General features: G+C 39.7%; 4 protein-coding genes across 6 annotated transcripts; 3 read left to right on the top strand and 1 right to left on the bottom strand.

Moving 5' to 3' along the window:
• The first annotated feature begins 21,454 nt into the window (after nt 1-21,454).
• LOC131299095 (serine/arginine-rich splicing factor SR45a-like) lies at nt 21,455-40,800 on the top strand. 2 transcript variants are annotated; one of them, XM_058324658.1, is made up of 8 exons: nt 21,455-21,467; nt 36,639-36,725; nt 36,849-36,868; nt 38,336-38,425; nt 38,572-38,668; nt 39,136-39,285; nt 39,831-39,900; nt 40,322-40,800. In XM_058324658.1, the coding sequence occupies exons 2-8, from the start codon at nt 36,723-36,725 to the stop codon at nt 40,546-40,548; spliced, it is 657 nt and encodes a 218-aa protein (XP_058180641.1). In that variant the 5' UTR covers nt 21,455-21,467; nt 36,639-36,722; the 3' UTR covers nt 40,549-40,800. The 2 variants fall into 2 exon arrangements, with proteins under 2 accessions (XP_058180641.1, XP_058180642.1); XM_058324659.1 differs by lacking the exon at nt 21,455-21,467 and having other exon boundaries at nt 36,635-36,725; nt 38,342-38,425.
• On the top strand, nt 22,320-35,612 carry LOC131299090 (phospholipase D delta). Of its 2 annotated transcripts, none has more exons than XM_058324652.1 (12): nt 22,320-22,915; nt 23,245-23,524; nt 24,186-24,574; nt 26,287-26,403; nt 27,536-27,730; nt 29,132-29,434; nt 29,518-29,586; nt 30,868-31,015; nt 31,336-31,484; nt 31,848-32,015; nt 32,663-32,863; nt 35,051-35,612. In XM_058324652.1, the coding sequence occupies exons 1-12, from the start codon at nt 22,598-22,600 to the stop codon at nt 35,345-35,347; spliced, it is 2,634 nt and encodes an 877-aa protein (XP_058180635.1). In that variant the 5' UTR covers nt 22,320-22,597; the 3' UTR covers nt 35,348-35,612. The 2 variants fall into 2 exon arrangements, with proteins under 2 accessions (XP_058180635.1, XP_058180636.1); XM_058324653.1 differs by having other exon boundaries at nt 22,324-22,915; nt 24,195-24,574.
• Nucleotides 40,801-42,813: 2,013 nt separating the features above from the next.
• Nucleotides 42,814-47,364, top strand: LOC131299091 (ankyrin repeat domain-containing protein, chloroplastic). The gene is made up of 7 exons (XM_058324654.1): nt 42,814-43,528; nt 44,907-44,983; nt 45,363-45,461; nt 45,609-45,707; nt 45,941-46,039; nt 46,128-46,226; nt 46,861-47,364. The coding sequence occupies exons 1-7, from the start codon at nt 42,847-42,849 to the stop codon at nt 46,957-46,959; spliced, it is 1,254 nt and encodes a 417-aa protein (XP_058180637.1). The 5' UTR covers nt 42,814-42,846; the 3' UTR covers nt 46,960-47,364.
• Nucleotides 47,365-48,812: 1,448 nt separating this feature from the next.
• LOC131299097 (protein IQ-DOMAIN 5) lies at nt 48,813-50,696 on the bottom strand. The gene is made up of 2 exons (XM_058324664.1): nt 50,066-50,696; nt 48,813-49,516 (listed from the first exon to the last, which is right to left on the bottom strand). Exons 1-2 carry the CDS (start codon nt 50,342-50,344, stop codon nt 49,334-49,336), a joined length of 462 nt encoding a protein of 153 aa, XP_058180647.1. The 5' UTR covers nt 50,345-50,696; the 3' UTR covers nt 48,813-49,333.
• Nucleotides 50,697-52,114: the final 1,418 nt, after the last annotated feature.

Here is a 52,114-nt window from a genome sequence, read left to right as displayed (position 1 = left end):
AATTATTAATTTATCATTAAAGATTAAAATGGTAATAATTATTAATTTGTCATTAAAGATTTACATGGTAATAATTATTAATTTGTTATTAAAGATTAAAATAGTAATAATTATTAATTTGTGATTATAGATAATAAAATTGTGGAAACGAATTTCATGGATTTCAATAAAGTCGTTATTGCCTTATTGTTACTACGTGAACGTAGAAATTGAACAATAGGTACCCCGGGTGGTATTCATACGTTGGAATAAATTGATTAGACGTTAAATCCCTAAGGAAAGTGAAATTATCGTTTATAGTCACAATTGTGACGTTACGGTCAGGAGATAACCAGAGTGGCCGAGGACCGTGGGTTTCCTGAAAGAATGGTCGTCGGTATCGGCACTAGTGGTTTAAGACCGGTGGATTATCATCTTGCGAACCCTGAATATGGCACTGTTGGATTTATCTTCCGGATACTCCGGGGGTGGATTTATTGGATGAAACCGGAGTATGGGTATCATTTCTCGCGGTTGGTTGGTTATCATTCGCTCCTTGTGATGGTACAGCCGAGTTCGACCCGACATGTAGTTTGGTCTTATTCGTCTGGGACCCCAGGCTGGGCAAGCAAGGGGAGGATAAATCGACAGAGTCGCCATAGTTCAGAGGTTGTTTGGGAGGATTATTTCTCATGGTAGAGAAATCTAGAAAACACTTAAGGACAAGATAATTCATAATATGCTCCTAATTGCTGTAACTTTATTATTCATGCTCATTATTATATTAATGCTTGTATGTTATGGGTTAATGGGTTTAGAGGTATCTACTGGGTGATTTTTCACTCACGGATACATTCGTATCCTGGTAAATCGGTTGCTTCGGCGATCAATTTGCCAGAAGCTGCAGGTAACGATGGCATAGAAGATCAGCCTTGCGAGCCAGATCCGTACTATTCAGGAGAGATACCAGGGGCAGAGACTGAGCAAGATTATGCTTGGAATCCATATCAGAACTAGTGTCGCTCTGAGATATTGCTCTGTGACGTCATGTCACCCAAAGGCCTCCGTACATGTGGGGTAGAGCATATTAATGTCAACCTTAAGCTGTAATAAGGAGATATTGTTCCGTATTTTGTAATAATAAGAATATTATTTATGCTAAGTATAATATATTAATGCTTCCGAAATTCCTTGGAAAATCGGGGCGTTACAACTTGGTATCAGAGCATAGGTTCAACCCTCAGACTTGGGTAGGTTGGGTAGATCACATCCGAGAGCGTAGCTCGATCGTATCTATTACATATGTATTCCTCTAAACCTATCAGTACTATATAATCAAGAACGTACGGTGAGAAAACATGAGTCTGACTTCGTAATGAATTACGTGCTTTTGTTAATAGTTCGTATACTTCCAAAAATAGTTTTGACTTATATAGACCCCTTTTTGACTAAAGTTTCGAACACTTGAAGATGGTAAACACTCGCTCGGGAAATGGAACCTTTGACAACGGAGACAACCCTCATCGCGCTAGTACGAGTGGCGGAAACAATGGCAACAACCCTAATGGAAACCTCGGGGGGTAAGATATCTGTTAGATTAGTCTGTAAAGGGTGCGAAATAGAAGTCTCTGGACTGCGGATAACTTGTGATCTCAGAGTTATCGACATGGCGGACTTTGACATAATCTTGGGAATGGATTGGCTTTCTTCTTATCGAGCTGTCATAGATTGCCATCGCAAGGTGGTGACAGCTTATTCGAAGGAAGGGACGTGCCTCAAATTTAAGGGGAATAGACAAGATCCCGTCTCCACTTCATCAGCACACAAATCAAGACCACACAACTAACTAATGGGATGGTTAGCAAGTCTGTCACTTCAAGAGAATGATCAGATGGACTTAGACCTACCCCAAGTGGTGTGTGAATTCGAAGATGTATTCCCTGAAGAACTACCTGGACTACCTCCGAAGAGGGAGATAGATTTCACTATTGAACTTCAACCGGGTACTGCACCCATATCTATGGCACCGTACAGAATGGCGCCAGTAGAATTGAAGGAGTTAAAAATTCAATTGCAGGAATTGCTGGACAAAGGTTTCATTCGGCCAAGTACATCACCCTGGGGAGCTCCAGCACTCTTTGTCAAGAAGAAGGAAGGAACGTTGCGATTATGTATCGACTATAGACAGTTGAACCGCGCGACGATCAAGAACAGATATCCACTACCGAGAATCAATGACTTGTTTGACCAACTGAGAGGGTCAACTTGTTTCTCGAAGATCGATTTGAGGTCCGGATATCACCAATTGCGTATTAGGGATAGCGATATTCCTATAACTGCATTCCGGACTCGATACGGTCACTATGAATTCTTGGTGATGCCGTTTGGATTGACCAATGCGCCGGCAGTGTTCATGTGCTTGATGAACAAGATCTTTCAGCCGTACTTAGACAAATTTGTGGTGGTCTTCATCGACGATATCTTGGTTTACTCACCAACAGAGGAAGCACATGAAGAGCATCTAAGAATCGTATTGCAAACCCTTAGAGACAATCAACTGTATGCTAAGGCTAGCAAGTGCGAGTTCTGGATGAAAGAAGTAAAATTTCTAGGACATGTTGTGTCAGAAAAAGGGATCTCCGTCGACGATAGCAAAGTTGACGCCGTTCTGAATTGGAAGCAACCCACGACGGTGTTTGAAATTCGGAGCTTTCTAGGACTAGCTGGATACTACAGAAGGTTTATACAAGATTTCTCAACTTTATCCAAACCCATGTTCCGACTAACTCAGAAAGGAGTCAAGTTCGTATGGAATGAAGCATGCGAGAAGTCATTCCAGGAGCTGAAAAGGAGATTGACCAGTGCGCCGATACTGATTATTCCTGAGAGAGATGTAGGATATTCAGTGTACTGTGACGCCTCAAGAGACGGACTTGGATGTGTGCTTATGCAGAATGGGAAAGTTATAGAATACGGCTCACGTCAACTAAAGCCACATGAAAGGAACTACCCTACGCACGATTTGGAATTAGCAGCAGTGATATTCGCCCTCAAGACTTGGCGTTATTACTTATATGGGGAAGAATTTGAAGTATTCACTGATCATAAGAGTCTGAAATATCTATTCACCCAGAAGGAGCTAAATCTGCGCCAACGACGATGGATGGAATACATGGAGGACTACAAGTTGACTTTGTCATATCACCCAGGCAAAGCCAATGTAGTTGCTGATGCACTTAGTCGCAAGGTCAGAGGACAAGTGGCAAGTATGGCAGTCAGAGAATGGAAGATGATGGATGAGATCAATGAGTTCAGACTTCAACCATCTTCGGAATCTAGCAGCGCATGCTTATTCACCATAATGGCTACACCAGCGTTGCACAGAGAAATCCTGCTCGCTCAGACTTTCGATCAGGAGTGCGACTTTATTCAATACCAAATGGTGACCAACAAAGCAGTTACCGGATGGACAGTTTACCCTGACAAGAGTTTGAGATTCAGAGACAGGATATTTGTACCAGATATAGGGACTCTTAGAGAAGCAGTTCTGAAGGAGTTCCATCATTCCAACTTCGCTGTACATCCAGGGGGCAACAAGATGTATCATAACCTGCGCCGCCTGTATTGGTGGAGCGGAATGAAGAATGACGTGGCCAAGTATGTCTCCACATGCCTCACGTGCCAACAAGTGAAGGCCGAGCACAAGAAACCAGGAGGACAACTACAATCTCTACCTATCCCAGGATGGAAATGGGAGCACATCACTATGGATTTCGTCACAGGATTGCCTAGATCAGTCAATAACCACAATGCTATCTGGGTAATCGTCGATCGTCTGACAAAGTCTGCACACTTTTTACCGGTGCGAGTGACAGACTCCATGGACACGCTCAGCCGATTGTACATAAAGGAGATCATCAGATTGCACGGAGTACCGGTATCGATTGTGTCAGATCGAGAGCCACGATTCACTTCGGCATTCTGGCAAGGTTTACAGAAATCGCTGGGGACAGATCTTAGGATGAGCACCGCCTTCCACCCTCAAACAGACGGACAATCCGAAAGGACGATTCAGACCCTAGAGGATATGCTTCGAGCCTGTGTACTAGATTTCCAAGGGAGTTGGGAGCGACATCTACCCTTGGTGGAGTTCTCTTACAATAACAGTTATCAGTCAAGCATAGAAATGGCTCCATTCGAGGCACTGTATGGACGCCCTTGCAGATCACCGATATGCTGGACCGAAGTAGGAGAGATACACCTACTTGGACCAGATCTTGTCAAAGAGACAAATGAGAAGATCAAAATCATCACTCAGCGGATCAAAACAGCACAAAGCCGCCAAAAGAGTTATGCTGACAGAAGAACGCGACCTTTAGAGTTCACCGTTGGTGACCACGTCTTCCTCAAGATCAGACCTAAACGTGGAGTCATCAGGTTTGGGAAGAAAGGAAAGCTGGCGCCTCGCTACATCGGACCGTTTGAGATTCTCGAACGAATTGGAGAAGTTGCGTATAGGCTAGCGCTGCCGCCACAGCTTGACAGAGTACACAATGTATTTCATGTCTCCATGCTGAGAAAGTACATGGCCCACCCTTCCCACATCATCAACTGGGAAGATGTCACAGTTGACGAGGACTCGACATTCGAGGAGAGACCCGTTGCAATCCAGGACCACGGAGAGAAGGTCATTAGAGGAAAAACAATCAAGCTAGTTAGAGTACTCTGGCGACACCGTGGTATAGAAGAAAGTACTTGGGAAAGAGAAGATGTAATGAGAGAGAATTATAAAGAGTTTTTTCCCGTAGAGAGTGCACCATAAATTTCGGGGACGAAATTTTGTTAAGGGGAATAGGTTGTAATATTCCAAAATTTTTAATAAATAAAAATTCCGTAATATTAGCTTTTCTTTAAATTCTTGTCTTAACTTATTAAATTCCGATTAATTAGTTAAAGACCGCTTAAAATCAAATCGAGTTTTCAAAATTTAAAAAAATATATATATTCTTTGATAATCGAGATTACTTATTCACTAAGAAAGACCATGATTAGCGTCGAAATGATTTTGTGACGTTACGATTAAATTCTTAGACTTTTTCAAAAAAAAAAAAAATCGAAAACCAGACGATCGATCTCCGCGAGACTTGTTTCGGCGTATACCCGTACCGATTCCTACACTCACCCACACTAGAATATTTTTTCCTCCTCCTCTCCCTCTCTCTGCCATTTCTCTCTCTCTCACCCGAGCACACCCCTCTCTCTCTTTTCTTCTCCTTTCCAGCCTATTGCCCTGCAAAAGAAAAAAACCCAGCTGGCAACAGCTTTCTCCAGCTGCCACCAGCCAAATTCCAGCCGCCCACCACCACCTCCGGCCATCTCTCTCCTCTCCTTTTCTCTCCAAACCTCTATAAATACCACCCTTCCCCTCTCCATCCGAACCACAGCAAACTCAACCCTCTCTCACTCTTTTGTGTGTCCATAAACCAGTAGAGAAGTTAGAAGAGAGATCGAGTTCCGGCCATGGCCGTTTAGAGAGAGAAACCGAGAGATAAAAGTGGGTTTTCCACTTGCACCACCTCTTAATCCGAATTACCACTTCCAAACATCCATAACCACCTCAAGCAACTCAGGACCCTCCTCCAATACCCCAGAGCCGAGCCGATCAGCCGTGCTCCGGTCGTTTCTCCGGCAAACCGAAAATTTCAAAAAAAAACTCGTTTAAAACTTGTTTTGATCAAACCGAAGGTATGTACCTCTTCTCCTACTCTCCCTAAGTATAATAGAGTGGTTTTGATGAGTTAAAAGGGCTTCAAATGAGCACGAACAAAAAAAAAAAAAAAAACAGAAAGCTTACTGTTCGTTTTCTGCCAGATTCACCATTCTGATATTATTTCTGGTCCCGACTATCTATTTGATATTATTTATGTAGACGATGACCCTTTTGATATTTATTTTAAAATCTTTATGATATTATTATTATGAAAAACTACTGACTTGATATTATTTTATGACGGCATAATATCAGTTTAGTATAAAACGTGATAATTATATCACTTTGATTTATCTAATAGATTAAGTGGATAATTAGTAATATTTTTGTAAAAAAAAAAGGGATTTGGATTATAGGTATGCTCAAATTCCTCTTACTAATTGATAAATACAAATAATATGTAAAAAAAAATATTTTAAATTAATACTTTTATTTAATTTAAAAGAAAAGGAAATTTGTAGATAAAAAGTATTTATAATATTAGTTTAATATTATTATAAGTAATAACCATCCTTGTGATAATTATTGTAAAAAATAAAAAATAAAAATTTATTTTAAACTATTTAGTAATATGTGGATTATTTTATAAAATCGTAATAATTATTAATTTATCATTAAAGATTAAAATGGTAATAATTATTAATTTGTCATTAAAGATTTACATGGTAATAATTATTAATTTGTTATTAAAGATTAAAATAGTAATAATTATTAATTTGTGATTATAGATAATAAAATTGTGGAAACGAATTTCATGGATTTCAATAAAGTCGTTATTGCCTTATTGTTACTACGTGAACGTAGAAATTGAACAATAGGTACCCCGGGTGGTATTCATACGTTGGAATAAATTGATTAGACGTTAAATCCCTAAGGAAAGTGAAATTATCGTTTATAGTCACAATTGTGACGTTACGGTCAGGAGATAACCAGAGTGGCCGAGGACCGTGGGTTTCCTGAAAGAATGGTCGTCGGTATCGGCACTAGTGGTTTAAGACCGGTGGATTATCATCTTGCGAACCCTGAATATGGCACTGTTGGATTTATCTTCCGGATACTCCGGGGGTGGATTTATTGGATGAAACCGGAGTATGGGTATCATTTCTCGCGGTTGGTTGGTTATCATTCGCTCCTTGTGATGGTACAGCCGAGTTCGACCCGACATGTAGTTTGGTCTTATTCGTCTGGGACCCCAGGCTGGGCAAGCAAGGGGAGGATAAATCGACAGAGTCGCCATAGTTCAGAGGTTGTTTGGGAGGATTATTTCTCATGGTAGAGAAATCTAGAAAACACTTAAGGACAAGATAATTCATAATATGCTCCTAATTGCTGTAACTTTATTATTCATGCTCATTATTATATTAATGCTTGTATGTTATGGGTTAATGGGTTTAGAGGTATCTACTGGGTGATTTTTCACTCACGGATACATTCGTATCCTGGTAAATCGGTTGCTTCGGCGATCAATTTGCCAGAAGCTGCAGGTAACGATGGCATAGAAGATCAGCCTTGCGAGCCAGATCCGTACTATTCAGGAGAGATACCAGGGGCAGAGACTGAGCAAGATTATGCTTGGAATCCATATCAGAACTAGTGTCGCTCTGAGATATTGCTCTGTGACGTCATGTCACCCAAAGGCCTCCGTACATGTGGGGTAGAGCATATTAATGTCAACCTTAAGCTGTAATAAGGAGATATTGTTCCGTATTTTGTAATAATAAGAATATTATTTATGCTAAGTATAATATATTAATGCTTCCGAAATTCCTTGGAAAATCGGGGCGTTACAACTTGGTATCAGAGCATAGGTTCAACCCTCAGACTTGGGTAGGTTGGGTAGATCACATCCGAGAGCGTAGCTCGATCGTATCTATTACATATGTATTCCTCTAAACCTATCAGTACTATATAATCAAGAACGTACGGTGAGAAAACATGAGTCTGACTTCGTAATGAATTACGTGCTTTTGTTAATAGTTCGTATACTTCCAAAAATAGTTTTGACTTATATAGACCCCTTTTTGACTAAAGTTTCGAACACTTGAAGATGGTAAACACTCGCTCGGGAAATGGAACCTTTGACAACGGAGACAACCCTCATCGCGCTAGTACGAGTGGCGGAAACAATGGCAACAACCCTAATGGAAACCTCGGGGGGTAAGATATCTGTTAGATTAGTCTGTAAAGGGTGCGAAATAGAAGTCTCTGGACTGCGGATAACTTGTGATCTCAGAGTTATCGACATGGCGGACTTTGACATAATCTTGGGAATGGATTGGCTTTCTTCTTATCGAGCTGTCATAGATTGCCATCGCAAGGTGGTGACAGCTTATTCGAAGGAAGGGACGTGCCTCAAATTTAAGGGGAATAGACAAGATCCCGTCTCCACTTCATCAGCACACAAATCAAGACCACACAACTAACTAATGGGATGGTTAGCAAGTCTGTCACTTCAAGAGAATGATCAGATGGACTTAGACCTACCCCAAGTGGTGTGTGAATTCGAAGATGTATTCCCTGAAGAACTACCTGGACTACCTCCGAAGAGGGAGATAGATTTCACTATTGAACTTCAACCGGGTACTGCACCCATATCTATGGCACCGTACAGAATGGCGCCAGTAGAATTGAAGGAGTTAAAAATTCAATTGCAGGAATTGCTGGACAAAGGTTTCATTCGGCCAAGTACATCACCCTGGGGAGCTCCAGCACTCTTTGTCAAGAAGAAGGAAGGAACGTTGCGATTATGTATCGACTATAGACAGTTGAACCGCGCGACGATCAAGAACAGATATCCACTACCGAGAATCAATGACTTGTTTGACCAACTGAGAGGGTCAACTTGTTTCTCGAAGATCGATTTGAGGTCCGGATATCACCAATTGCGTATTAGGGATAGCGATATTCCTATAACTGCATTCCGGACTCGATACGGTCACTATGAATTCTTGGTGATGCCGTTTGGATTGACCAATGCGCCGGCAGTGTTCATGTGCTTGATGAACAAGATCTTTCAGCCGTACTTAGACAAATTTGTGGTGGTCTTCATCGACGATATCTTGGTTTACTCACCAACAGAGGAAGCACATGAAGAGCATCTAAGAATCGTATTGCAAACCCTTAGAGACAATCAACTGTATGCTAAGGCTAGCAAGTGCGAGTTCTGGATGAAAGAAGTAAAATTTCTAGGACATGTTGTGTCAGAAAAAGGGATCTCCGTCGACGATAGCAAAGTTGACGCCGTTCTGAATTGGAAGCAACCCACGACGGTGTTTGAAATTCGGAGCTTTCTAGGACTAGCTGGATACTACAGAAGGTTTATACAAGATTTCTCAACTTTATCCAAACCCATGTTCCGACTAACTCAGAAAGGAGTCAAGTTCGTATGGAATGAAGCATGCGAGAAGTCATTCCAGGAGCTGAAAAGGAGATTGACCAGTGCGCCGATACTGATTATTCCTGAGAGAGATGTAGGATATTCAGTGTACTGTGACGCCTCAAGAGACGGACTTGGATGTGTGCTTATGCAGAATGGGAAAGTTATAGAATACGGCTCACGTCAACTAAAGCCACATGAAAGGAACTACCCTACGCACGATTTGGAATTAGCAGCAGTGATATTCGCCCTCAAGACTTGGCGTTATTACTTATATGGGGAAGAATTTGAAGTATTCACTGATCATAAGAGTCTGAAATATCTATTCACCCAGAAGGAGCTAAATCTGCGCCAACGACGATGGATGGAATACATGGAGGACTACAAGTTGACTTTGTCATATCACCCAGGCAAAGCCAATGTAGTTGCTGATGCACTTAGTCGCAAGGTCAGAGGACAAGTGGCAAGTATGGCAGTCAGAGAATGGAAGATGATGGATGAGATCAATGAGTTCAGACTTCAACCATCTTCGGAATCTAGCAGCGCATGCTTATTCACCATAATGGCTACACCAGCGTTGCACAGAGAAATCCTGCTCGCTCAGACTTTCGATCAGGAGTGCGACTTTATTCAATACCAAATGGTGACCAACAAAGCAGTTACCGGATGGACAGTTTACCCTGACAAGAGTTTGAGATTCAGAGACAGGATATTTGTACCAGATATAGGGACTCTTAGAGAAGCAGTTCTGAAGGAGTTCCATCATTCCAACTTCGCTGTACATCCAGGGGGCAACAAGATGTATCATAACCTGCGCCGCCTGTATTGGTGGAGCGGAATGAAGAATGACGTGGCCAAGTATGTCTCCACATGCCTCACGTGCCAACAAGTGAAGGCCGAGCACAAGAAACCAGGAGGACAACTACAATCTCTACCTATCCCAGGATGGAAATGGGAGCACATCACTATGGATTTCGTCACAGGATTGCCTAGATCAGTCAATAACCACAATGCTATCTGGGTAATCGTCGATCGTCTGACAAAGTCTGCACACTTTTTACCGGTGCGAGTGACAGACTCCATGGACACGCTCAGCCGATTGTACATAAAGGAGATCATCAGATTGCACGGAGTACCGGTATCGATTGTGTCAGATCGAGAGCCACGATTCACTTCGGCATTCTGGCAAGGTTTACAGAAATCGCTGGGGACAGATCTTAGGATGAGCACCGCCTTCCACCCTCAAACAGACGGACAATCCGAAAGGACGATTCAGACCCTAGAGGATATGCTTCGAGCCTGTGTACTAGATTTCCAAGGGAGTTGGGAGCGACATCTACCCTTGGTGGAGTTCTCTTACAATAACAGTTATCAGTCAAGCATAGAAATGGCTCCATTCGAGGCACTGTATGGACGCCCTTGCAGATCACCGATATGCTGGACCGAAGTAGGAGAGATACACCTACTTGGACCAGATCTTGTCAAAGAGACAAATGAGAAGATCAAAATCATCACTCAGCGGATCAAAACAGCACAAAGCCGCCAAAAGAGTTATGCTGACAGAAGAACGCGACCTTTAGAGTTCACCGTTGGTGACCACGTCTTCCTCAAGATCAGACCTAAACGTGGAGTCATCAGGTTTGGGAAGAAAGGAAAGCTGGCGCCTCGCTACATCGGACCGTTTGAGATTCTCGAACGAATTGGAGAAGTTGCGTATAGGCTAGCGCTGCCGCCACAGCTTGACAGAGTACACAATGTATTTCATGTCTCCATGCTGAGAAAGTACATGGCCCACCCTTCCCACATCATCAACTGGGAAGATGTCACAGTTGACGAGGACTCGACATTCGAGGAGAGACCCGTTGCAATCCAGGACCACGGAGAGAAGGTCATTAGAGGAAAAACAATCAAGCTAGTTAGAGTACTCTGGCGACACCGTGGTATAGAAGAAAGTACTTGGGAAAGAGAAGATGTAATGAGAGAGAATTATAAAGAGTTTTTTCCCGTAGAGAGTGCACCATAAATTTCGGGGACGAAATTTTGTTAAGGGGAATAGGTTGTAATATTCCAAAATTTTTAATAAATAAAAATTCCGTAATATTAGCTTTTCTTTAAATTCTTGTCTTAACTTATTAAATTCCGATTAATTAGTTAAAGACCGCTTAAAATCAAATCGAGTTTTCAAAATTTAAAAAAATATATATATTCTTTGATAATCGAGATTACTTATTCACTAAGAAAGACCATGATTAGCGTCGAAATGATTTTGTGACGTTACGATTAAATTCTTAGACTTTTTCAAAAAAAAAAAAAATCGAAAACCAGACGATCGATCTCCGCGAGACTTGTTTCGGCGTATACCCGTACCGATTCCTACACTCACCCACACTAGAATATTTTTTCCTCCTCCTCTCCCTCTCTCTGCCATTTCTCTCTCTCTCACCCGAGCACACCCCTCTCTCTCTTTTCTTCTCCTTTCCAGCCTATTGCCCTGCAAAAGAAAAAAACCCAGCTGGCAACAGCTTTCTCCAGCTGCCACCAGCCAAATTCCAGCCGCCCACCACCACCTCCGGCCATCTCTCTCCTCTCCTTTTCTCTCCAAACCTCTATAAATACCACCCTTCCCCTCTCCATCCGAACCACAGCAAACTCAACCCTCTCTCACTCTTTTGTGTGTCCATAAACCAGTAGAGAAGTTAGAAGAGAGATCGAGTTCCGGCCATGGCCGTTTAGAGAGAGAAACCGAGAGATAAAAGTGGGTTTTCCACTTGCACCACCTCTTAATCCGAATTACCACTTCCAAACATCCATAACCACCTCAAGCAACTCAGGACCCTCCTCCAATACCCCAGAGCCGAGCCGATCAGCCGTGCTCCGGTCGTTTCTCCGGCAAACCGAAAATTTCAAAAAAAAACTCGTTTAAAACTTGTTTTGATCAAACCGAAGGTATGTACCTCTTCTCCTACTCTCCCTAAGTATAATAGAGTGGTTTTGATGAGTTAAAAGGGCTTCAAATGAGCACGAACAAAAAAAAAAAAAAAAACAGAAAGCTTACTGTTCGTTTTCTGCCAGATTCACCATTCTGATATTATTTCTGGTCCCGACTATCTATTTGATATTATTTATGTAGACGATGACCCTTTTGATATTTATTTTAAAATCTTTATGATATTATTATTATGAAAAACTACTGACTTGATATTATTTTATGACGGCATAATATCAGTTTAGTATAAAACGTGATAATTATATCACTTTGATTTATCTAATAGATTAAGTGGATAATTAGTAATATTTTTGTAAAAAAAAAAGGGATTTGGATTATAGGTATGCTCAAATTCCTCTTACTAATTGATAAATACAAATAATATGTAAAAAAAAATATTTTAAATTAATACTTTTATTTAATTTAAAAGAAAAGGAAATTTGTAGATAAAAAGTATTTATAATATTAGTTTAATATTATTATAAGTAATAACCATCCTTGTGATAATTATTGTAAAAAATAAAAAATAAAAATTTATTTTAAACTATTTAGTAATATGTGGATTATTTTATAAAATCGTAATAATTATTAATTTATCATTAAAGATTAAAATGGTAATAATTATTAATTTGTCATTAAAGATTTACATGGTAATAATTATTAATTTGTTATTAAAGATTAAAATAGTAATAATTATTAATTTGTGATTATAGATAATAAAATTGTGGAAACGAATTTCATGGATTTCAATAAAGTCGTTATTGCCTTATTGTTACTACGTGAACGTAGAAATTGAACAATAGGTACCCCGGGTGGTATTCATACGTTGGAATAAATTGATTAGACGTTAAATCCCTAAGGAAAGTGAAATTATCGTTTATAGTCACAATTGTGACGTTACGGTCAGGAGATAACCAGAGTGGCCGAGGACCGTGGGTTTCCTGAAAGAATGGTCGTCGGTATCGGCACTAGTGGTTTAAGACCGGTGGATTATCATCTTGCGAACCCTGAATATGGCACTGTTGGATTTATCTTCCGGATACTCCGGGGGTGGATTTATTGGATGAAACCGGAGTATGGGTATCATTTCTCGCGGTTGGTTGGTTATCATTCGCTCCTTGTGATGGTACAGCCGAGTTCGACCCGACATGTAGTTTGGTCTTATTCGTCTGGGACCCCAGGCTGGGCAAGCAAGGGGAGGATAAATCGACAGAGTCGCCATAGTTCAGAGGTTGTTTGGGAGGATTATTTCTCATGGTAGAGAAATCTAGAAAACACTTAAGGACAAGATAATTCATAATATGCTCCTAATTGCTGTAACTTTATTATTCATGCTCATTATTATATTAATGCTTGTATGTTATGGGTTAATGGGTTTAGAGGTATCTACTGGGTGATTTTTCACTCACGGATACATTCGTATCCTGGTAAATCGGTTGCTTCGGCGATCAATTTGCCAGAAGCTGCAGGTAACGATGGCATAGAAGATCAGCCTTGCGAGCCAGATCCGTACTATTCAGGAGAGATACCAGGGGCAGAGACTGAGCAAGATTATGCTTGGAATCCATATCAGAACTAGTGTCGCTCTGAGATATTGCTCTGTGACGTCATGTCACCCAAAGGCCTCCGTACATGTGGGGTAGAGCATATTAATGTCAACCTTAAGCTGTAATAAGGAGATATTGTTCCGTATTTTGTAATAATAAGAATATTATTTATGCTAAGTATAATATATTAATGCTTCCGAAATTCCTTGGAAAATCGGGGCGTTACAACTTGGTATCAGAGCATAGGTTCAACCCTCAGACTTGGGTAGGTTGGGTAGATCACATCCGAGAGCGTAGCTCGATCGTATCTATTACATATGTATTCCTCTAAACCTATCAGTACTATATAATCAAGAACGTACGGTGAGAAAACATGAGTCTGACTTCGTAATGAATTACGTGCTTTTGTTAATAGTTCGTATACTTCCAAAAATAGTTTTGACTTATATAGACCCCTTTTTGACTAAAGTTTCGAACACTTGAAGATGGTAAACACTCGCTCGGGAAATGGAACCTTTGACAACGGAGACAACCCTCATCGCGCTAGTACGAGTGGCGGAAACAATGGCAACAACCCTAATGGAAACCTCGGGGGGTAAGATATCTGTTAGATTAGTCTGTAAAGGGTGCGAAATAGAAGTCTCTGGACTGCGGATAACTTGTGATCTCAGAGTTATCGACATGGCGGACTTTGACATAATCTTGGGAATGGATTGGCTTTCTTCTTATCGAGCTGTCATAGATTGCCATCGCAAGGTGGTGACAGCTTATTCGAAGGAAGGGACGTGCCTCAAATTTAAGGGGAATAGACAAGATCCCGTCTCCACTTCATCAGCACACAAATCAAGACCACACAACTAACTAATGGGATGGTTAGCAAGTCTGTCACTTCAAGAGAATGATCAGATGGACTTAGACCTACCCCAAGTGGTGTGTGAATTCGAAGATGTATTCCCTGAAGAACTACCTGGACTACCTCCGAAGAGGGAGATAGATTTCACTATTGAACTTCAACCGGGTACTGCACCCATATCTATGGCACCGTACAGAATGGCGCCAGTAGAATTGAAGGAGTTAAAAATTCAATTGCAGGAATTGCTGGACAAAGGTTTCATTCGGCCAAGTACATCACCCTGGGGAGCTCCAGCACTCTTTGTCAAGAAGAAGGAAGGAACGTTGCGATTATGTATCGACTATAGACAGTTGAACCGCGCGACGATCAAGAACAGATATCCACTACCGAGAATCAATGACTTGTTTGACCAACTGAGAGGGTCAACTTGTTTCTCGAAGATCGATTTGAGGTCCGGATATCACCAATTGCGTATTAGGGATAGCGATATTCCTATAACTGCATTCCGGACTCGATACGGTCACTATGAATTCTTGGTGATGCCGTTTGGATTGACCAATGCGCCGGCAGTGTTCATGTGCTTGATGAACAAGATCTTTCAGCCGTACTTAGACAAATTTGTGGTGGTCTTCATCGACGATATCTTGGTTTACTCACCAACAGAGGAAGCACATGAAGAGCATCTAAGAATCGTATTGCAAACCCTTAGAGACAATCAACTGTATGCTAAGGCTAGCAAGTGCGAGTTCTGGATGAAAGAAGTAAAATTTCTAGGACATGTTGTGTCAGAAAAAGGGATCTCCGTCGACGATAGCAAAGTTGACGCCGTTCTGAATTGGAAGCAACCCACGACGGTGTTTGAAATTCGGAGCTTTCTAGGACTAGCTGGATACTACAGAAGGTTTATACAAGATTTCTCAACTTTATCCAAACCCATGTTCCGACTAACTCAGAAAGGAGTCAAGTTCGTATGGAATGAAGCATGCGAGAAGTCATTCCAGGAGCTGAAAAGGAGATTGACCAGTGCGCCGATACTGATTATTCCTGAGAGAGATGTAGGATATTCAGTGTACTGTGACGCCTCAAGAGACGGACTTGGATGTGTGCTTATGCAGAATGGGAAAGTTATAGAATACGGCTCACGTCAACTAAAGCCACATGAAAGGAACTACCCTACGCACGATTTGGAATTAGCAGCAGTGATATTCGCCCTCAAGACTTGGCGTTATTACTTATATGGGGAAGAATTTGAAGTATTCACTGATCATAAGAGTCTGAAATATCTATTCACCCAGAAGGAGCTAAATCTGCGCCAACGACGATGGATGGAATACATGGAGGACTACAAGTTGACTTTGTCATATCACCCAGGCAAAGCCAATGTAGTTGCTGATGCACTTAGTCGCAAGGTCAGAGGACAAGTGGCAAGTATGGCAGTCAGAGAATGGAAGATGATGGATGAGATCAATGAGTTCAGACTTCAACCATCTTCGGAATCTAGCAGCGCATGCTTATTCACCATAATGGCTACACCAGCGTTGCACAGAGAAATCCTGCTCGCTCAGACTTTCGATCAGGAGTGCGACTTTATTCAATACCAAATGGTGACCAACAAAGCAGTTACCGGATGGACAGTTTACCCTGACAAGAGTTTGAGATTCAGAGACAGGATATTTGTACCAGATATAGGGACTCTTAGAGAAGCAGTTCTGAAGGAGTTCCATCATTCCAACTTCGCTGTACATCCAGGGGGCAACAAGATGTATCATAACCTGCGCCGCCTGTATTGGTGGAGCGGAATGAAGAATGACGTGGCCAAGTATGTCTCCACATGCCTCACGTGCCAACAAGTGAAGGCCGAGCACAAGAAACCAGGAGGACAACTACAATCTCTACCTATCCCAGGATGGAAATGGGAGCACATCACTATGGATTTCGTCACAGGATTGCCTAGATCAGTCAATAACCACAATGCTATCTGGGTAATCGTCGATCGTCTGACAAAGTCTGCACACTTTTTACCGGTGCGAGTGACAGACTCCATGGACACGCTCAGCCGATTGTACATAAAGGAGATCATCAGATTGCACGGAGTACCGGTATCGATTGTGTCAGATCGAGAGCCACGATTCACTTCGGCATTCTGGCAAGGTTTACAGAAATCGCTGGGGACAGATCTTAGGATGAGCACCGCCTTCCACCCTCAAACAGACGGACAATCCGAAAGGACGATTCAGACCCTAGAGGATATGCTTCGAGCCTGTGTACTAGATTTCCAAGGGAGTTGGGAGCGACATCTACCCTTGGTGGAGTTCTCTTACAATAACAGTTATCAGTCAAGCATAGAAATGGCTCCATTCGAGGCACTGTATGGACGCCCTTGCAGATCACCGATATGCTGGACCGAAGTAGGAGAGATACACCTACTTGGACCAGATCTTGTCAAAGAGACAAATGAGAAGATCAAAATCATCACTCAGCGGATCAAAACAGCACAAAGCCGCCAAAAGAGTTATGCTGACAGAAGAACGCGACCTTTAGAGTTCACCGTTGGTGACCACGTCTTCCTCAAGATCAGACCTAAACGTGGAGTCATCAGGTTTGGGAAGAAAGGAAAGCTGGCGCCTCGCTACATCGGACCGTTTGAGATTCTCGAACGAATTGGAGAAGTTGCGTATAGGCTAGCGCTGCCGCCACAGCTTGACAGAGTACACAATGTATTTCATGTCTCCATGCTGAGAAAGTACATGGCCCACCCTTCCCACATCATCAACTGGGAAGATGTCACAGTTGACGAGGACTCGACATTCGAGGAGAGACCCGTTGCAATCCAGGACCACGGAGAGAAGGTCATTAGAGGAAAAACAATCAAGCTAGTTAGAGTACTCTGGCGACACCGTGGTATAGAAGAAAGTACTTGGGAAAGAGAAGATGTAATGAGAGAGAATTATAAAGAGTTTTTTCCCGTAGAGAGTGCACCATAAATTTCGGGGACGAAATTTTGTTAAGGGGAATAGGTTGTAATATTCCAAAATTTTTAATAAATAAAAATTCCGTAATATTAGCTTTTCTTTAAATTCTTGTCTTAACTTATTAAATTCCGATTAATTAGTTAAAGACCGCTTAAAATCAAATCGAGTTTTCAAAATTTAAAAAAATATATATATTCTTTGATAATCGAGATTACTTATTCACTAAGAAAGACCATGATTAGCGTCGAAATGATTTTGTGACGTTACGATTAAATTCTTAGACTTTTTCAAAAAAAAAAAAAATCGAAAACCAGACGATCGATCTCCGCGAGACTTGTTTCGGCGTATACCCGTACCGATTCCTACACTCACCCACACTAGAATATTTTTTCCTCCTCCTCTCCCTCTCTCTGCCATTTCTCTCTCTCTCACCCGAGCACACCCCTCTCTCTCTTTTCTTCTCCTTTCCAGCCTATTGCCCTGCAAAAGAAAAAAACCCAGCTGGCAACAGCTTTCTCCAGCTGCCACCAGCCAAATTCCAGCCGCCCACCACCACCTCCGGCCATCTCTCTCCTCTCCTTTTCTCTCCAAACCTCTATAAATACCACCCTTCCCCTCTCCATCCGAACCACAGCAAACTCAACCCTCTCTCACTCTTTTGTGTGTCCATAAACCAGTAGAGAAGTTAGAAGAGAGATCGAGTTCCGGCCATGGCCGTTTAGAGAGAGAAACCGAGAGATAAAAGTGGGTTTTCCACTTGCACCACCTCTTAATCCGAATTACCACTTCCAAACATCCATAACCACCTCAAGCAACTCAGGACCCTCCTCCAATACCCCAGAGCCGAGCCGATCAGCCGTGCTCCGGTCGTTTCTCCGGCAAACCGAAAATTTCAAAAAAAAACTCGTTTAAAACTTGTTTTGATCAAACCGAAGGTATGTACCTCTTCTCCTACTCTCCCTAAGTATAATAGAGTGGTTTTGATGAGTTAAAAGGGCTTCAAATGAGCACGAACAAAAAAAAAAAAAAAAACAGAAAGCTTACTGTTCGTTTTCTGCCAGATTCACCATTCTGATATTATTTCTGGTCCCGACTATCTATTTGATATTATTTATGTAGACGATGACCCTTTTGATATTTATTTTAAAATCTTTATGATATTATTATTATGAAAAACTACTGACTTGATATTATTTTATGACGGCATAATATCAGTTTAGTATAAAACGTGATAATTATATCACTTTGATTTATCTAATAGATTAAGTGGATAATTAGTAATATTTTTGTAAAAAAAAAAGGGATTTGGATTATAGGTATGCTCAAATTCCTCTTACTAATTGATAAATACAAATAATATGTAAAAAAAAATATTTTAAATTAATACTTTTATTTAATTTAAAAGAAAAGGAAATTTGTAGATAAAAAGTATTTATAATATTAGTTTAATATTATTATAAGTAATAACCATCCTTGTGATAATTATTGTAAAAAATAAAAAATAAAAATTTATTTTAAACTATTTAGTAATATGTGGATTATTTTATAAAATCGTAATAATTATTAATTTATCATTAAAGATTAAAATGGTAATAATTATTAATTTGTCATTAAAGATTTACATGGTAATAATTATTAATTTGTTATTAAAGATTAAAATAGTAATAATTATTAATTTGTGATTATAGATAATAAAATTGTGGAAACGAATTTCATGGATTTCAATAAAGTCGTTATTGCCTTATTGTTACTACGTGAACGTAGAAATTGAACAATAGGTACCCCGGGTGGTATTCATACGTTGGAATAAATTGATTAGACGTTAAATCCCTAAGGAAAGTGAAATTATCGTTTATAGTCACAATTGTGACGTTACGGTCAGGAGATAACCAGAGTGGCCGAGGACCGTGGGTTTCCTGAAAGAATGGTCGTCGGTATCGGCACTAGTGGTTTAAGACCGGTGGATTATCATCTTGCGAACCCTGAATATGGCACTGTTGGATTTATCTTCCGGATACTCCGGGGGTGGATTTATTGGATGAAACCGGAGTATGGGTATCATTTCTCGCGGTTGGTTGGTTATCATTCGCTCCTTGTGATGGTACAGCCGAGTTCGACCCGACATGTAGTTTGGTCTTATTCGTCTGGGACCCCAGGCTGGGCAAGCAAGGGGAGGATAAATCGACAGAGTCGCCATAGTTCAGAGGTTGTTTGGGAGGATTATTTCTCATGGTAGAGAAATCTAGAAAACACTTAAGGACAAGATAATTCATAATATGCTCCTAATTGCTGTAACTTTATTATTCATGCTCATTATTATATTAATGCTTGTATGTTATGGGTTAATGGGTTTAGAGGTATCTACTGGGTGATTTTTCACTCACGGATACATTCGTATCCTGGTAAATCGGTTGCTTCGGCGATCAATTTGCCAGAAGCTGCAGGTAACGATGGCATAGAAGATCAGCCTTGCGAGCCAGATCCGTACTATTCAGGAGAGATACCAGGGGCAGAGACTGAGCAAGATTATGCTTGGAATCCATATCAGAACTAGTGTCGCTCTGAGATATTGCTCTGTGACGTCATGTCACCCAAAGGCCTCCGTACATGTGGGGTAGAGCATATTAATGTCAACCTTAAGCTGTAATAAGGAGATATTGTTCCGTATTTTGTAATAATAAGAATATTATTTATGCTAAGTATAATATATTAATGCTTCCGAAATTCCTTGGAAAATCGGGGCGTTACACACCCCCCCACTCCGACCCCACCCCCGGACCAAACTACCCCCGGCAATAATTCAACCCACTCAACCCATGCCATTTTCTTATTTTTTATTTATTTACTTAATAACTTTTATATCTTTTTTCATTTTTATTTATTTAATATTATTTAAGTGTTCCAATTTTCAATCCGGTTGAATCGATGCAAAGATCTTGTTTTTTTTTATCATTTTGTCTTCAATGATCATAATGAATTTTTGGCTCGAAGGCCTTTCAACAAGTACCCTAAGAGTTATTATTTAGTTTCAGGTCTCTCTTAGGGTGCTCATTGAAAGGCCTTAGAGCCAAAAATTCATTACGACCATTTAGGATGAAATGATAAGAAAAATAAGATCTTCGCACCGGTTCAAACGAATTAAAAATCGGAACACTTATTTTTTTACTCTTTATATGTATTTTTAAATTATTTAATATTATACCCGGCAATAATTCAACACAAGGCATTTTTTTATTTCTTATTTATTTACTTAATAACTTTTATATCTTTTTTTATTTTTATTTATTTAATATTATTTAAGTATTCCAATTTTCAATCCGGTTGAATCGATGCAAAAATTTTGTTTTTTTTTTATCATTTTGTCTTCAATGATCATAATAAATTTTTGGCTCGAAAGCCTTTCAACAAGTACCCTAAGACTTATTATTTAGTTTCAGGTCTCTCTTAGGGTGCTCATTGAAAGGCCTTAGAGCCAAAAATTCATTACGACCATGTAGGATGAAATGATAAGAAAAATAAGATATTCGTACCGGTTCAAACGAATTAAAAATTGGAACACTTATTTTTTTACGCTTTATATGTATTTTTAAATTATTTAATATTATATATGTGAGTAAATTTTTTTATGTTATTGAAATATCTTTATAGCAAGAAAAGTCTTTTAAAAGTAAAACAAAAAATAACTAAAAGTAAAACAAAAAAAAGTTAGTAAAAGTTAAAAAAAAAACAATAACAGTAATTAAAGTTTTTTATAAGTAAATAAAAAAAATTAGGAAAAATTAAAAAAAATTAAAACAGTAATTAAAATCTTTTAAAAGTATAAAAAAATCAGTAAAAGTAAAAAAAAATAAAACAGTAATTATTTACTTTTAAAAGTAAAACCAAAAAAAAATAGTCAAAGTGAAAAAAAAAAAACCGAAAAAGAAGGGGCGGGGGGAAAGGCAGTGGGGCCGGAGAAGGGGGTGGTGTCAGGGGGTGCGAGAAGAGGGCCTCATGGGCATACAGTGGGCCCACACGGCATGCTGTCTAAATCAAATACTCCCTCCGTCCCAAAATATTTGGTATTTTTTGATATTCGCGCCGTTCTTTAAACTCTTATATCTCTCAATTTATGATATTTTTTATAATTTTGAAAACTTTGTATTATAGATCTAATCGAGAACTATCAAACGAAATCCATATTGCATATTGTTGGAGATTCATATTGAAAAATATAAACGATTGAAAACTGACACAAATATCGAAAAAGTCCAAATAATATGGGACGGAGGGAGTAGTCCTCTATATCCACTGTAGTCTATTTGAAGCGTTTCATCATTTTCTTGTCTTGAATACAGACTTGCACAACACTGTGCAGCGGGTAGGGTAGAATATGGCTGTGGGCCTGTGGCCCCCCTTCTGCGGTTGATATGCCGACAGAAGATTTCCATAACGTGTGGTTATAAAATAATCCGAATCGAAGCATCAAGTGTCGGTATTTTCGAACTATTGAATAAATATTATTTACAAGTAGAATTATATAATAGTTCGAAATTATTGTCACATGGTACTTCGAATCATTTTATAACCACATAATCCTGCAGAATCTACCTCTAGATGCATGAACTTTACGAAAATGTGTAATTGTAAATGCTCCGAATTATCACATGACGATACTCGCGGACTATTGAATAATCAATCGCATCACGTGAGTCCACTTGTCCTCTTCTCTCTCTTCAGCAGGAAAAAAAACACTACCGCTTTCCACCGCCAACTTTCCAGTTCCCACACGGTTACCTGTCACTTTTATTGTACTTTCTTAATTTCCAAATACAACTTCGAACACTATTACATCGGTTGTGTTTTAGAGTTAGCCAGAGTATTACGAAGGAAAAGATAAAAATAGTCGAAAAAAAATCTGGAATACGTGTAGATTCTGCACCACTGCGCCGAAGCTCCGGGCGGCAAGAAAACTTTCGGTACTATTCCAAATTCATGGCTTAATCCCAAGCCCTAAAACATTCCTTTCCTCCTTCAACCCTTCTCTGTCCATCTCTACATATGTACGTCCGTGCACAGAGTACTAGCATGTGAGCAGAAACAGTTTGATCGAGTGATTAAGCAGCTCAGTTCCAATGGCGGAGGGACGATCGGAGAGAGTGATATTCTTGCACGGCGACTTGCACCTGACGATTATAGAGGCTCAGAACTTGCCTAACATGGACCGAGTCACCGAACACCTCCGCCGCTGCTTCACTGGTTGCGACAGCTGCTACCGCCTGCCGCCGAAGCACCCCTCCCCCTCCGGCGCTGACACGGACACCGAATCCGGCGGCGACAAAGACCACCGCGACGACGGACATGACAAGGAAATCCACCACCACCGCAGAATCATCACCAGCGACCCTTACGTTACAGTATGCGTGCCGCAAGCAACCCTCGCTCGAACGCGGGTAATGTTTGGCCCTGGTTTCTATTCTTTCCTCCCACACAATTGGTCATCGCGCCTTGGTTGAAAAGCTAGTTACGATTTGGCCCTGGTTTCTATTCTTTCCTCCCGCACAATTGGTCATCGCGCTTGGTTGAAAAGCTAGTTACGCGAAGCTACTGTGGGTTTGATTATGACTAGAATCCGGACAGAAGTAATGCATGCGCCGGCCTTGAAAGCCGCCAATTGCATATGTTTTCTACAACAAGTTCAATCATTAATTCTCTAGGAAATAATTGTCAAAGAACAATAATTAAATGGAGTTTTATTTTAAAACTTATGAAATTCCTACAGGTAATCCCAAACGCGCAAAACCCTAATTGGAACGAGAAGTTCTATATTCCAATGGCGCATCCTGCGGCCCATCTGGAGTTCCATGTGAAGGATAATGATATTTTCGGTGCTCAGCTGATAGGGAAAGTCCTGATTCAGGCGGAGGAAATTGCCGCCGGAGGGTCTATCAGCGGGTGGTATCCTGTGATTGGGGCCAACGGTGGGCCACCGAAGCCGGGCTCGGCGCTCCACCTTGAGATGACATTCACGCCCTGTGATAAGAATCCGCTTTATCAGCACGGTATAGTTAGTTGGGAATTTAGCAGTTTCGAAATTTTATATTGTTTGAATGAGAAGATGTGTCCTGTAGAATAGTGAATTCTTTATTGAGAAGTGAGAAGACAACTGAAGAGTTTTATAGTAGTATATATATATGCTACTGTAGTACTATATAGAACCTTTCTCACTTCATTTTGTCAGTTTCGGAATTGTCGTATCATTCTCTCTCTCCCAAAATGTCATCGGATATTGTTTTTTCGGACGATCTAAAATAGGTTTGGCACTCCCAATTTTCGGAGGACATATCTTTTGTGGAAAGACACATGGTTTCTATTTTTACAAATATATATATGACTTGTGTAGAAGTTCTATTTTCACTCTATCTATCTCAGATATTTTTTTCTGGGAAATTATATTTACGGAAAATTTGAGCTATAGTCTCCGCTGATCATGCAACGTGGTCTATGATCGAGATTATGTGCCCTATATTGGAATGTTATTGTCTTTCAGTACCAACTGTATAAGTGAAGTCTTTGAGTTTCTGTATTGTTAGTAGTACAAAATAGTATATGGTTATTTGTTTGTTGAACAGCACGCTAAGAGATCTGAAGTGTTGCGTTTCATTGATGTGAGTGTTTCAACTTTCATTAATTTGTGTTAAGTTAGAGAGGGAATCCCCCCAGGTATTGCAGCTGATCCGGAGCACAAGGGAGTGAGGCACACGTATTTTCCACTAAGAAAAGGAAGTGCAGTGGAGTTGTACCAAGATGCTCACTTCAAGGAGGATAGCAAGTTTCCTGAAATTCAATTAGATGGAGGGAAGGTTTATGAACATGGAAAATGTTGGGAAGATATGTGCCATGCTATAATAGAGGCTCATCATCTGATATACATAGTTGGTTGGTCTGTTTATCATAAGGTGAAGTTAATAAGAGAGCCGACCCGGCCTTTGCCCAGAGGTGGGGATTTGACTTTGGGTGAATTGCTAAAGTATAAGTCCGAAGAAGGTGTTCGGGTTTTGCTATTGGTTTGGGATGATAAGACTTCACATGATAAGTTCATCATTCAAACGGTGAGAATTCTTTCTTTTTCTCTTTCTTTTGTCTGATATGTATCCCGGTGAGAGTTCTGTTTCTAAAATAGTAAAATGTCTTATGCATGTGTTGCTCTGTTTCTCAGTTCTAGTTGGACTGTTCACCTGTGTTGTTTTGCCTGCTTAGGCCATATCAATGCCTGCTTTTCTTTTCATCAATCAGATATTGGACAAAAATAGTTAAAACGTTGGTTTGTTACGGTTCGTCCGTGATCTGATAAATCTCGATGACACTGTGGAGCTCATTTGCCCCCCACTGTATTCTCATACTGGGATTTGATGGAGATGTTTTTGGAGGACTGGGGTCGCCCTGATTATCTCATAATTGCATTAATACTCTACATAGTGTGCAGAACTAAGATTTTTTGCCTTTTTGGTTAGCATTGTTCGTGTATAAAATTCATTAGAACCCACTCTTTCCACGTTTGATAACTACAGTGAACAGTAATCAGTTGAGTCATTGTGAATGCGTTGAGTGACGTATTGGTGAAAAAACTGTGTCTGGTCTTTCGCGGGGCGAACAAAATACTCTTTCCTCAGGGCAAGTTTCTTCATGGAAAGGGAGTTATTGTGAAATAGGGCCTTTAATGACTTAGAAAATTCCATGTTGGTACTTGGAATATGGGTGCTGGTATGTTTTTTTTTTTTTTCCCTTTCCTTTTTTTCAAGAATCCTATTCCAAGTTTAGGAGTCTATATCAACTGTATCAGAAATGGGCCTCTTCACAATTGCATTTGCTTGCCGTCAGGGGCTGATCTTGTGTGAAACCAAATTCATGACTGAAATATTAGCTTCACGGATCACGGGAAATCATTCGTAGATCAATGTAGTGATCTATCCACATATTATGCAAATTATATTCATTATGCAATTAAATAGTCCACCCTATTTGAAGATTTAGCCAACAGCTAACCATCCATATTTGGGATGAGGATGACTCCAGTTTTTAGATGTCAATATTTTGTTACTATCTGTTTGTATTAAAACTAAAGATAAAAGCTAATCATTGTGAGCTTGGATTAGATATGCAAATCATATAAATAATTACAAGTGGTGGGAGTGGAATTAACAGTTGTGGTGTTGTATTTTTTCGTTTTCTTGGCTTGATGTACATATCAATGTGTTGCACTTGCATTCTGGAATTCTTAATTATGATGTTGTTTGAGTTAAACCAGAAAGGGCCATAGTTTGGGATGGGATGACAATCTATTTGGTATTTCCAATAATAGTCATTATTATTTTCTGTTCGGTGTTATCATAAAACTAATTTTGTTTATGTTTGTAAATCGTAAACAACTTAAATTATTTGGAACACGTTATTTACTAGTTTGAGATAATATCTTCCCTGTTAAATAACACCAGATTGGTGTCTTCAAGCTTGTCACAATTTTCACCCCCAACCAATTCGTGGTTGTGAAAGGGTCAAAGACCATCCTCCTCTCATCCTCTTTTTTTGTGTCATATTTTCTCCTTACGAGCAACATTATTAGGCATTGCTGATACGGTGGCAGTTGGTTTTATCTTGAATTCGCGTGAGTAAAAGTATAAAACAAAAAATTCTTAATCAGTTCAGATTTATCACGGCAAGGTCCAGTAGTTTCCTTTTTTTTTTTTTTCTTTCTTAGCTCATGCTTTTAGTATGCATCATACTTTTTGTCTGAAGTAATAGTTGATATGGTCATATTCTGCAGGCAGGAGTAATGCAAACGCATGATGAGGAGCTCAAGAGATTTTTCAAGAATTCTTCCGTCATATGTGTGTTGTCACCGCGTTATGCCAGTAGTAAGCATAGCTACATCAAACAAAAGGCATGCTTTACTCCGTCATCCATTAAAATTTCATTGTGTAAATATTGTTCATGTTCTTTGTATTTGGCGTCCTCACCAAGCTAAATTGATTTGTATTGCCATCCTCCTTGCCTTATTTTTTTCTTTTCTTTTTTTTTATTTTTGTTTAAGTCAAATACTGATCAAGCTTACCGAATGTCCAACCTTACTGTTGAGGAATGCTACATAGCAATTCTTTTAGCAAGGAAATTGTTATCTGTATTGCTTTGAGTGCGTGTCAGCTTAATACTCTCTCTCTCTCTCTCTCTCTTTCTGTTGTCAATGGAGAAACCGAACTAGTTTTGCACTTGTTAGTTCTCTTTGTTTTTTACAAACCTTCTTAACTTGTTCTTCTTATCGGTAAATTTCAATTACTTTGTCTCTTGATTCCTTGATTATTGGCATAACTTTTGGTTTTATGTTAAATGTGTTGAAGAAAAGTGAGTTATATAATGGACTTCTGTATTAGAGTGTTCCTTATTCAAGTCCTACGCTTTCCATAAAGAATCTCTGTTTATGAGACTAATAAACATGCTTCATTATTTTTTTATGTCAAAATTATTTACTTGTTAATTTTCAGTAGAAATAATGAAAATTAGATCCTCACATGGGACTTGTATAACTAGGGTTATGCTTTGTACCTATGTTAGATCATTTCAAAGCTAACAACCCACCAAAAACATTTTGAACCCCTGTAAATGTGATTCCATGATTAAAAATGTACATCACAAAGTTTTTCCGAAGCTATGTGAAGAATTGAAAATGTTACTGCTCAAGTGGCCGCCACCGTTACACCCCTCAATCGTGTCAGTGCTGCCCTTACCACTACAGATCTCACCACCATCACTTAAACCACGATTGATATGTTCATGCAACTGATACTGCATTGCAAACTGAGCATGCAATTATGTGTACCCTAGAAGGTTAACTAAAGTGTTACTTCTTGTTTGCAAAATGACAATGAGTGAAACTTTTCTTGTTCACTGTACTTATTTGTCGAGACAATTCAGTGAGAAGTTCTGCAAGTTTTATTAATGTATGTTTTTGTCGTCAAATAGCCTTGCTGAAATTGATTTTCTGTTTCTCTCTCTCTTTTTGTTTTGGTTTGACCTAGGTTGTTGGAAGTGTCTTTACACACCATCAGAAAAGCGTGCTTGTAGATACGCAGGCATCTCGTAATTATCGAAAGATTACTGCTTTTTTGGGTGGTCTTGATCTCTGTGATGGGCGCTATGATACACCTGAGCATCGCTTATTTCATGATCTTGATACTGTATTTCGTGATGATTATCATAATCCTACTTTTCCGGTGAGTGGTTTGTCCATTTGAATGCTCATTTCAAGTTTTGATAATCCTCTTCTCGCGCAGTAAAATCATGCTGTGGAGAAACCACTTTAAGATCACCATGTTGGGAAACAAATGGAACACACACAAACACACACGCACTAGAACAAAGAAAAATCAAGCAAACGCACAAAGAAAGAACAAAACAAAGACTACATGGTTTGGCAATAATGCTTACGTCCAAAATTCATGCCAATTTCCACTATATCGTGTTTGAGGATGATGTTCCGAAGAGGCGGCTAGAATGAGCAACCTCGTATATACTGCTAGGGTTTTACAACAAGTGGAGTTGGATCGCTTGCCTTGAGCCCAGTACTAATCGTGCTTCACAAACCTAAGATATGAAAATAAGTTTCCAGTTGTTCACAAATGTTCATAATATATTACCATTAAAACAATGTGATTAGTGCTGCTCAGGTTGGATGGGATTCTGATAGGTCTGTGGCGATTTACCCAATTACCAAAGCACTTATGGAAACCAACATAGCTGTGAACAAGACATTGGACATTTACTGTATGGCATTACACTTCTGTTTTGTGCCACATCTGTCTGGTTCAGTGCGAAATTCGGTGGAGATACCATTTTCTAAGCATTATGTCAGCCACGAATAAGCAAGTTCTCTCTGTTATTGTGTTTTAGTGGGAAATATACTTATATGTTTGTCAAATTAATCTTCAGATGTTTATATTGCTTTGATTTGGCATGTGTTGACCTATGTTTTACATGAACTCACATACTGGTGATAGGTGTAAGTCGGCCGTGAAATGACAGATTCAACTAATTTCCATCTTGCGGCGAAGGGAAAATACCAAAATACTCATATTTCTTCCTTTATTTCTCTTAATTTTCTCGGATAAATGGTGTTCATAGGATGCCTCAAAGCATTTTTATATGCGTATAATAGGAGGTCAATGCATAGTTAGTTCACTGTTCATTGAAATTACAAAATTTGCTTGCCAGGTGAATGTCCTACTAATGTGTCGAACAGAGATCCCATACCCTTGTTTGAGTGTCAAGTATCTCACATGGATACTCTGTAAATTTAGCAGTGTCTGTAACGTAGGTGTTGACCTGTCTGTGAACGTCATGTGAATCCGTATGCGGCTTTCATTTCAGATTTCAATAGTTCTTCACCATATTTGTTAGTTTGGCTCGAGCATTGCTCCTCCCTGGTTAATGCAACACAGAAATGAGTAGTCTCTAGGTCCCCATCGATCCTTTTGCGAAGGATTAGACCCAAAGTTGTATGCAGTTTACGTTGGTCTACAAGGCTGAGGTCCTGCCTTAGAAGTCTGACAATCACTCCTACGAGGCTTCTGCATATCTTTCTTATTATTCCGTTGCTTTTTTTCCCCCGTTTTTAGCCAGGAACTAGGGCTCCAAGGCAACCATGGCATGATTTACACTGCAGAATTGATGGACCTGCTGCATATGATGTTCTAATAAACTTTGAGCAGCGTTGGAAAAAAGCGACAAAATGGACTGAGTTGGGACTACGTTTGAAAAAGAAAGCTCATTGGCATGATGATGCGCTGATAAAGATAGACCGCATTTCATGGATACTCAGTCCGCAGTATTCTATTTCCAAACATATAACACATATTCCAGAGGATGACCCCAGAGTATGGGTTTCCAAGGAAGATGATCCTGAAAACTGGCACGTTCAGGTTCTGTTAACTTCCCCCCCCCCTTTTTTTTTTTAGCCTTAAATTCATTTTCCGGTCAAAACCTAACGGTTCTCTTCTGGCAGATTTTCCGGTCCATTGATTCAGGCTCAGTGAGGGGATTTCCAAAAAACATTGATCTTGCTCAGGCCCAGGTTTATTTTTTGTTTTTTTTCTTCCAAAATAGACCTTGTATGCCTAGGTTTATGGGGAGAAAAAACTCCTTAAGATGGTTCTCTTTGGGTTGTCTTCATTTTGCTATCTTTGTTAGTGAGGTTCCGTTCACACATCATGAGCCCTTCTTAGAAGGCATTCATGCCTTATTGCTCTATATGTTGATGGGCATTTGTCATCAGTCTTGTGTGATTTTGGATATTTGCATAGGAGGGCGATAATGCCATGAGCGCTTTTCTTAATGCCTCAATCTCTAACTTGATTTCACTATTCTACCCCTTTTTACAAACGACAATCTCTGCTTGGTTTCAGAGTCTCTGCACAAAGACACTCTCATATCTGCTTGTGGTTCTGTCTTCTCTCAAACTCCGGTGATTTCATCTACCATGAGAAGGAGGTCATCTCCTCTAATTACACCAAATATAGCTCGTAAGATTACCCATTTTAAATATGGCCACATATAATCCACCTCTTATTTTCTCAAAATCTATATACATACATATACACAATAAGATGTACAATCTTGTACTGCAAAGAAATATGATATTTTCCCCAAAAATGAATCACCTATTCCTCTGGCCCAAAAGAAAAAGGGGAGAGAGAAAGCAAATCACAAGAACCCAAACTAAGTCCAACCCATTCTCTCTCTCTCTCTCTCTCTCTCTCTCTCTCTCTCTCTCTCACTCAAATGGAACCTTTTAAATCTGGTGTCTTCTTCATATATAAATAAACAGAAGAGTTTGAGAGATGTGTAAAAAGAGGTATTGGTAGATTGGAAGATGAGTGCTGGCGATACGAAGAAGCCAACGATGAAATGTTCTTCTACAAATAGGTTGGGTGCGAAGTAGTCACTAGAATGGCCATGGAGCAGATGAAAGTGAATTCTGAATACTCGTCTTTCTAGTGGCCTCCGGTGAGCAGTTCAAGAATGCAGAAATGAATTGAAGGGATGGAAGGAGCTGTATGAGAGAATTCATGAAGAAATTGGTGAGATCGTGGAAGGCGAGAGTGAATGCGAATAAAGAAAATGTTAGATGTTGAGGGTAAAAATGTCAGATGCCCATAAGTGTCGTGGCACTAAAAGAAGGCCTCCCTGGCATATCACCCTCCTATGTGGAATACACAGTTTATGTTTGCAGAAGTTGGAAATACTTAGAAGTCCCGACAATAATGTTCTAATTGACATACTATCAGTTAATCTCCCTTACTACTGCAATATACTGAAGTTTGCTGCAAATGTTTTTTGGCATGCTTCACTGCAGAACCTTATCTGTTCGAAGAACATGGTGATAGATAGTAGCATTCAGACAGCATACATTCAGGCCATCAGATCAGCTCACCATTTCATATACATTGAAAATCAGTATTTCATTGGATCGTCATATGCGTGGCCGTCATACAAAGAAGCAGGTCCAATCACCTTTTCATGTTCTTTATGATTAATTTGCTAGATGCAAATCGTGTGCTTGTTCCTAATTTTCATGTCGAATTTGAAGTTTATACAGGTGACCACTAGAATTTATGCAACCTATGACTCGTCCAGAGATCAACCATAAATGTTGTTCTGCCACAAAACGCTTGTTTCATTGCACATAGTCAACTAAGAGCAATTACAATCTTCTCATCGAAATTTGCACCTTTGTTCAGCCATCAGCTCCTCTCCATTCCTGCATGATTCCATTAATTTTTTCTTACAGGATTCTGATTATTTCCAATTGTTGTACAATCAGGAGCTGATAATTTAGTACCCATGGAGTTGGCATTAAAGATTGCTAGTAAAATCAGAGCTAAAGAGAGATTTGCAGTTTACATTGTCATACCAATGTGGCCTGAGGGCGATCCAAATTCTGCTGTGCTGCAAGAAATTCTATTTTGGCAGGTGATGTGGCTTTCTAGATTTCTTAATGGGATAAACCAGAAACATCTTGGTATATTTGGAATTTTTAGAGCAGTTTTGTAGAAGACTTTTCAGTAGTTGCTTGTAAAGATATGTAAATACTTATGATTGGCATACTAGTAACATTTTAGTGCAAATGGTTTATGATAATTTGAAAACATGTCTTTAGTGGCTAATAAAAAATGTGATCTTTCTAAAAAAAAAAAGGTTCTATAAGAATATGCTCTAGAAACTGTCAACCAAACAAGTTTCTGAAAATTCTTGTGCAGAACTGATCTGAAATTTTAACGAAACTGTTAGTTTCCGAGATTGGGTTTTGTTTCTTGAAACATTCGCTTCTTGCAGAACCAGACAATGCAAATGATGTATGGAATGGTTGCACGGGAGCTGAAATCCATGCAACTTGCTGACTCGCATCTTCAAGACTATCTAAATTTTTATTGCCTTGGAAAAAGAGAAGAAATGCCTGAGGAGAGGCAACGAGAAGATGAGGCTTCTGCAAATGGTTACGTGGTAATTGTTCAAAATGAAATCTCATTTTAACAGGTTTACAGTACCTGTTCATATCCCTGTTATTGGGAGACGTGACATCCCATCTGGTTGTTAAAGCGAAGTTAAATAATTGGCTTTTGAAACATGATTTTATATAGCTTAAATTGGCAATTCTTCACTAACATAACTAGCGTATATATAGCAGTAGCACAGAATTATTTTGGACTATTTCCTATTGATTCAGGCAGTGAATTTCATACAAAGTGTATTTGAATTATTTTGAAACAGTCATCTGGTTAAGATTTATGAACCCTCAACTATTTTCTAGGTATGAGGTGTCGTGGACAAAACTTCTTGTATATAAATTTTTAACTTGTCAATCTTGGAAAGCTGAAGATAACTAGTAAAATAATAATTACAATGAACATAATCTTTTCTGGTGTAGTTCACCTCTACAGCTCAACTTTATCCCCACTTGGAAGAAGCAAATTCAATTTTCTTAGTTTCGGCTTTATGGAAAAGTGATAACCTGGGCCCAAGTAAAAGGGAATGCCAACTTGTGGTGTTTTCTTTACATAGTAGTACGGATACTTCTTGTTTATTCAAAGTATGTTTTGATTACGGTACAGAAAGGAATTTATGACAAGTTGGTCTTAAATATTTATCAGATCTTAGATTCAGAGAAATTCCAGCGGTTCATGATTTATGTGCATGCTAAGGGAATGATAGTGGATGATGAGTATGTAATCGTTGGATCTGCCAACATCAACCAAAGGTCTTTGGCTGGTACAAAAGACACTGAGATAGCTATGGGAGCCTATCAACCCCATCACACTTGGGCTGAGAAGCAACGCCACCCTCGGGGCCAGGTTTGATTTCTGGTCCTTGTTTTGCATATTACAGCAAACCATCAACGTTTCGGCATCTTTCTTCAATATTGTCCAGTAGGAGGATTTGAACATAAATGAACATTCTTTGAGCAGTGTGTAACTTCAAATACAAAATTGGCCATAGTTGATGTTTTTTTTTTCTTTTTCCGGTGAAGTTATAATTACCATACTTTATGTTGTTGGCTTCCCAACCCACTTATGTTTGTGGTTGCTGTTAGTTAGTATTGTCATGAAATGGATGGGAATTTTGTGACTAACTTACGCTCGTTTCTCAGGTTGGCATCTATGCCTCGGTACAATTATCTTATCTTAATCTGGCGTTTCATCTCGAAAGAGACATTTGGAATAATGGTTACCGTTGACTTCTTTAACTTGTTCGATTCGTGAATTAAAGCATAAGATAGGCCTAAATGTTCCATGGGGCCATATTTCCGACGTTCGGATGCAACAACTGGTTGTATCCGTGGATAACCAATCACACAAAAACATGAAGTAGAGTGTAGAGATGAATAGCTGAATATCCCTGTGGTTTGATCCCCTTGCCGGTAGCGTGACACCACCTAAACATGAAGGCTTAGGACTTTTTTGGTATTAGGCCATGCCCCATAATGTTTTGGGAATAACCAAATTGTGCGGCAGTCACATGGGTGTACTTGGATTGGTCAGTGCGCTGCGCATTGAAGATTAAGTGGACGATATTGTACTGAGCAGGCCCAGACCCTTTTGTTACCAGAGCCAATATGGTCTAGTGGAGGGTTTGGTGGCAATGTAGCTAAGGAGTAAAGGCTCCAGAGAGGAAAGACGTCCTGGGGTGATTTACCATTTGCCCATTTATGGGCTTCTTGTCATATACATACTATACCACATGCTTAGTCAGGGAAAGAACTTGAGCAACGTGACAGGTATGTTGCACATTTAAGTGGGGTAGATTGGGACAGCCCATCTCACTTTGGGTGAAAAAAAGAATGTCTTGTGCCATGCAATCATTGGCATAGGACCTTAGTTTTACAAGATATTTCTAACAGAACCTTGGGAAGAACAAAGTTGTGCACTTCCCAGGTGGGCCTACATGGGCATTCACATTATGCGTGGTGGGCTAAGTGGACAATACTGTTGTTAAGAAAGCTCCGATGCCATGTTAAAAAAGGGAATTGAGAAGAAGATTTGTTTCATTGATGTGTCTTTGATTTGTAACTAAATCATAACCCTAACATGTCTTTATATAGACTACAAGACTTGGTCACTAAGAAACATAAACCAACTAGGACGCACGCATAATAAACCTACCTAAATCAACTAAGAAATAGGAATAATAGAACCCACGAAACATGGTAACACAATATTTCCTAATATTATGTTAACATCCCCCCACAAACTCAAGTAGGTGTGCCAACTTGAGTTTGAAAAAATCAAGAGAAACTAGGAGTAGCGAAGCCAAGAGAAACCAAGAGCAGCTAGGAATTGGGAGCCAAGAAAAGCTTGGGAGAAAACCAGGAGAAGCCAGGAGCCCGGAGAAAAGGAGCCTGGAGAAAACCATGAGAAGCCATGAGCCAGGAGAAACCAAGAGAAGCCATGGAGAAAACTAGGAGAGCCAAAAACGGCCACAAGCGAGAGAAGCCATGACAGTAAAGATTTGAGGTGAAAGCCAAGTGCCCAGCGGACGGTAGTGAAGCTTAGACTGCCCGCCGGGAGCAAGTATCCCACAGGACCTAGATCTTATGGATCTGATATCATGTTAAGAAAGCTAAAGCTCTGATACCGTGTTAGAAAAGAGAATTGAGAAGGAGATTGCTTTCATTGATGGGTCTTTGATTTGTAACTAAATCATAACCCTAACATGCCTTTATATAGGCTACAAGATTTGATCACTAAGAAACCTAAACCAACTGGGAACATGCATTATAAAGAAACCTAAACCAACTACGAAATATGAATAATAGAACCTACAAAACATGGTAACACAATATTTCCTAATATTATGTTTACAATTGTCTCGGCAGTGTGGGATCCCTATAGGTAGCACGACCAATCAAACAGGTAGTAGTAATACGAGTCATTCACGTTGTGTGATTATATGTCTCAAGTACTCAACATAACGCTCTTCTTTGGATGTTTTAAAAAAAAAAAACATATACTACATAGTTAACCCGAGTAACATTCATGCAGATATATGGTTATAGAATGTCACTTTGGGCTGAGCAACTGGGGATGATGGACAGTCACTACAATGAGCCAGAGAGCTTGGAGTGTGTGAGGAAAGTAAATCAGATGGCTGAAGATAACCGGAAGAGATACATTGACCATAATTTCACCTTACTGCAAGGCCATCTTATCAAGTATCCCATACAGGTAGATGACGACGGGAAGGTGGGTCCATTGCCTGGATTCGAGACTTTTCCCGATGCAGGGGGTAGAGTTCTTGGAGCTCCTTCACCCACCATTCCTGATATCCTGACTACATGATGACTTCCACACATGTTCAGAACCAGTAAGGGTGGGAAATATCTGACACTGGATTTTTTATTTTGTGAATTCTAGCGGCAATTTGTTTTCAACATATTGTTAATCTGCCACTGCCACCGGAGAGTGGTTGCTGTCAACTGCAGGTTTGTACACTAATGTAATTCAAGACCTTGTAGCTATAACCAATTGTGCGGTTTGTATGTGTTAATTTTAACTGTAATTATTCGGTTTTTATGTATTAATTTCAACTGTAATTATTCGTCAATTTATTGTTGATCTGCTGGAGCCACGGGAGAGAGGTTACCAGTCGTGGTTTGTAGAGTGCTGGAATTCGCGTCTTTGTGGATGTTGCCATAGTGTATAGAGAGTTTGCTTGTTTATTTGGTTTTACAAAATCAGAGATTCATAACCATTTAATTGCATTGCATTTAGCTTGCAGGCAATGGAAGGTCCGATTTCTGCCTGTTCAATTTCCTTGCAAACAATGGGGGAAGACTTGAATATGTTATAATCATCATTTATTAAAAAAAATGAAGACTGGTTTGGACAAATTTTTTTGACAATGTAGGATAGTTTACAAACCATAACGCCCATTTGCAGGGAGGATATAAAGGGCAGATGTTGTATCTATGGATTAGTCATCCGTCCTCACCCTCATTTGGTGTTTTGCCACCCGGAAGAGGATTACTCTTCCGCCCAGATGACATATCCACCCGGGCGACGTGTAAAACCCATCCCATCCTCCGGAAATAACATTTCACTTCTTATTTAGCTCAGCTTCTTTATTTATTTAGAAAAATGCCTTTTGCCTGTAACTACTATCCACCCATATTAATAATTACGAGAACAAAACCAAAACACTAAAAAATAAACGTCTCACCTACTGTATAATAACTCTCATTCCCTGATCTCTCGTCGCATTAAGAGTATCTCTGATGAAGATAGCAAAATCAAATTACATTTGAGGAGCTACATAAACAAAATGCTCTCCAAGGGAGAGAGCAAATTTGTTACACTATTTTGGTGTCTCTCTCTCTTCAAAGAGAGAGAAAACACTATTCAAATTACCACATCATCAAAATTAATGGTTATTATTGATTTCTTGGGCACAGTGGGTCGTTTAAAGTTGAAAAAAATAAAAAAAAAATTAAAATTTGAAAAGTCTCTTGGAGTGCAAAGGGTGATAAAACGGGGGCGATCCGCACATGACTAAAACAACGAGGGGCGAGGTGAAATTTATCGACGATTATAATCTTTCCTAGGGTTCGCTTCAACCCGCTCGTGCGAGAAAAAAACATAAGCAGCAGCATTCTTCTTCTCTTCTTTCATCAGCAGAATCCTCTTTCGATTAGGGTTCTTCGTCTCGTGCTCGAACATGGTAATCATACCTCATCACTGTACTTGTGTCTGTATATGTTGATATCGGTGTTATTTGTTTATCGAGTGTTATTGCTATCACAAGAATTATTATTTTTTCTGATTTGTTTCCTGTTCTTCTCAGGCCGATTCTCCTCGGACAAGGTAAAACCCTTATACAATATTGAAGTACTTGATTCTCTTCGTTTCTAGAACAACCAACGATTGCCTTCCTGAGGTTTTGGAGATGATCGTTCTATTTTGTTTTCACAATTAAAAAGTTTCTCTTTTTTTTTTTGTTTTTGTTGTGTCTTGTTTCTTTACTGATTATTGGTTACTCATGCTTTGGTTGATCGGACATTTGATTCCATACGTGCTGACAAACAGATTTAGGCCACAAATATCTGGTGCCACCTGAGGACATAACAAAATAACAAATCTAGGACATGTAGGAGTAGAGTGAGAAATAAGACACAACAAACAAAGAGAAATGGAAAGAGTGTAATTGTGGTGGTCGTAATCACCTTCCAATGGAGGGTTAGGGTTCTGGTTTGTAGAAGTATAGGGAATCTTGAAGGCTTGAAGGAAGAGGAATAGTTTTGGATAGTTTAATTGTTCCCGGTTAATCCCAACCCCTTTCTCTAGTCTTGGACCTTTCATTTAAGATAAACAGGAAGCAGCCCATCTAGAACTTTCAGCAAATATAAATGATAACTCGAAATATGAGACAACCTTCTTTGTTGAAGAAACCAGAACGTCACACATTTTTGAACTACAACGAAGAATTGCTATGGAGAATCAAACTCGTGTCATAGATAGCCTTCATTCAAGTTTCCAAAAGTTGTCATCCATCCTTGTTGTACATTTATCCTGCCTCCAAATGAGCTTGTGCTATTGGTCCAACTTTTAGGTTGGCTGCCCTAATCGATTCTTAGCTATCCCATTGATGGTATGACTGCAAACTTGGACCCCTGCCTGAGTGCATATACCATAGGAAAGATCCTAGAAAGGATAGACCCACTATTTCATAAGTACCTCAAATTCAGAAGAGTCAATGTCATGGCAGACTGCACCATCCCATTCCCGCCTCATTTGGAATTTACAAATTTTAGTTGAACCAAATGGGAAAGAGAAGGAAGACTATGACGAAGTGTTAAACAGGAATTGTGAGCTATGTCCTTTCTTTTAAAGATGTGGTGGAAAGACATAATTTGGTATAAACTAACAATCTCTCTCTCTCTCTCTCTCTCTCTCTCTCATATGTATACATATATTATGTACTTATGTGTGTGTATATATATACATGTATAGATAAAAGTATGTATCTCAGGCTTATCTATCTCTCCCCGTCTCTCTCTAGATATAGAATTTCAATGCCATAAAAGATATACTTAAGATCATGTCATCGTAATTTGGACCTTTCCTTCGGGCTATTAATGAACTCTAGAAAAAGATTCAAGCTATTGTTTGAACCTGGTTGCAGTTCATTTCATTTCAACTGTTGCATATTTAATGCCCTCTCACCCTTGCCCCCGTTTTGATCTCCCTTCCCTCTCCCACTTCCCATGTTGTTTGCTTTGGATACAACTGTCTGCGTTCCCCTTTTCCTTATGCGATTCAGTCTCAATCTAGATCCAGGTCAAGGTCAAGGTCCATATCCAGGTCAAGGATGAGGGGCAGGTCCAGGTCTAGATCAAGATCAAGGTCAAGGGGTCGTGGCAGGTATGTGATAATTCTGGCATAATGGCCTTCTTTTCTTGTTATGGCTACATCAATGGCACCTGATATAGCTTAATTGCCCTCAAATTTGTCTCATCTTTGAATGGGGGAGTTGTCGTTTGAAAGTCTTGTCTAAACCTTTTTGGCAGGAATGATGTAAATCCTGGAAATACACTCTATGTAACTGGGTTATCTACAAGGGTAACGGAGAGAGACCTTGAAGATCATTTCTCCAAAGAGGGAAAGGTTGGTTTCTATGCAATTGATCATACGTCAAGTGGCTTTGGGATTTTAAGCTGTTGTGTACCTCCTCTTTGAATTTGAAATGTGTTGCATGATTGTAAGGGAATGGCGAAATGGTTCCCCTTATTACCTTTTTGTGATAACAAAAGATATATCTGAATAGCCCTTGTTAAAGTTCTGAGCCCATAATGGGAATATCAAGGGAAGCGGTATAGTTTTTTTTTTTAAACTCTTTTCAAGAATAAACGTTTTCACAAAATAGAAGGGTCCCTCCTATCTTTGAAGTCATAGAATATGCTCTCTCCCTCTCCGTTTGTCCGTGCATCCGTGTGTAGAATTATAGAATGCATTTTGTACCTGAAGATTGGTGGGAGCTATTTCTCATGAACTTTGGTTCTTGTTGTTTTAGGAAATCAATTAAGATTTTGTACTTTCACTGATGATTTTATCCAATTGTTTTCTCCTTATAGATAGCCTCATGTTTTCTGGTTGTGGAGCCCCGTACACGTGCCTCTCGTGGTTTTGCTTTCATATCAATGGATACTCCTGATGATGCTGAGCGGTGCATCAAACGACTCCATCAATCAGTTCTTGATGGCCGGTGCATTACCGTGGAGAGGGTAAGTGGTTGTTACTTCAGATGACCTATTTTGGTTGGTAATCATTTGTGTTGACTTGGAGGTTTCTGGTTAGATTCAGAAGACATTGCGTCAGCTATGTTTGGCAGCACTCAGATGAGTTCATCCATGTCAACGCTTAAGCAAAACAGCTTGATCAATGGCCAGCTATAACAGCCTGTCACATGCATGATCAACTTAACATAGCAACTATATTGATCAACAACAATACAACTTCAGCAATTCTTTCAACTCAACTAATCTTCGGATATTATCAACAACAGTCTAATCAAGCTTTTATGGTACCTCAGACCTGGAATTTTGCTGGATACTAGTGATATATGCCTAAACGTTTGGTGCTTTTCTTTTCTGTCACTTCTATTTTCCATTTTTGCAAGTCTAGGTTCTCTTTTAATTTGGTTTTAGTTATTTTCCTCTTATCTGTATAGCATTTGTATAGTTTATTTTCATTGATGTGGCCATGTTTTGTTGAAGCTGAATCTTGTCCAAAATACCTCAAGTTTTGAGATCATTTATTGATGTTTCAGTCACGGAGGAAACGCGCCAGAACTCCCACTCCTGGTCACTATCTTGGGCTGAAAAATACCAGGGACCATGGTAAGCTTTTACATGTTTCAATCTCATTTGAGCTTAGTAGTTTAGTTTTGGGCTACATTACATTGACTTGGGTACAGGTGTTGGGGATGTGTCTGTGTCTCATTCATCCAATTTCTATGTCAATGACACAGGGACCTATTGTTGTTTCTTGGTATATTTCTCATGTTTCATTTGGAAATGGTGTTTATAAGGTCCCTTAAGTCATTTTGGAGTTCAAAACAAATTTGAATTACAAGCTTGACTGGATCCCATACCATATCTGAGTGTGGAGTGTCCAACACAACTACCTAATACATTTATAAGTCCAAGTAACAGAGGCTATTAGGTTTTTAATGCACCCTTGTTTATCCAGATACTATTTTGCTTTTGTTGGAAGAGTAATTATCAAATATTCATGTTTATTTTGAACTCGTGAAAATAGGCTATCGCGGAGACCGTGGTAGGTACCGTGGAGGTCGCGATGACTACGAGTATCGCAGGTCTCCTCCTAGGCGCTCACCATATCGAGGTGGTGGTCGTGATTACTCTCCTCCTCCTAGACGTTCTTCGCCATATGGAGGTGGAAGGTCAAGAAGGGAGCGATCGAGGTCGCTTCCTTATTCTCCGTATGGTAGTCCAGAAAGGAGCTATGGTCGCCGTTCTAGGTAAGGCTGCTGCTTATCAGGTCCTGGTGTCTTCGGTTTTAGAGAAGATAAAAACTGTTTCTTTTAGACTAGTTGTGGTGATGTCACAATATTTAGTTTGTACTGGACTGAAAATCATCTGGTTTGTTTGTAAGGGTTTATCGTTGGGTGGTTACTTTTCTAACCATTTAGTTATATGTTGGACCTTTTCCATTTCAAGAGTTGCTTATCAAGTAAAACAGGTATTAAATATGAGATTGCATTTTTGTGACCTGTCCTTGAAAGGTTTCTTCCTATTATATGCGTAAATGTATTACTCCCTCCGTCCCTTTTTAAGTGTCCTGCTTCGTAACTCCAACTTGTTAAAAAGACATCATCATTACACATTTCACATCAACTTTTTCCTCCACTTTCCCTACTTACCCATCATCATTACACTTTTACTCACTAACTTTTCAAAATAAAATTTACTTTTAGGGACAAAATAGACAATACACCAACTTTTACTCCCCTAACTTTACAAAATGGACACTTATTAAGGGACAGCCCAAAATGAAATACTGGACACAAAAAAAGGGACGGAGGGAGTAACATATGGCTGCTGTGCTTGGGAGGAAAAATTGTTCACTGGTTCGTATGTTTACGCTTCTACGGTGAAAAAACACATGATTTTCGCAGGCATATTTACTTCTTGATCTAATGTTTTGTCAACTGTTGCTATTTGTGGTTATCTCATTTTATTTTCGCGAAAAATAGCAGGATAAAGAGTTGAGAACACAAAGGGCCAAAGGCCTTGTTCTAAACATTATGCTTCGCGGTTCGCACTTTCCAACTGATATGTTGGGTATTGAGAGTGGAAACTTGAGAAAATTCCCTACCCTACTCATGAAGCCATATGGGTTTGTGGTGACAGGTGGAGTTCTCTCATGTAAACCTAAGGAATCACAATGACACTTTGTGTGGTAGGATAGCCAAAAGGTTAATGTGGTCCAATTTTTTTGGGGGAGTGATTTTGGCACTCCCCTTTGTGTCTTTATTGATGATATGTTTTGTGAGAGAAAGGGAATGACATTAACAAAAATTAGAGTGGCAAAATCAATTCCCTTTTTTTTACAGCTTGTTTCCCCACACCACTGGCAAAGATCATTATCCCAAAAGACCTCTAATCATGCGTTGAACGTTGGCCAAAAGCTTCCCATTTGTGTGTGACCAAATGAAGCTTTGATTCGATTTTCAATTTCCAAATCCACTTTCAATTATCCAAGTGCCATCCTCATGAGCTGTGAATTGATATGCAGAAGAGAGTAAAGAGAGACCTAACCATCACCTGAGTGAATACGAGAGGAAGTATCTGATAAAGCAGCTAACTGGGGAATGAAAACATTCGTCACTCGATTCACATAAGCAGAATAAATCAATCGATTTACACGAGCAACATTCCAACTTTTATCTTGCTTGACGAAATTAGCCACCTTAAGATGCTTATTGATCAATGACACCATGGGAGATCTCAAGAGGTTCATTACCACACCACGAGGCACCAGTCTTGGCAAAAGGAGATATCCTTACCATCACCCACGTTCCATTTTCTGCTCTGGTTCATGATTTCCCTGGTTTTGATCAGGCTTTTTCACAAGGTGGGAGGCTCTCCCACCAGAAGGCCAAGCTTTAAATTGGTAAATTCTTGAGGTATTCCTTTTGAATCACATTAATTTTTTTTTATTTTATCCGAATCACATTAATTCAAAGCGGTTTATTCTCATTGATGACCCTCCAGTTGAGTTTAGAAAGGAGATCAAGGTTATTAAAACCCAGCATTACGAATGCCTAAGCCACCATTCCTCTTGCTTTTACAAACTGTATCACATTTAACAGGACGTACAGCTCCCTTATCACCCCACATGAAATTGCGGTTAAGACCCAAGTCATATAGTTCGCGTGCGTGAGCGGGAGCGTGAAAAGCGTATTCGAAACACGTCTCAACATACTAAAATTTGCAAAAACAAGGCTTGAGAGCGCGATCATAGCGAGAGAATTGATAGCGGGAGCGCGGAATATCTCGAAGGATCACGTGACTAAGTTGCATGACATAATTCGGGATTGTAGAGTTCATGGCTGCCTTGGACCTTGGACCTCTACATGGGCCTCAAAACATTTGAAAGCCCAGGAAATTTCATGGGCCGACTTTAATTGTCCCAAGACCATTTCAACTGGTTACCCGCCTCAGCCCAACCCGCCCCAGCCCACTTTTACTTGATAACCTCTCTCTCTCTCTCTCTCTCTCTCTCTCTCTCTCTCTCTCAAAACAGAGAGAACCAGAGCAATGTCACTACCAACAGCTCTGCTACAAACCCAAACCTCCAAACTCTTCTCTCTCCCTGCACCTCTCACTCTCTCTCCACCCAACCGAACCCTGACATTCCCACGAAAAACCCCCACTCTCTCAACCTCCTTACGCTCAGTCCCAAGCCAACAACAAGAATCCAACGCCAATTACGAAGACGAAGAAGAAGAACACGTCATCGGGGATTGCGTCGTATTCGAGGAGGGTATATTCGAAGACCCTTACCTTCAACAAGCCCTCGATTCTCCTCTAAACTCGCCGAAATGGAACAACAACAACAGTAGTAATCGAAAAGTCGAAGTCGAGGCGGAGGATTTGGTTCCGGAGAAATGGAAGGATGTTCAGGCGGAGATCAACATAACGAAGAAGGAGAAGCGGGTGATGAAGCGGGAAATGGAGTTTGGGCGAAGGGTTGAGAGGATGAGGCAGGGGTTGGTTCCGATTGAGGGTAGTGGGTTTAGAGTTAGGGTTGAGGAGTATGTGGCGGGTAGGAGTGAGAAGTTGGTGGTTAATGATGGGAATGAGAGGAAGGGTGGAGAGAGGAGTGAGAGAGTGGCGCCAAGGAACCCTAGGTTGGGGGTTTATGGGGGGACTTTGGATGATATTACGGAGTTTTTCAGTAGTGGGAGCTATGATCCTAAATCTACCCAAAACAATGAAGGTGCAAATGCAAAATATTCTTTTGTGAAGTTTGAATTGTTAGTTTTTTCTACCGTGCTAATTGAATTGTTCGCGAGGCTCCCGACGAGCTGCTCGAGGCTTGGCTCGTTAGTAAGCGGCTCGTTTATAGAAGCTCATTTGGTAAACGAATCAAGCTCGAACACATCGGTGCTAAACTAGCCGAGCTCAAGCTAGACTAGTTTTGTGCAAGCCAAGCTTGAACATGTCAATGCTCGGCTCAGCTCGGCTCGTTGGCAGCTCTAAGCACCACTTCGGGTGGCAAATGAGATGGATTTAATCTGGTATGGATTCGAGCCGAGCTGACAAAGTTGTTTTGACACCTTAGAGCAATTCCACCCACGGGGCATTTAGGCTGCCAAAGCTGATATGGAGTGGTGCTTCACCTGTAAGCACCAGTTCGGGATGAAAACTGAGATGGGTTTAATCTGGTCCCAAAATGGCACCATACCGGTGCAGCAACGGTGCTATTTTCAGCTTTTTGATTCTCCATCAAGCCATAAAATGGCTTTGGCAAAGTCGTTTCGACATCAGTGGGTGCACTTGCTTTCATGGTTTATCCTTGCCTCATGTGATAAATGTTGTCTTTCGTGCTGCACACTGGCTATATGGTTATTGGTGGCGAACATTCCAAGTTAATGAGCTCCATTCTGAACGGTCAGTTGGAGACCTACTTTGGGAGACTTGGGTCAATTGTCAAACAACATTAGTGTATGAAGAGTTTTAATTATGCGGTTACACCTTCAGACTGTTTATGTGAATCTTTGTAATTTAGAGCTAAAAATTTGTTCATGGTTTTGTCAAATGCAAAAGTAATATGTAAAGCTTTTGAGACATCTGACATATTGTTCGACAATTCAAACCTACATATCTTCAGGCCTTAGCTCTGAAAGCAAGATAATGGTTTCTGTCCTCGAATATTTCCGTCTTCTGGCAATTCATAGTCCAATAAAATAGGGGTTGATGTTCCCTTATAGACATAGCCCTCCCTACTTTAGGGGAAAGTGGGAATTGCTGCTATCGCTGCTTCAGTCGTCTAGTTAGGTCTTTTTTCTTTCTTCTTCCTTTTTCTGTAACAAGGCTGCTGTATGTGGCGTAAAGTTTGTGCAATGCCTGATACTTTCAAATGGGCATCAAATGACTAGAAGTGTCTAGTTTGCTTGTATGCCTTTATGCGCATAACTTCCCCTTTTCTATTGTTTTTTTTTATTTAACTTTGTAATTTCACAAACCTTCATATGTAGGAATTTACTAGTACTCAAAAGAAAATTCAGAATTTACTTGATACTTCTGGTTATATTAACTGGATACTCTATTAACTGTTGGGTGTGGGTATCTGATTATATTTTGTAAATGAGTAGGCCACCGTAAGTTGTTTACAAAGGAGGAGAAGGTGCTACTTAATAGGCGGATACCTGAATTGTCTGCTGCGACCTCTGTAAGTTTATAACTTCTTGATTCAGTGTCACTCACCTTTTTTTATCCCTTGTTCTTATTTAAATCTATATAACATTTGTCACCTCTGCTCTATTGCTTAATGTGAATTTTGTTTTGACTTCTGTTGATTTGGATGATTCACAGAATGTAAATGAAATGCTTTTTTTTCAAGCAAACTCTGTGTAGCTGTGAATAGATGGTCTGGGTTGACAATATCTTATGCTGTTGATTATAACATTTTTCCCCTTAACCAATGTTTGTGATCATAACTATGGCAAATGACATGTATTAAACAATCTATGTATGGATAAATTTGTTGGCTTTGCTATCCAGTTTATGCTGTTGATTAAAAACTGTGAGTTTTTGTTTTGCCTTTTCAGGACAAGTGGCAACCTCTTCACTCCCTTGCTGCATCAGGAGAGTTTTACCTTGTCAATGCTTTGTTTAAACATAATGTTGATATCAACATCAAGGACAAGGTCTGAAAAATAATCACCACTAGTTATATTTTCCTTTTGAGTAGTTTACAGCTTTTTGTCTTCTATTTTTAAAGTGAATCGTTCTCTCTACAGCATGGAAATGCTTTTACCCTTCATTTTGAAACAGTACTTTGCCATTTTTTCCAGGATGGGCTGACTGTGCTTCACAAAGCAGTAATTTCCAAAAAGCAAGCGATATTTAACTATCTTTTGAGAGAATCTGCAAATCCTTTTGTTCGAGACAAAGTGAGCATATTTTAGCATGCCCTGTCTAATGCTAAATCTTGGTAGATATTTTCAATTTAGCATTTATTCTATCCAATATTTGTTTAAAGATGTAAATATTTCAATATTTTGTTCAAATTTGAGTTCCTCAGATTTTTAGTTACTTTAAATCGGCTTTGTTTCTGCATTCAGCTGATTAAAAGTTGATTTCACCTTGTTCTTTGTCTTTAATTTCTGCTTTTGCTTGACAAAAGGATGGGGCCACATTGATGCACTATGCTGTTCGCACAGCTTCAAGTCCAATGATAAAAGTTCTTCTCTTGTATAATGTTGATATAAACCTCCAAGACAATGTAATGCTTCTAATTTCCTTCTTTCTTAGTATTTTCTTTACCAAGTTCCACCAATTCATTCCATGATGTCCTGGTTTGTGCTTTTCAGGATGGCTGGACACCGTTACATCTTGCTGTTCAAACTCGCAGAACAGACATAGTGAGACTTTTGCTAATCAAAGGAGCTGATAAGACAGTAAAAGCCCAAGTAAAGATCTGTTGACCCTTTTGCTAAGACGTACAATACAACTACAGATAGGGGCATGAATAAACCCGCGGGGATTGGGGGGGGGGGGGGGGGGGGGGTGGGTGGTTGTGATGCCTGTGTGTATCTATCATTCATTATAGGAACTTCAATTAGGAATTTGTCATTCGTTATAGAAGGCTGTCCTTAAACCACTTTTTTGAGTGTCAAACTAGATAAGGAAGAAAAGAAAAGATGCATTACTGAATGATTAATTAATTAATTAATTAATTTTTTTTTTTGTGTCAACATATTAATCTCTTCCAAGTCAGGTGGCAGGGAAGTGGGAGAAATTTCTTTCCAAGGGTCTTACCAATTTTTTTAATACTGTTTTTAAGTTCATTTTGAGTCTAACATCTATGCTTAAACAAAGGCCTGGTTAACCCTTTAATATATATATAGCAAACTGGTCAAGTATACGATAACCCAAGACTTATCCAATCCTCTCTCTGATTTCCATTCTTTTAGCAATTATGCCTGGCAAACCAAACAGCATGTATATTAGTTTGCCACACATGACTGTTTGCTAATGTTATCATACAGCACCTTACTCCTTTTCTGTGGCAAGTGTCATGATTGCAATTGATCTCTTTTTCAGGATGGTTTAACACCACTTGACCTTTGCCTCTATTCTGGTCAAGATGCGAGGACCTATGAGCTAATCAAGCTGATGAAACAGCTTCCCAAGCCGCGGTAACAGCTTTGACTACGGACTGACTCATCATTGTTATGGTTTGCCGGCTCGCTGTCGATTTACACCATTTACCGGGATCATGTGATTTTGACAAAGAAGAAAATGCAGCTGAGGCTACAAACAGCAGTGGGCTTTGTTGCCTCCTCCCACCCTCGTCTTGAGGTTTGTCTCTCTAAGATTGAGTCCAATAGTTTAAGCAGCCATTGCTGCAGGAAATCTTATTATCTATCGGTTAATGAAATTCCCTTGAATCTGATGGTGGTGGTCTGAGCAAAGCATTAATGGGTTTGTTTGTAAATTGTAAATGACAATCAGTATAGGTGAGACATTTTCCCCTGTGTTTAGGGCCTTAAATGTAACATAGACTAATAAGATTAAAGCATCTTCTGAGACGTGTTTGTGATGAAACTGGAGTCTATTGATCTTTAATAACAAAATGATGGGATTGCATATAAATTAATTCCTAATCAACATCAGTGTATTGCATATTAAACAGAATAATAATCATGTACATATAGAAGTTGAAATATAGGATCAAAACTGAGAATTACAGCATCTCATGACATGTAGACGTAGTACTTTCATGTAATAATTTGGACATGATCACCTTACCAAAAATACCAAAACAATTAACCGAAAGATTAACCGGCATCTAATTCCCCTACCCGTTGTAGAGGCATAGCCTCAAGGTCTGATGCCCCTACCCGTTGTCGATGTGTTACAAATTCAAACGGATTAATTTATGATACTCGGTTCCCAAATACCCTCGGTCACCCTTTTCAATCTTCTTGCAACCTTTTGACGTTATGAATTCTGGAACACAGGAATCTTGGGACACATTGTGTTCTTGCAACCTTTTGACGTTATGAATTCTGAAACGCATGAATCTTGGGACACATATTGTAAACAGAAGTGCGAACAGAGGTTTTGAAATTTACGGAATCTCGTGCCACACAAGGTTATGTTAGGGTTAGGTCAGAGGAGATCAAAACTTGCTATGTTTTGGCCAACAAAGAAGCATGACTAGACATCTCCTAAGGATGTAGAGCCTGGCCCTTTGCTCTCTCAACACCACCATAACCCCTTGCCGGCGTTGCCACTTCGGCGACCCACTTCTTCCATCACACCTTTCTCTCTGATTTATATGCCGGGACGAACATTGACCCATTGTACCCTAAAAAATATACGTATATACGTTTATATATTCACCTCATCTTCTAAAAGACTCTCTCTCTCTCTCTCTCTCTCTCTCTCTCTCTCTCTCTCTCCAGGTATTTCGTCAAACTAGCCGACGAAACACATGGATTTTCATCTGCTTTGGCATGTTTAAATATGTAATATTTTGGTGGGGGATAAGCAACCATTTGCCTGCCGGAAATTGTGGTCCAACGTCAAATGGTTCAGATTGGATTGTTTTGGAATTTGGAAAAGAGTGGTTGCTTGGTTGGGAAGGAATTTCGCGGCTATTAATCTATTCTTATCATCTTCGCAGAAATAGGTGGACAACAAGATCAATCATTTGACTGGACCTAGGGGATGATGTTGTGCGTGTTGTGCACATCGGGACCGTTGATCTTGGCAATCATTGATCTGGATTGCTAAATAGCTGGACAATAGAGATTACGTACAGCATCGTATAATCCGGACCGTTGATTGTCGAGATCAACGGTCTGTATGTGCACAACACCTTCCCCGGGGACTGATTGCCTTCTCCAATGAATCACGGGAAATTTAGAGGTGGTGATTTTAAAATAGCATGTATTTGCCTGGGCCTTGATGTTTTCATTAGCACTTCTCTGTACTTATACGACAGTGAGTGTGAGTGGCGGATGCGGAACTCATGACTAGTTGGGGCCCAAATCATATGTATTTTTATATTGGGAACAAAAATATATTTCGCAACTGGATATTGATACTTGTGAGGTTCAAGGAAGAGACAAGATAGTGTGTGTGCGACTGTGCGTAGACGACATACAAGTGACCTAAAGATGATTGAATGCTTGAATTTCAGGGAGGGTTTTCTGTGCACATACAAGAACTTTAAGAAATTTTTTCAACCAAGGGGACTTGCAAGGGTCAATTCATAGAATTTTTTTTTTAAATTAACTTGAAATACGTATATAATTATCTTTCTATATATATATATATCAATGTTGTATATGATTCCTTAAAAAAGAAAAGGGCCAAGTAGATATATATAGCCCAATGGATGAACAAATAAATTGTGGCTCTGCAAGTAGGGTTCATGCCCTGACAATCCGTTGTCCCTCCAGCAGCTACAGAATGGAAAAAAAAAAAACAAGAACACCTTAAGAAAGAGTTAACCTCCCTAATGGTATATGAGAAATAATCAAATCTTTCCATTAGGAATAGTATTTTACGACCCCAGCTGGTTCATTCTTGATCGTTGGAGGAGCCGTCGTGAATGGACTGCGATGCGCAATCGAGCAAGTACGTGCATGCAATGTAAGGCTATCTGAGACTGTCTTCTCGCACGAACTCCTCGGACCACTGCTTGCAGCTTCACCAAACCCTTCAACGCCTGAAATGCTCGTCTCCCCTGTTAATATCCAATTCGATTGTCAAAGACAAGGAGCCTTTATTCAGGAAAATGGGTTTCTTTCAGAATTTTTATAGTACATAATGCTAAAGCAAAATGCTGTGACAGACCTACATATATATATGTACACTGGTGACTATATCTTGATGTGTCCTTTTCGTTTGAAAATGACATGTCCAAAATTATCTGCCTTAGAATTCCGTAACGGTTTTTTTGTACATGCAAAATACCATATCAGAATGATGGATCTGGTTTAAACTGTAAAATAAGTGCCAAATCTACAACTATTTTCCGTATCATTTCTGTTTGTAAGTCACTATTTGGTAAAATTTACCTTGTACAACCATAGAGTGGTCAATGTTCTAAAAATCTCTAGACGCTAGTCTGGCAGAAACAAGGTGCATAGAGCCTAAGCTAGACGCCGATTAGTCAGCGGCCTAATCTAGGTGTTGGACCACCGCCTAGCGCCTACGCGGCTGACTTTTAGAACATTGAGATTGATAGAAACAAAAATGTCAGAACTGAGGTAGTTTAGATAGGTGAAAGTACAAGATGACCCCTGAAAAATGCTTGGATCTTGATGGCTGCAGTGTCCTCTTCGGATAACTCTTTCACCTCGGTTGATGAACAAGATAAAGGGATACGATTACTCCCGACATCTGTTTTTTTGGACATTTCGTTAGCGGCATCGTCGATACTGTTGCGGTTTTCTTCAATGAAGCTTGTGTTGATAGTGTTATTGGCGTGGAGGACAATGACGGTATTCTGAGGAGGCGGTCGGAAAAACTTGTTTTGGACAATGCCAAACCAACTTCTGGGCTTTCCCATATTCTTCGATCACAGTATGTTTTTTGGTTCTATGTTGGGCTCTTTGATCAGGTTTGCCTTTAGATTTTATGGGTTTCTTGATGCGAGCAGAAGTTGACGTAAAGGTTGGACTTTGGAGATGTGCGCACCATGTCGAGAGAGAGAGAGAGAGAGAGAGAGTTGTCACTTGTCAGGGCTGACAACGTGGGGGGATGAATTTATTTGCTATGTGTGATTTTGAAGCATGCACCTAAATCTGAAATAGGGACCAGACCTAAGATACAAACCCAGGGTTGCCCTAGTGGTAAGGGCGAGTGTCAGTCTGTCAGACTTAGGGAGTAATCCCTTGGTTTGGGGTTCGATTCCATATCAGGTGAGTATCTTGGTATTTAAGTGAGGGGCCACGATTGGTGTGCTGTAGTTAGCTATCCCGCTGTAGGACCGCTCCTTGGTTCGCAAAAAAAAAAATGTTGGATATAATTCTTATGAATATCTGATTACTTTGATTTTTTGCTTGGACAACTAACTCAATGAGCAGTTCTGATCATAAATTTAAATCTCAGGTGGACTAAAAATGTGATCACTAGATGCTCCCCCTTTTCTTTTCTTTTTTTATAAAAATTGTTCCACCACCGAGTTATCAGGACCCTGCACTGGACTATTTCACACTATTGTATTTCGGGTTTACCCTTATTCTACTCCACAAGATCTTCTCAGCTCCAACACGAATGGCTTCCTTAGGCTTCCTTTGCCACCTTTTATCTCCAGCTGTATGTTTAGTTTAATCAGTTACAATGAAAATCATTCCATCAACTAACATATTCAGATATAAACTGACACTCTAGCTAGTTTTTTTTTGGGTAAATGATGCATTTTATAACCAACCAACCAAAAACCACGGGAATAACCCACTACACAGGAAAAAAACTGTACAAAGAAAAACCTATTACAAACTACAAAAGAATCAAACCACTCTTAACAAGTGGTAATACCCAGAATTCGAGGAGAGATATTCCAAAGATGACAAAATCTTTGGTTTTCCATTGAATTAGGAATATGTTTCCAAGAGCTGACTCGAAGTCTCAAATTGTCTTCTATGCGAGCAAAAATCACATCGGAATTCATTGGCCTTCCCCCAAACACCCTAGAGTTTCTCTCAAGCCAAATATAATACACCCCTGCAGCTAAAGACAGCTTGAAGAGGAGTGCTCGAAAGGAATTATCTTTACAATAACCCATAGCCCATATAAGTTCGTCATCCCAATTTCCTGGGCTTCTGTGAACTTCAAATCGGCTTAGAACTGAATGCCAAACCTGTCTTGAGAAATTACATTGAAAGAATAGATGATTGGCTGATTCATTATGCTGAGAACAAAGACTACAGAGGGGGTCAATAGGCAGTCCCCACCTTCTAAGTCTATCTTTAGTGGCAAGCTTCCTTAAGCAAGCAATCCACAAAATAAATGCCCACTTGGGGACGTTTTTTGAGAACCAAACAAGTGAAGACCAACACACCTTGGGTCTCCTATTTCTCAGAGCTTCCCAAGTGTGCTTAGATGAATAACTGCCAGTAGGGGAGATAATCCAAGTAATCACATCCTCCCTATCGTCATGTGGGATGAAAGAGTTAGGAATAGAATTTTGAATTTGCTGAATAATCCTATTACGAGGTCTAGGCCAATGCCAAGCACCATTAGCAATAACAGAGCTGACTTTATCATAAAGAGAAGGGCCCAGCCTGGATAAAGTTCTGTCATCAAAGAGTTTGTAAAGAGGGCCATTTGGATGCCA

Source organism: Rhododendron vialii, chromosome 8a (assembly GCF_030253575.1).
Source record: "Rhododendron vialii isolate Sample 1 chromosome 8a, ASM3025357v1".
NCBI classification, from domain to species: domain Eukaryota; kingdom Viridiplantae; phylum Streptophyta; class Magnoliopsida; order Ericales; family Ericaceae; genus Rhododendron; species Rhododendron vialii.
The sequence above is the reverse complement of the archived record's forward strand: the minus strand, read 5'-3'. Positions and strand labels throughout refer to the sequence as shown.

Excerpts from the sequence above, each read along its gene's own strand:
- LOC131299095 (XM_058324658.1), top strand. Across the intron at positions 38,426-38,571 it reads AGGTCAAGGGGTCGTGGCAG|GAATGATGTAAATCCTGGAA; the intron begins GTATGTGATAAT and ends CCTTTTTGGCAG. Across the intron at positions 39,286-39,830 it reads GGTGCATTACCGTGGAGAGG|TCACGGAGGAAACGCGCCAG; the intron begins GTAAGTGGTTGT and ends TTGATGTTTCAG.
- LOC131299090 (XM_058324652.1), top strand. The coding sequence starts at position 22,598 with ATGGCGGAGGGACGATCGGAGAGAGTGATATTCTTGCACGGCGACTTG. Across the intron at positions 24,575-26,286 it reads ATAAGTTCATCATTCAAACG|GCAGGAGTAATGCAAACGCA; the intron begins GTGAGAATTCTT and ends CATATTCTGCAG. Across the intron at positions 32,016-32,662 it reads CTTCTGCAAATGGTTACGTG|ATCTTAGATTCAGAGAAATT; the intron begins GTAATTGTTCAA and ends AATATTTATCAG.
- LOC131299097 (XM_058324664.1), bottom strand. The coding sequence starts at position 50,344 with ATGGGAAAGCCCAGAAGTTGGTTTGGCATTGTCCAAAACAAGTTTTTC. Across the intron at positions 49,517-50,065 it reads CATTTTTCAGGGGTCATCTT|GGGAGACGAGCATTTCAGGC; the intron begins GTACTTTCACCT and ends GGATATTAACAG.
- LOC131299091 (XM_058324654.1), top strand. The coding sequence starts at position 42,847 with ATGTCACTACCAACAGCTCTGCTACAAACCCAAACCTCCAAACTCTTC. Across the intron at positions 44,984-45,362 it reads AATTGTCTGCTGCGACCTCT|GACAAGTGGCAACCTCTTCA; the intron begins GTAAGTTTATAA and ends TTGCCTTTTCAG. Across the intron at positions 45,462-45,608 it reads ATATCAACATCAAGGACAAG|GATGGGCTGACTGTGCTTCA; the intron begins GTCTGAAAAATA and ends CATTTTTTCCAG.